We start from the raw sequence: 72,089 nt of genomic DNA on the forward strand, positions 1-72,089 counted from the left end.
TCCACGAAAAGCTAAGTTGGGACGATGATTTTCAAAAAGATTCGGTCTTCGTCAATATATGCGAGTCAGTCTCTCTATTTACATTGGGATTTAAGATTATTGGTCCGAAGCCCTCTACCGGTACAACTACATTTTAGGCGTACGCATCGCTTTTCGAAGTTTATCCCTCGCAGAGAGCGTGTATAGAAAATGCATGTCAAAATTTTCACTCTTCCCCGTCGTGCCTTACGCCCGTTTATTATTTTTTTTTTACACCCTTGCCATCATCTCGATCGCGTCGCGGGAGCTTTTTATTGTCCATTAGCGCGCAAAACAGAGAGAGAGAGAGAGAGTAACTTGTGCAGTTAATTGGCGTGCGATTGAGTTGAGCGCGGCATTAAGGTTTGCTCTGATGATGAAAATTTAATATAGCCGCGCGCCTCTGAATTATGAACCGCCTGCCTACCCCACCTATATACATCTACCGCACTACCTCTACCTATATACCGCCGCGCGCTCACACACACACATACATACACACCGTGTCGAGGCTTATCAATGTCAAGGACGTGTCCTACTCACGGTATCGCACCCGCCCGCCCCCCGCCCGTACGTATTATTATTATATTTTGCGCGATGTGTATTATACATGATAATACACAAGCTGCTGCATGTGCACACACACACACACAGTCACACGGTATACGAGCATTTGATTATCTTTTCCTGTTACATATACTCGAGTAAATTATTTATTTTACAATAATATCGTGCGATAATTGATATACGTGCTTTATATTCAATTTTTCGATGCGCACCTTCGACGCGATGGATATGTATGAGATCGTTTACGATATACAATATGTATCAATTATCGCCGCGAGATCGATGACGGCGCTCGGTCTTATCGCGTCCGATCGTATCCGAGTTTATATTAAGCGAGCCCTGTCATGCGCCGCCTGGAAATACCTTAATTACAATTTTACGGGGTAATTTTCTGCTTCGTTGTTTCGTGACTCGATATACACAATGTGGACGTGCGAGCGCGCGTTGCTATCACAACGCGTTTTTTCCTCCATATACCTCGTGTTTTGATTAATTCGAATTCCGTTGGATGATATAATCGCGCGCGGGGGTGATACACAGCTCGCTCGCAAAATTCCATCGAAATAAGCTCGCGTATTTGTGGAGGAGTTGAGAAAGGGAAGGAAAAATTTGAACGAAGCCCGCAGAATCAAAGTGCAACGTTATTAATAATAGATTTTTACGTATTACCTGGAAATGACCCGCGCGCGCGCTGAATGTAACGACTAATAAATTTGTCACCCTGACCTATAAAAGAAGTGCAGTGCGCGGAAAGCCTTTCCATTCGCTCGGTATTACGTGCACATGTGTTTCTCGTTCAGTGGCACCTATATGTATGAGTTTGGGTGTGTATGTGTTGGGGGGTGTGCAGAGCTGCAAGAATCGATGGCGAGAGAAAACCGTAAAACAACGGCTGACGGAGAAGTGAAAATCTCAACCGGCCGAACTATGGCTTCGGGTGTGCACTTGTGCATATTTAGAGTATATATACCTAAAGGCAAACTATAACGGAGTAACTGTTGCACATTGGAGCAGTCGCCGAGCGGCGGATCTATCCGTTCTGTCATTTGACATTTTTTTGCCAAAGCTAGGCCTCACCACATACATTTTACGTTTCTGCTGCGGTTGCCTCGTCACTTTTGGGTTGTTCGCGGCACTCATAGAGGGGGAGGAGAGAGAAATAAATCGTCGTAAATGGGTTAGTCCGTTGGTAATTGTTTCCTAAGCGTTTTCGCCTGCCGCCGCGCGCGCTAAGTCCTGCAGACAGATTGTGTGCATGGCACACTGCCGCTGCTACTTTTAATTGTGTCAAGGGCTGGCAATTGCCATTTTACAATTTCTGCCGTTTCCGTTTTATTTTCGAAAGTTCGAGCTTTCATTGAAAATTATATATACGCTATATATCGACACGTTTGAGTTATTAATTCGATTGTACTATTATTTTCGTTTGTATCGCGAGAGCATTATTTACGAAGTGAAATTCGTCGAGGACGCTATCGAATTTTTACGGAATCATCTCGTTCCATTGTAAGATTCGGAGAGAATATTTTTTATCGAAATAGTTTTTGAAAGGTAATGAAACTTGTGCGCTCCGGTTCAACAGTGCAACACACTGTAAGAATTAGACTCCACGTAGATTGTTATAAATAATAATTATTATAATTAAGAAATTGATCTAAATTTAAATTAATACCTTCGTTACTCCGATACGATTTGTTCAAGTCATCAGAATTACGACTCAAGGATTTCATATTTTCGAGGCGATACAATTTCTTGACTTCCGAAAATAAATTTTCTTTTGTTAAAGGAGGGGTTGGATTGTGGAATATGTGGGAGTCATATATCCTACATTAAATGGTTCAACTGTATCAAAATTTGAACCTTTTATTCCATCATTGAATTTTTTATAAGATTCCAAGTGTTTATTATAGTGTACCTATTTAAAGGATGTGCTTAGCTTGGCTTGACTTATACAAATATTTTTATACTTTGCTACTTGCAGATTTACAGATTTAAAGGTACTTGCCATCTAACGGTGTAGACTTAAAGTAGTAGTATCGTATACAATGTGATTGAAATCTGGTCTGAATGTACAATTGGCATTTTGAAGTCATTTCAAATGAGTTCAATGTTAGTGAAATAATTCTTTAATGGAAAATCGCCAAAAACTAATCAATACATTACATAATGTATTTGTCAAAAATTTTAAACAGGAATTTTTATGATTGGACCATTATTCATGTTGATTATTATTCATCAGAGTATGTACAAGTGTCAACGCGAAAAAATTTGAAGAAAAACCCGACTCTTACAAGCATTGACTCGTCAATAACGTGGCGGTGGTGGCGGCGGCTTTAGCGGTGGAAGTTTGCGGATTTGCGCGCCGCGAGGCCGCGCGTCGACAAAGAAAAGGTAACAAGCGAAGAGTTAAAGGGAGCTCGCGGGCAAATCCAGTCGTCGAAGTGTGCGAAAAAAAAAGAGAGAGAGCGAGCGAGAGAGAATCAGACTGAGCTTGCAAGCGCGTGGCAAAATCAGTTCCCTCTGCTTTTATTCCGTGCGCTCCAATAATGCCGAGGTCACGAGAGCCCATCAGTCGCACCGCGACACACTCGCACGAGCGTACACATCTATATGCACGAACACACAGTTATATATCAGTAGTGCACAGCAGTCTGAAGCAACAGTTGTGCTTCTACTCGTATACCCCTCGAAGTCCTTCGTTTAAGGTTGCGGTCGAGGTTGAAAAACTCGCTTCGGCCGTCTTTCTTTTTCTTTTGGAAACATCAATTTCGAAAATATTTCAACCCCTTTTGAAACGAGAGACCGGAGCTCGGCTTGCCTCTCCTACTCGAGTTACACGTAATTTAGGATGCGATCCTGCGATACTCGAAAGCTCGAGGTGAAGTACAAAAGTTTACTTCGTCCGTGTTCTCAACATTTTAACAAAATTAAAAATTTCTCTATTACTTTTCATTCGTAAATTTGATGAAAAAAAATTCAAAGGTCTTAACATTGAATAATGCCGGGAAAGGTTGATGGATGCTCTCTCCCTCGCGACTAAGCTTCTGTGATTTTTTTCAAAGATAGGTCAAGATTGCTCGATGCAGAATTTTTTTTTCTTCTCGTCAACAATAAATGCGCTGCTTGATTCATTGGATTTTTATTTATATAATAAAGATTAGCGTTACAAAGGTTTTCTATTCTTATTTCAATATGTAGAACAAAAAAAAACATCTATCAACATTTACAACTCGATATGTCTCTATTAAATTCGATAATACATCATCATCATCATCATTTTTTGTTACTGTATTTACAGTTGATTAGGAACTTACAGTTAAGTGTACACTCGTAACAAAATTCAAGTGTTAAATATAAAAACAAATTATCTTATTCCTTAATTACAATAATCAGGTAAATAATTCTATGGTATCGGTAATTTGGTGAATGTGAAGTATTCTGTATACAAATGTGCCATCGATTATACCACACATTTTTAGGGTCGTGAAAATTCTTACGACCACGCAAATGGTGCACTTGCATTTTTCTTTTACAACTTTTTAAGTGATTTTTAACATGTTCAAACTATTTTCTTTTCAGTGCTCTCTAGCGTATTAAACATCGTTGAAAACTATACTTTTATGACTCGCTCGAATCATCGTAAAAATAAGTTGCACAAGCACGCAAATGTAAATAGTTAACGATATAGCATATTAAGTGAAATTAATCTAAATTTATTACAAAATATTATTTGATTGCATTTAGAGTTTACATTTTTGGCTATCTTTCGCGGACTGCCCAAAAGAATCATGCTATCGATGTACAATTATCATTTTACAAAAGGAATACTAATCATAACTATTTTAAACTACACGTATAGCTTCCATTTGATTGATAATAACAGCAAAACCGGCGTGTTATTCGCTCATTACACAGTCGACTTGCTCTCGACGATAAACGCTACACAGGCTCGAGTTTCTCGAGGACGATTCTCAAGTAAAATTACACCTTGGCCTGGCGTAAATTACGTTATCGGCGGACCTCAAATGTTGCGTCGAGGAGGAGTTAGCTGCCGCCGCCGCCGCAATCATCGCTTTTCCCTTTCCGTGCAGAAACGACGACGACGACGACGAGGATATTGCGGCTGGCAAATTTCCCATCGAGCCGAGCGATCTCGGCTGGCGCAGCGGATGCTCCTGAATCACCGTCTCGGTTATGTTGTTGAGATTCTCGGCCTCGGAGAACGTGCGTCTGTGGGCGATCGAGTAAATTGCGCTCGAGCTGTTGAACGCGTTGCCGCTGCAGCAGTAGTAGTACGTGTGCGATCGTGCGTGTACGTGTGTGTGTACGCGGCGTGCGTTTTGGAGAATAAACGGAGCCGGGGCGCAACGTTAACGAAAACACAGAGAAAAAAGAAAAGAAAATTGATTTCGTTTGATGGTTGCGCACAATTTGGCTGCATGCGATAACTTATATACACTATATCCGATTATGAAAAAAAAAAAAATTGATGATGTTCAAACAAAAAAAAACCTTTGACGTTTTTGATCCATGAGCATCGTTTGATAGCGCCTGTCACGGCCGCCGCCGCCGTTGTTCTCGTACTGCAGACTGCTCGGCTCGGCCTGATAGATCGATTCGAGATTCGTGAACGAGTGAAAGCGATGCTTTTTCGATAGCAGCATCGGATTTTTCGCGTTGCCATTGTTCCCCTTGGCTGCGTTGTTGCCGCGGCGTAAATCTTGTCCCCCTCGCGAACGATGCAGTTGCAGTTGTTGTTGGCCGTGGTGGTGTCGATGGTGTTGGTGATGCAGCGATTTCAGCGAGTCCTCGTAATCGCTGCGGACAGACAAAAAAAAGAGAAGAGCCGATGAAATTCGCGTATAGCGATGAAAAAAAAAAGAGAAGAGAGAATGACGATGATGAGCATGGAAAAGATAGACGTATAGAGCAAAAGTTATCGTGCAAAATTCTCGCTTGACAGTCTCGTTGTAATTTCACGATCGAAACATTTATTCAAAAACAATTATCTACGACATTCAATTTCCGTACACATTTAAATCGCGAATTAACAGCATGCATAATCGAACAGATCGAATTTCGTGCGAGTGTGAGTGTACTGTCTGTATGTGTATGTGTGTGGTTTGGCGAGTTTACTTTTGCGAGCTCGGCCGGTAAAAGACTGACTTGCTACTTTCGCCGCTGCTGGCCGGGCTGGACGAGTTGCTGCACTGGCAGAGGCGCGTCGGGCCGCCGCCACCCGCGACGATGCCCGAGTCCTGGCCGCTCGAGTGCAGCGACGTCGCCGACGTTTCCAGATTGCTGTGATTGCGCCTGCTACTGGCGCCCGATCGTTTGCCGTTGCCACCGCCGCCTCTGGAAGCACCACCACCACCGGCACCGGTCGCGGCGTCGCCCAAGCCGAGGCTCGTGTTGCTGCAACTGCTGCGAGGATCGTAGAGAGAGAGATTATATGCGGATGTTAATGGTGTTTTTTTGCCTCGTTCCGTCGAATTTAGTGAATATAACAGTGAATGACAGAGATGATTTTATCGTGTAACATTTTAGACTCAACATAAATGTTAATTAAAAAACAATTAACGTAAAACAATAAACACTATCTTACACAAACAAACATTATTTAAAATCTCATTGTATTCGACACTTAACATGAACTAATCCTTACAAATACTATGCAATACCAACCTCGAACAAAATTTCAACTCGACTATAAAAAAAAAAAAAAAAATGCGCATCGCGTAATACCTGTGAAATCTGACGCAGTTGGGCTCGTGCTCGCAGAAGCTGTTCTGGCGCATCTCGCCGGAGAACGAGGCCGTGGGGTCGTACTGGTGGAAGCCGCCCATGTAGGACGGGAACAGAGTCGAGGATTTTTGCAGTGTGCCACCGCCCGGCTCGAGGGCGAATCCCACTGGCGCGTGGAACACGCTGCCACCGGATCCGTACAGTTGACGTCTGCGGGGGTGTAGGCATAACAGAACGTCAATGCGTATATATGTACTTTCGATGCCGATATATATCGAGAATTTCTTTCATTGTTCGTCGCCGATTGATAGTCGCGCATTCCAATGTTTATGGCCACGAGCGTATAAATCGATCTATTGCTATCTATATGCACTGTGGCATTGTTGCTTCATGGAATTATTTCGGTTTCGCGAGTCGATCAGTCGAATTTAATCGTGTAGCGAAACTATATGAAAATTAAATCACCATGGAGATTTTATTTCAACAGTCATTACTTTTACTAGATATCCTGCTTTGACTTATACACTTATTTTTCCTATGTCACATGTAGATTTTTACAAGTTAAGTTAATAGCCATCTAGCGGTGTAAACAGGCTTTAATTATGATTGAATCTTCAAACAATTTTTAATACATGAAATTTTTAACAAAAAATTAATGTTTAGCATAAAGTTGAGTTTTTTTGTTAATTTCTTTAAAAAAAGTTTTTTACATGATTAATAATTTACCCAATAACAGTGTCATTTTCCACCTAAATAAACGTTACTTTTGTACACTTGAATTCAAAGTCTTACAATATGCCAAAATACTGAAACTTAATGAGACGGTTTGTTATTTTTTACGATCGCAAGGTTACCGTTAGTCTTTGCGACTTTTATCGAAGTCCGAACTGCGTACATATTCTTATGGTACACAATTGCACGAGATAATTGGATTTGCGTTTGATTGAAACATTCGTTCACTCGTAACAATACCGTTCGAATGAATGGCGTAGCTCAAGAGCGCGGAATGAAGAGCGAATGAAAGAAAAATCGTGGATGGGATATTTTTTCAAGCGAAACGTCTTTAGTTGCAATGGTTTTGAGGAGTGAACGTGTAATAAGCGAGCGTCAAGCGTTTTTTGAGTATTATTTGACCTTTTTTTTAATTGAATTAACTTAACTTGCTTGGTGTTTGATTATTTTTTATCGTAATTATTTATAATTTAATTGTGTACAAGTATGTTTTCTTTAATTATACACGAGGTCTTTACAATAACAGAATCGTTTGGTAAATGAGTGGTATGCCACTTTTGTTTTGTTTTTGACGACAAGTGTAACAAACAAATAGGTAAGAGTGAATTGTCAACCTTTATATCTGTTACGTATCAATGATATTTATGAATGGAAACGTCAAGTATCGAATTTAAATTGTTCGGCTTAATTCGGATTCGTTCTACGGCCGTACTCCGATTCCGAAAATTTGAAAAATGAACGTTGTTCAATGAAAGCGAGGGATTTGAATTTAGTGCGCACTCAATTTAACTTATGCAGGTGAAAGTAGCCCGATTGCAACGCGTCATGTCTCCCCATTACTCGCGCGCATGTGCCCATCTGAGCGAGTGTCTCTCGCTGTGTAAAACGACACCTGTAAGAAGGTTTCACGCAACTTGCGCCACTCGTGTCTCTCGAATAGCTTCGCCCACGTGTTTAAAAGCCAACCAAAAAAATATCGAATTCAATGCAGCGAGTGATTATAGAAGTGAAAAATAATTCATATAATAAGTGATTGTGCATCGTGCGTGAGCGCGCAAACGTCGTAATACCGCCGAACGAATTAACGTCAAAGTCAACATGGACAAAACGAAGAGCTCGGGAGAAAAGGTTAATTTTGAGATCGACGTTGAACTTCTGCGTCAACATTACTCGTATTTACTTAAAGCGGAAGATCAGCTTGAAATAGAGTTCGAGTATTATAGATTCAACGATGAGAACCTCTGGTTTTTGCACTGCGCCTGTAAAGAAGCCAATTACGAAGGTGCCGAGTATCATCTCGACCTCCTGGAGAATCCGAACGGCCTCCATCCAGTCACGAACGATTCGCCGCTGCACGCGGCTCTGTTTCGCGGCAGCGAGAAGATAGCCGAATTGCTGCTGAGAAGAGGCGCCGATCCGAACCTGACCAACACGATCGGATGGACTCCTCTGCACATCGTTTGCAGGCGGGACAACGACTTGGCGGAGAAGTTTTTGAAGATCTGCGACGAGGTCCAGAAGCAGGTGCGGATCGACGTCGTGGACAAGCTCGGCTACACACCGCTGCGATTGGCGGTCTCTAATTTCTTGCCGATGCACGTCAAGATGCTGTTGGATCGCGGCGCCGATTTGTCCGGCTTCGTCTTCCCCTCGGCCGCTCACTTCGGCGAGAGATTTTACGCGGACAGGATTAATTTCAGTCATAGCAAGTTGATGCTGGCGTGCAACGTCATGGACGTGGTCGAGCACCTCGAGAACGCGGGATACGAGCTCGACGAGAGCGACGCCCTCGCGATCATGAAACTGTTCGACAGGTACGAATTGTTCGAGGAGTCGTCGGCGGATCTGGTGAACGCGTATCGCGACGACGAGCTTTTCGCCAAAGAAACGGAGAGGCTGAGGATTTTGCCCGTGATCGACGTTGCGTGGGTTAGCTACGACAAGCCAGATACGACGCCGAGCCTGACGCTCCACGATCTCATCCACTTGACGAACGACGAGGCGGCTCGAGTGATGAAGCGCGAGTACTATCTCGGTTTCGCGCTCACGAGACAACAGTCTCGGCTACTCGAGCACCACAGTAAGGCCGTCCACGAGCATCTGTGCGAAAAGATGCTGAGAGGCTTCTTTCGGTGCTGGGCCAAGTTGCATTTCATGCAGCTGACACGCAATAGGCTGCCGTTCGAGTGCTGCGAAATGATAATTGATAATTCAACGCTCACGAACAAAGATTTGTATCACATTTGTTTGGCGGCCAAGGGAGAAAGTTCGTGTTATTGTTGCAGATTTTTAAGAAACAAAGATTACGATGAACGTACATGTGAACGCGTTTATAGAGTTTAATTTGTTTTTATTTTAATGTAAGTTTAGATTTTTTTTATAAAAAAATGTATACGATTGTAATTAATTTAAAGAAATTATTAATAAACAAAATTAACGAGACTGAACTCATTAACTTACTTCATAGATTTCAATTTTCTTGTGTTTTAATTTTATTTCAGTTTTTTTTTTATAAGAGGCATAACATAACCATCTGTTTTGAAGTGAAACGTCTTCAGTTGCAACGAATAAAAATTCCGGTAATCGAGGCTTTTATACCTTGGATAGCGTCTTACATAGTTGCTTCGCGCGCTGAGATTTTTCACAAACTCAGTCGATAATTCGATAAAATAAAATATCCTCTCGCCTTTTATTCCTGCCCCGGTGATCTCGTATTTCTTCCTTTCATAAATCTTTCGCCCTTTTTTCTTCGGCTTCGAGCGCGAGCATGATACCCCCGCGTGCAAGGCGTGGTTCTCGCGTTTAATGTACTTTACGATTTCATTAGGGCGAGCAAAAATATTATTCTGTGCTTACCTGCTTGGAGTAATAATTCGAGCTCAATGATGTTTTCATTTATCTCAATTCATCACGAAGGTTTTATTGATTTTTTGTTTAAGGGCAGAGTCTAAATTAGTCTACGTAATATTTGAATATTTAAAATGAACATTGATAAAAATACAATCTCTAAGAATCAAGGCAGTCTTATATATGGATATTCCTGAACTATACCATCGTTTCTCAAAATGTAAATATAATTGTTATTGTGAATGATTCTATCAATTAGTAGTAAAAGCTTTTATCATAAAAATCTTCATTATAATATAAAATTATTTTATTGAATAAGTTAAATGATTCGATAATGCACACATTTAGTTAACCAGACAGTATATCGAACGAAAGAAATTAATATATTACATGCACACAAGTCGAGAGTTTGAAGATAAATTATTTCACATGAAAATGATGCAGAGAAGAGTTAAATGAAAATTAGTGAATTAGTGAAAGCCCGAGCGTCGTTTCGTATAAGTACAGTTGAGAAGTAGTTATAAATGAAGGTTTTGGCAGGCAGTTAATCAAAGAAAAGCAGATTCTCCATAGAAGTCATAAACCTGCCGAGAGACATTGATGTTATGAGTACCCCTATAACTGAAAACAAATCATATTTTATTCGCACAAAAAGAAAAACAGCGTACTTGCGATATAATGTCGCAAAGCAGTGCAGCATTAGAACAAGAAAAAGAAAAAAAGAGAAAAAACAGTAATCGTGCAGTCGAAGCAATTTTCCGTCTCCAAATCGTCGCTATAATGCGTGTGCATTACCAACCGCTTCGTCTCTGCGCGCGCACTCACCGTTTGCTGCGTCTAACGCAAGTGATGCAGAGCGCGATGACGAGGGCGCTGACGAAGACGACGCAGCCGAGCACCACCACGGCCACCTCGAGGGTGGAGAGCAGATGCAGCTGGCTGGCGCGGCGCGCCTTGCTGCCCGCGATGTCCAGCACCTTGTAGCGCTCCAGCTCGCGCTTTATCTCCGACTTTTTGCTGCGGAAGACGCTGAAAAAGGAAGAGAGAAAAGTAAATACGTACAATATTCCCGATTTTGCATGGCTAGCTCGAAGCCAATCTTACTTTTGCAGCGTGTCGATGTCTATCATGACGTTGAGATTCGGATCGACGGCGTACAGATACATGTCGCTCCTAAAAATTTTTAAAAAAAATAATAACAAATTTTACTCATAGGATGAATTTTATATGAAATAACTTACGATGAAATATCGATGAGATTCTTTTCGGTATGCGGCTCTATTTTTCTAACGCGAATATCCAGTCCCGTAATGTTCTTCAAGGCACTGTAAAACAATTATCAATATTCATCAAAAAATGTCGCTCACTATTGAAGCGCATCGCGAGTGTACTCGCCTGGTAATGTTGTTGATTTCCTTCTCGATCTCCATCGGTTTCTTGCCCATTATCATGACTAATTGTTTGGTGTGATCCAGCACGTAAACCTAACAACAACAACAAAAACGAAAAAAGGTCCACGATATATTTTCCGTGTCAAATTCCATCGCCTCCCTCCACCCACGCAACTGCCGCGAGGAATTTCTCTCGTGCAAAAGTTGACTTTATATATAGAGATAAAGGATCGGAACGCGACCCTGCAACTGGCAGAGCTCTATAGGCTATACATCACGCATCAACGTATATCGATGGGCGCGCGTTAATACCACCGCTATATATACTCACAAAGACGTTGGCGATGCTGCTGCGGCCGTCTTCGGCGCCGGCCCTGTCGGTGGCCTTGACATCGAAGCCGTACACGCGGCCAGCGTCTTTGGCGAAGCTCGCGGCCGTCTGCACTTGACCACTCACTGGGTCAATGGCGAATTTCGGCGAGTCCTCGCCGCCGCCAGCCCGTCCGCCCAGGATCTGGTAGCGCACTTGGCCGTTTATACCCTCGTCCGGGTCCTCCGCCTGTGTATATGAGAACGTAATATATATAAGATTGCCAGCAAACTCTTCTCTCATCGATTTATCGACGACGAGAGACGTGTACGTCTATTTTTCTCGTAATCCGATATTGTATATTACGATCCTTACCTCGACCTTGATGATGTTGTAGCCGTAGTGCGCCGTGGTGGAGATGGCGGCCAGGATAGGCCTGCCGTTGGTCTTGAATTTCGGCACGTTGTCGTTGACGTCCTTGACCTTGAGGACGATGCGCGCCTCGTTGGGCCCGAGACCGTTGAGTCGCTCGCCCTCCACCGGATAGATCATGATCGGCATGCCGCGGCCGATCTTGATCTTGTCCACTCGCACCTTGAGCTCGTAGTGGCCGCGCTGCTCCCGATCGGGACTCGTGAGCAGATACAGCGAGCCGTTCACCGGGTCCAGGGAGAAGTGCTGCTTGACGTCGCCGGCCTGGTCCGCGACGATGCTGTAACGAAAGTGACCGCCACTAGCTCCCTGTTTCTGCTGATCGTCACCGGCAGCCACCGTGCGCAGATCGAGCAGTCGCAGCGGCACCGCCGTGTTCTCCTCGACCTCCACCTCGTAGTAGCGATGCTGGAAGGCGGGCCTCTTGGGATCCTCCGGGCCCTCGTCCACGTCGAGGATACGCACGATCAGCATGGCGGTCGACGTGAGACTGGGCGAGCCCAGATCGCTCGCGACTATCGTCAAATTGTGCACGCTCTGCCGAAAGGGGGCAACAACGATCGACGATGCAATGACGGTGTGTAATTTTTTTTTTAAATTAAAAATAAGTTCCATCGTAATTGAAAATAATTACATTAAATTTAATGCAAGTAGATATTTTTGATTTTGAATTTTTCGAATGAAAAGTCTTTGTTCGGTGGAATTTTTTCTTTACAATTTTCATTGAAATTCAGAGGAAAATATTGTAAATGACTGGTTTTAGATATTAAGCGAATTATACAGTCAGAAACTTTGCCATACACACACCCGTGTGCTGATCTTATACAATTATTTCGACTTTATCACTTGCGGATTTACAGATAAATATACTCGCCATCTACCGGTAAAGGCTGGTTTTAATTTTTCATTTCCTATCTTATTTTTCAATCAATCAACGCAAAAACTCAATCAGCACGGTATCATTAATTGTCATTCGAAATATTTAGATTTTAGTATCCAATTGAATTTATTTCGTTCAATCGGTGCTCACCCTACATCGACGAGTACTTCAATCAAAAGTATCTCGAATAGACATCGATTACTTCCACAATAAGTTCAAATTTTAGACTAAATCTGTCTTGTCAAACGGCCGCACAATTACCTGCGTCTCGTAATCCAAGCTGCCGATCGTCGTGATCAGTCCCTCCTTGTTGTCGATGGCGAAGTGCTGCGCCTGTCCCCGGGCGTACGGCATGTCGTAGAGTATGAGGCCGTTGCCGTTGCCGGCGTAATCCGAGTCGTTAGCGTGGACCTTGGTGACCACGGTGCCGGCCTGGCTGTTCTCCGGCACCGAGGCGTAATAGATCGGCACGCGCTTCGTCGTCGACCTCGACGACGATGACGACGCAGCCACGTCCGCCTTGAGGAAATTCGACATCTTGCTCGTCTCCTGGTAGCCGTGGAACTGCGGGGCGTTGTCGTTGACGTCCTGCACGTGGATCTCCAGGTCGGCGCTGGCCGAAAGACTCACCGTACCGTTGTCCCTCACGAGGACTTTGAGGTTGTACAGATCGCGCACTTCACGGTCCAGTATGCCGGTCACGAAGAAACCCCCGTGGTACCTGGTTAGGGGTGCGCGAGCGAGAGAGAGTCAAAATTTTATCTTTCGCGAATTTCAAGAAGCTATATATAATCGCTCGAAAAGATATCCTACCTGGATATCTCGAATTTGACGTTTCTATCGTCGCCGGTGGACAGCAGCTCGTAGGTGAGATTGGCGTTGGCCCCGTGATCGGCGTCGGCCGCCTCGATCCTGCCGATCTCCAGCCTCTTGTAGGTGCCCTCGGGCACGTCGAACGTGTACCAGGACTGCTTGAAGACGGGCGCGTGATCGTTCACGTCGAACACGTGGATCTTGACGACGACGCGGTCGAGCAGGCCGCCTCCGTCCCTGGCCACGATCTCGAGCACGGCGTCGGTCTCTGCGGGCAGCGCGCCGGCCACGGATATCTCGCCGGAACGCGAGTCCATGACGAAGTAACGCTTGACCGGGACTTTGCCGTCGCTCATCGACTTGGAGGAGGACGACGACAGCACCTCGGACAGGATGCCGTAGGTTATCTCGGCGTTGCCGGCCGCGTCGAGATCGCGAGCTATCAGCCTGATGATGGGCGCGCCCACGGTCACGTTCTCCGGCACGTAGAGCAGCGGCGAGCGCTCGTCGACTTTACCGACGCCGCTGCCGTTGAGCCTCTTCGGCGAGAGATCCGTGCCCGAGAGGTCGTTCTTCGACACGCGTATCCCTTGGTCGGGCAGTATCACCATCTGCACGAAGCTCGGCGAGTTGTCGTTCTCGTCGTCCACGTGAATCGTCAGCGACGCGTTCGAAGACTTTTTCTCTGAGAGCAATAATTATAATTTTTTTTTCAAGTTTCGGTAAGTAAGAGATAGGATAAAAAGAATAACGTACTTCCGTAGCCGGCGACGATCCACAGTCGATACAGGGCTTTTTCCTCGCGGTCGAGCGTCTGCGAGGCGTTACCGGCGAAGAATATCCGTCCGGTGATCTGGTCGATTCGGAATAAGTTGCTGCCATCGCCGCGCAGAGCGAACAGCACGCTCGAGTCCTCGTCCGGGTCTCGGGCCGCGACGTGGCTACCCTGCATCGTCACCTCGGTGTCGCGAGGGCTGTTCTCCGCGATCCTGCCCTCGTACGATGCCGAGGAGAATATCGGCGCGTTGTCGTCCTCGTCGTCCACGATTATCATCACCTGAAGAAGAATTTTTGTTTTTTAATATAGCCAACGTATGGGGTAAAAAGGCGGCAGCGGTAGCAGCGGCATCGACTCACTTGAAAAATGCCGATGCCGCGCGGGCTCTCGGCTATCGCCGTGATGCTGTAATTTTTACGCTTCTCCCGATCGAGGCCCGTGGGCGTGTACAGGGCTCCGGTCTCGGTGATGGCGATCTCCGACATGTCCTGCTGATTGGCGATGAGAAATCGCACGTTCTTGAGGACGCTGCTGCTCGCGTTGACCGGCACCACTTGGCCGATGAAGGCGCCCGCGGCGTTCTCGCGCACGTGAAACGTCAGCGGGGCCTTGGTCGTTCCTCTGGAAAAATTTAATTAACAAACGTGAGGGGGTTGATTTTGGCTAGTGACTCGTCGAAACTACGGAAATAACTTTGACTATGGGAATTTCAGTAAATCAATCGTCTTTTTAATTCAGAAAACTTGAGTGTACATACTTACAGCTATAAGAATTTATATACATTTTATCGTTTAGTTTCATTTAGTATGTAAAATTAGAACAGAGTTGACTTTATATTCGTGTCTTTACGTTGCTATCACGTTACAAAGTTCCACGACGTGCAAAAACAATCACGTCGAGCTCGCTTAAAAATTATTTTTTCATTCGTCAAGGGCCTCACACATCTCATGAGGGGTCTTTTCCTTCAACGGGCATGTCTCCGTCGTGTGTCCTTGAGCGCCGCAATGAGAGCAATTCCTCGGCCTTGATCGATTGGCAACGAAGCCACGACAATGTTGTTCCAATATTCTCCACTGTTCCTTGTTATTTCTCCTGTCTGCTTCGTATGAGAGGCCCAATTGTTCCAATCTCTCCAGGCTAGTGATTTGGTCGACGTAAGGCCTCATCCAGATGCTATAATCGTTCAGCAGATTGTTGTACACGACCGTCAGCAGGTTGTCCTCGGGGTGCCAACGGTACTGGCGGTGTGTCGTGACGAGGCGTCTCACCTCTGCCACGTAGGCCGACACGGACTCGTCCGGTTTCTGCTTGCGCTCTAGCACTTGCCGCGGAAGCGGCATCGGATACGAACCGCGCGGAATGTCAGAGGGCGGCTGGTTCACGACGAATTCGGCGGGCTGCTCGACTACGGCGGCTCTGGCGGGCTGTTGCAGCTGTTGCTGTTGCTGCTGCTGCTGCTGCTGTTGCTGCTGCTGCTGCTGTTGCTGCTGCTGCTGCTGCTGCTGCTGCCGCTGAATAAATTGCTGACCAAATTCCGCGAAAAATTGGTCCATAGACTCAAAGGCCCCGTTCGAGTACCAATCGAATGCCGAGCCTGAGAAGCATATCGTCAGCGCGCGCAACAAGCCGCCGTCGGGAATGACCAGTTGACGTTCGACGAGATGGTGGATAAATTCCCGCACTCCCCGAAGGAACTCCCGGGCGTTGTACTCGCTCTCACCGTCGCCCGAGAAGCGCAAGTTCCGGCTTCGCAGTATCTGGACGACCATTAGCTCCCTCGACACTTCATCCAATGTTTGTCGTAGTAGTTGATGTTGTTGTTGTATTTCTTGTGGTAGTTGTTCTTGTTGTCGTTGTTGTTGTGGTTGCAGTAGTTGTTGTTGTTGTTGTTGTTGTTGTTGTTGTTGTTGTTGTTGTAGTTGTTGTGCTTGTTGTAGTTGTTGTTGTTGTAGTTGTTGTTGTAGTTGTTGTACTAGTTGTTGTAGTTGTTGTTCTTGTTGTTGTTGTAGTTCTTCTAGTAGTCGTTGTGGTATTTGTCGTAGTAGTTCTTGTTGTCGTTGTTGTTGTTCCATTAGTAGTTGTTGTTGTTGTTGTGCTTGTTGTTGTTGTTGTTGTTGTGCTTGTTGTTGTCGTTGTTGTTGTTGTTGTTGTTGTCGTTGTTGTTGTGCTTGTTGTTGTTGTTGTTGTTGGACGGGTGGATCATGGAGGTACCGATCGTGATACGGGAGCGCCTCGGCCGACGAGCCACGTTGCATGGGAACTGGATTGATCTGCGGCCGTTCCGCCATACCGAGCTGGTTCGCCGGACTCGGCTCGGCCGACGCGGGACGTGATAGTACGGGGCCTGGATAGATCCCCTGCCACTTGGCTCGCCGTGCCTCGCGCCCCGGTGAATTTGGACTCGATTCTCCGTTGGATTCCATCTTTCGAGCTGGTGCGATTGAAAATTTCTTCGCTTTTTGTCGGTGAAAATTCCTTGCGTGTAATAACCAACGGAGCTACGCACGCTCGTTTGTCGTTCGATTTCGGCGGCTGTCGGCAGCTAACTGAACTCGACACGCGTTGTCGACGTGACGCAATGTCCCCCCGAGTTTCCTTGTTTTGTTTACAAATCGAGCAATCGAGCCGATCTATTATTAATTTTCTCGCGCCTCGACGTGTCACGACGCTAAGATTTTCATCTGTGAAATTCGACGTTTTGTATACAAATAATCCGGATCGAACTGTGTCACAATGATTTTCTAGTACATAAAAATTCTCTCAACTATCAATTATTTTTCAATTATTCTCGCGCGCATTACTGCAAACGCATAAATCGTTGCAAATGCGCCCGCTAAAAATTTGTCGCAACGAGAGGATAACGCCTCTCTCGAGCACGATCGAAAATTAATTGTACACGATTATCGCAAGTGGAACGAGAGATTATAAAATATTGCATTGTCTATCGAATGCACGACATCGTACATACACAGTCGTGTGCAATATCTATCATTACTGTAAGCGAGTAATTGTCGTTTCTATATGTATACACAACTTACTTGGTGAAAAGGCCGCTGTCGTCGTTGGGATCGACCACGTGTATCGAGACGTTGGTCACGAGGCTGAGGTTCCTCTCGTTCGTCACGACGGCCTCGAAGTCGTAAGTCGACCGCTTGAACTGCTCGATCTCGTCGACCACCGTGATCGTGCCCGATCTTTCCTCCACCGCGAAAGGCACTTTTTGTGGCGGACGCACAAAAGAATAAATATATATCGAAGCGCGTGCGTAATATATAGAAGTATACGTAAAATCTAATAATTTTTTTTTGATCATCTACCTCCTTCGTGATAGCTGTGCAGAAGGTCGTAGACCACGTCTTTGCCCTTGACGGCCTCGTTGACTCGGATCTGGCCGACGCTCGTGCCGACGGGTACGTTGGCACCTACCCAGAACTCGTACGGTGCTCCAACGAAGTCCGGAGTCCTCGAACCCTGGCCTTAAATTACGTAATGGGCAAAAAGTATATAGTGAGAGGAGCGTTCAAGTATTTTTGATTAATTAGGCCAATTGGGAGTACTACATAAATCAAATGCACAGTGCACAAGAGCTATTTCGAATATGCGAAAATTAATTTTCGGCAGTCGCGCTTTCGTGACAAACTAATTGATGATTTATACGATGCACAGTGCGAAGGTTTCGGCTCGTTCAAGATAAACATTTGCATCGATCGGAATATCGCGCACTTACTGTCAGGCCGGAAAACATCGATCGTCACCACGGCCAGGGAGAAGCGACGCTCGCTCGGATTCGAGGGCTGATCCGCCGCCTCGATGAAGATGGCGTGGCGTCCCTCCTGTATCGGACTCTCCGCCACGGATATGACGCCCGTGTCGGCGTTGACGTCGAAGGGTATTTTGCCGGTGACGTTGCCGGGCCGCTGAAGCTTGTAGCGCACCAATCCGTTAGAGCCGAGATCTTTGTCCACGGCGTGTACCTGTGTATCGACGTGAAACGATTAGTGCGTTCGAGTAGTTTACGAAGGAATTGTAGGATCAAAAAAAAGATGTTAATATAATTTTATCAGATAAAACGGTTCGCGTGATACATTATCAACACATTGGACCCTAGTTGAAGTGATCAATATTAATAAAGACCCAATGAATAAAAANGAGTGTTCTTTAAACAATTTCAAGAACTTTTTCATTTGTAACTTTTTTCCTTAAAAAAATTAGTTAAACTTTTTCTTGCTTTTAGTTTAACTAATTTTTTCCATGACAAGGATACATCTAGGGGAAAAAAGTTACAAATGAAAAAGTTCTTGAAATTGTTTAAAGAACACTCTAGAACTTTTTCAGAATTTTTCGAATAATTTTGGATTTTTGAGTTTCATCATTTTCCGAAAATTCAAAAATTTTCTCGAAAAATTCTGAAAAAATTCAGGGTTGTTCTTTGAACAATTCTAAGAACTTTTTCTATATAACTTTTTTTTCCTAGATGCATCCTTGTCATGTAAAAAAATTGGTTTAGCTCATATACGGTCTTTTTTCTACGAAGCGCCATTTTGTAGTGAAAAATGTTCAATTTCGATATTATGGATATTGGGCTTTTCAGTTTACATCCCATGGACACCGGTCGTGTTTTTTTTTTGTTTAATTGTTTATAGCTTTTGAACAAGAATTTTAAGATTAATTTTGAAGCCATATTCGAAAAGGGCATTAAATTTTCCGTTAGAAACATGCACTTATTAATTTTTAGTAAAATTCGGAATGTTAAAGATATTTGCCTGAAGTTCAGTTAAAAAAAGTGTCCGTCTGGGCGCTAACGGGTAAGCGGATTTTATATGATCTAAAACCGATATTTCTTTTTTTTTTAATTTAGACTAGTTTTCAACCACTTTATAAAATGCGAAAATACTACTCGAGGCCTTCATCACTAGATGGCGAGTACATTCATGTGTAAATCTGCAAGTGGTAAAGTAAAAATATTTGTATAATTCATAGTAGGGGTTTGAACTTTTTGCTCACGCATTTTTGAATAATTTAAATTGACAAAAGTACAAAGAAAATGATGAAACGATTATGCAACCTTTTACTAATTTAAAAAAATGAAGAAAACATAGTTGATTTCAATTTAATTTTAATGGCTTTTCCGTCGCTTTTTCGGTAAAAGCTCATTGTTAATACCGATCGCGTCTATCTTATAATTGCGATTAATCAGTCTATGACATTTTTGATAAATTCAGAGACGCGATATTATTACTCGCGGTTTATCAAAAACTGAGTAGCCAATTGAATGATCGCCCCATTCACTGTTCAGAACAAGAAGTGGAAAAAAATCTGTGCTGATGTTTTTTCACCACACTACAATGACAGTGTACAAAGGTGTAATGACAGTTGCACGCTCGAGGTTTAGGTAGACACAATTGTTTCGACACAATTTTTATTGAAATTTAGAAAAAAACATTTGTACAAGTATAACCAATACATATTTAAAATTGTCAATCATCATTACTTCTCGAAATTGTAGCATGCGTAATCTTTGCGACCTTCGTGCATTTTACTTTTGTGTCTTAGCAATTGCGGCTTTTGTCCAAATTTCTACTCGCATTCGTCGCATCCACAATCTTTGCGACCTTCGTGGATTGTTTTTTGATGTTTTATTAAATTTGGTGGATTCCCAAATTTCTTCTGGCATTTGTCACACGCATAATCTTGGTGCCTTTCATGGACTGTTCTTGTGTGCACGAGCAAATATCTTCCATGTCCAAATGTTTTTTTACACTTGTCGCACGCAAAATCTTTTTGGCCTTCATGTACTGACTTTTGGTGGGAGAGCAAAAGACATTCATGTTCAAATTTCTTCTCGCATTTGTTACATGGGTAATCTTTGTGACCATCATATACTGCATTTTGGTGGTAGATCAAACTTGATTTGTGCGCAAATTTTTTCTCGCAAATATTACATGCATAATCTTTGCGACTTTCGTGGATAGTTTTTTGGTGGAAAATCAAATCCGGTTACCGTGTAAATTTCTTCTCACCCTTGTCACGTGCGAAATCTTTTCCACCTTCGTGATATGTTCTTTGGTGTAGGAGCAAATGATGTTTTCGTCCAAATTTCTTCTGGCATTTGTCACACGCGTAATCTTTGCGATTTTCATGGACTACTTTTTGGTGTAAAAGCAAATTCTGTTTATGTCCAAATTTCTTCTCACAATTGTCGCACGCAAAATCTCTGCGACCGTCGTGAACTGTTCTTTGGTGCCTGATCAATTCTCTTCTACTGCCAAATTTTTTCTCGCATTTGTCGCATGCGTAATCTTTTAAATTTTCGTGGAATTTTCTCATGTGTAGGAGCAAATGACATTTATGTCCGAATTTTTTCTCGCACTTGTCACATACGTGATCTTTACGACCATCATGGACTGTCTTTTGGTGTTTGATCAAATTGCTTTGATCCCCAAATTTCTTTTCGCATTTATCACATGCGTAATCTTTACGACCCTCGTGAACTGTTTTTTGGTGGGAGAGCAGAAGCCATTTATATCCAAATTTCTTTTTGCATTTGTCACATGCGAAATTTTTTCGACCTTCGTGAACTGTTTTTTGATGTCTTTTCAAATTTCTTGAGTCCCCAAATTTCTTCACACAATTATCGCATGCGTAATCTTTGCGGCCGTCGTGTATGGCCCTCTGGTGCAAAAGTAAATACTCTTTTCGCCCAAATTTTTTTTCGCAGTTGTCACAAGCGTAATCTTTACAACCCTCATGCATTGCCATTTGGTGTGAGAGCAAATGCGATTTACGTGTAAATTTCTTCTCACATTCATCGCATGCGAAATCTTTGCGACCTTTCTGCACTGTCTTTATGGGCGAGAGCAAACTCGATTTATTTCTAAATTTGTTTTCGCAATCGTCAAATGAGTAATCTTTAAAGACATTGAAGGCGAATTCTTTCCGATTATCGTGTACTGTCTTCAGGTGAACTAGTAAATTTCTTTTGTGCCTAATTTTCTCCCCGGATTTGTCGCATGCGAAATCTTTGTGATCATCGTGTACCTGCTTTATATGCAAGAGCAAACTCCGTTTATTTCCAAATCTCTTTGCACACTTTTCACATAAGTAATCTTTGAAAACTTCGTGAAATATTTTGTTGTGCTTGAGTAAAGTTGATTTATTTTCAAATTTCTTTTCGCACTTGTTGCACATTAAATTTTCACGATCTTTATGTACTAATTTTTTGTGCGTCAATAAACTTAATTTTTTCACAAATTTTTTCTCGCACTTGTCGCATGCAAAATCTTGGCGACCCTTGTGTACTAATATTTGATGTCTACTCAAATGACTTCGAAACCCAAATTTCTTTTCGCACTTGTCGCATGAATAATCTTTTCGTTCATTTTGAATTGTGTCGCGGTGTGCTATCATGCTTGATTCTAGTGTAAATGTCTCTTGATAAATATCACTAACGTACTTTTTGTCGTCTGAAACAACAACGTCTTGTTCACTTGAATTATTTTCCGAGGCATCAACTTCGGACTCTTTATTATTTTTATCCATGCTGGTGCCTAAATTAAACGTTGAATCCTTATTTTCAGTGCCACGAAAATTAAATGAGTAAAATGTATTCTGTTGGTATAATTGCTTGCTTCGTTGAGAAAGACAACATTTAAACTAAGTAGTTTTAACTAGTAGTTTTAATTATAAACATGATTAATGTTTCGAAGGACGATGTCAAAATTGTTTCTGATCATATTGATTACAATGAAGTTACCGATTCATCTATTTCTACTTACAATATTTAAAACAATTAAAAATCATTACTCGGCAACGATTCCTTCGAGGAATCCACATAAATAATAAAGCATTTTGTAATGTTCATCAGTGAAATCGACATTTTGCTGCGAAATTCTTTTATAAAATAGTAAATACAGGATTAATAATACTCACAGATGACTTATACAATTAAAAAATAATTTTTTCTCTGAACTGAACATTTTTAAACATGAAACTAATGAAATCAGAAAATTAAAAATAAACTTTTGTATAATCTATCATAGAAGGTGAATGGTATTAAAGTGCTATGGTACTTACATTTTGCATAAATAAACGTGCATCGCGCTATAGCACGAATTTAAAACATATTTTTAGTAATCTTTTTGTTAAATAGTTGAATAAAAAAATGATCTAGATACTTATTGATGCTCAAATTTTAAATTAATTGAGATTTATGAGCGTATAGAATATTTTTTCAAGCGCAATCATCGATTTATTATATTCTAGTCTAGAATTGGACAGTGGTTAACAATTGGCACATTTGTCTTGATCTAAGTATTTCATTGATCATGGATATTTGAAATTGGTATATTAATTAGTTTAAGGCTGTAGGCTCAGTTCATTTCGAATATATGTGCATAACTGTTGCATCAATAAAATCACTACGAAATATGAACGAAGTTAAACTTTAAACTACACTTGCGAGACATTTACTGTTATTCCTAGATGAGATCTTGCGTAAATATTCAAGGTACGGATTACTGAGCGCTCACCTGGCCAACGATGGTGCCGACTTTGAAGTCGCTCCTGGCCACGATCTCCATCAGGTTGTTGGGCACGAAGACGGGATTGTTGTCGTTGGCGTCGAGCAGGGTCACCTCGACGTTGACCGAGGACGAGCCGTTGGAGCGCTTGACCACGCTCGGCCTCCTCTCCACCGCCAGCACCTTCATCTGCAGAAACGACTTCTTCTCGCGATCGAGCACGCTCTGGTCCTGCACGGTCAGCCAGCCCGTGCGCGGATCGACGGCGAAGGCGCCCGCGGGGTCGCGCAGCTCATACGCGAACTCGCCGTTCTCGCCCTGGTCGCGATCGTAGGCCACGACCTGCAGCACGCTGAAGCCGTTGGGCAGATTCTCGACGATCGAGATGTTGTAGAAGTCGACCTCGAACTCGGGCAGATTGTCGTTGAGATCGAGCAGCTCCACCTCGACCCGGGCGAACGCGAGCTTGGCCGGATTGTCGATCTGCACGGCGCGTATCTGCAGCACGAACGTGTTGGCCGGCAGATTGCGCTCGGCGTCGAGGTCGATGGCGCGCTCCAGGAACAGCGAGCCGTTGCGCGGGTCCAGGTGAAAGGTGCCCGCGTCGTTGCCCGATATGATATCGTAGCGCATCGGCACGTCGATCTCGCGGTCCTGGTCGATGGCGCGAATCGGCGTGGCGAAGTCCACTTCCTTGTGGATCGAGCGGCTCTGCGTGGGGCGCGGGTGAGATACAAAATTTTTTGTTATATGAAAATTTTATGAAAAAATCGAGACTGTATACTCACGGGTACTGGATAGAACTCGTAAATTTGCGTGCGATATATGTCTTGGGTGAATTTGGGATCCAAATCATCGTTATCGACGACCGTTATCGTGATCGTTGTGTTCGAGCTTTTGGCTGGACTTCCTCGATCCTGAAAACCATCACAGAGCATTTATATAGTACTACTATTTATGATACTATTTTTTTTTTTTTTATAAAAATTACATTTGCACTGATGAGCAAGTTGTACTCTCGATCGCCCGCGTCGTAATCCACGGGCTTTTTCAGCACCAGTGCAGTTCTGTGGCCCGATTCCAGGGCGAATTTCCCGTCCTCGTTGCCCTTGATTATGGCGTAGTGCACGTCGCTGTTGGGCGTGCCGGGCTTGTCCTTGTCGAACGCGTGAATCCCGCGAAATATCGTGAGACCTATTTTACGGATAGAAAATTGTGCAGATTTTTAATTGTAATCGAAGTAAAAAAAAAAAAAAAAAAAACAATTTGTCGCACGCGGGAATTTTCAATCGAGTCTCAGCTCGAAGAGCTAACTCAAATTAATCGCTATTATATATAGCACCGCGGATATATATCTCGAGTCAAGTTCGAGCCTTGAGCTCGGGTGGGATTAAGCTCGACTCGCTATATATAGACGATCAAGAAAATGAATGGCGGCGGAGCGCGCACATACCTGCAGGTGAGAGTTCATCCACGGTGACGTGATAAGGAGCGTCGACAAATTGCGGAGCGTGATCGTTCACATCCTCGACGTAGACCGTCACGGACAAGTGCGACGAGACCTGTGATACATGTGTGCGTGTGGAAAAAAAAAGAAGAACGGTTGAAAGTACAGAGGAAAGTAAGGTTGGTAGCAAATTTATTTACTCATTCGGACAATTGATTCGCAAAGAAAACTTCTGGCGCGCGCGCGTGTATTTATTTTCCGCGAGTGCAAAAGTTTTTTAGTGAATTTTTTTGCCTCCCCCTTCTCCAGTACGAAGTTTACCCCTTTGTCCGCGCCCATCCTCCTTTCTCCGCGGTCGAAGCTGTAGTTTTAAAGAGCTCTATTTTATCTCGGATAAGTGCGTTTTTTTTCTCGCGCTATCCTCGCTCGGCTCGTCTTATCTCACTTTTCGCTCTTTTTTACTGTAATGCGCCGCTTATATCCCCCGACGAAAATTTCTCTTTCAGCAGCAGCAGCAGCAGCAGCTCTCGCTCTATCTTGGCTTTTCTACGACTTTATTACCTCTATTATTTTCTTATCTTATTATATTTTTTTTTTTTTTTTATTCAAGCCTCGGCATCGAGAATCAATTGATCTGAATACAAAAGTTTTTCGGTTTCTTTTGTGTTACTTTTACGCGTTTGATATATAGACGCATCGAGCGCGGACAAAGTCGAGTAAAGTTTTGCTCTCGCGATCGCGCGAGCACAGTAAATTGGAAAACAAATTCGAATGATCGAGTTACATCGTTCAGTTGTGCAACGACAACGAAGAGGACGTAACGCTAATGAATTCAATGAACTTTGACTAGTTTTATCTGCCGTATCAATCGCGATAAAATAAAAAGGAAGGACCATACCAACGTACCGCACGCACACGGCACAGCGTGTGCACTTTGAGCCGTGCACACAGAGAGAAAGTAATACAATAAATAAGCCTTATAATATAAAGCCGGGGCTGAAAATCAGTGGACGCGGCAAGGGCACGTCCTCCCGCGCTCGTTACACGCTAGAAAGCTTCGAGGATTTAATTAATGAACCGCAGCGACAGTGGCAGTGGCAGTAGCGTTGCACGAGCTTCGTGTCTGCGACGCAATACGTATATAGATATATATAATAGGGAGCCTGAGCTATATAGTATCTGCGCTTTAGCCTCGCCGTTATATTATTATCGAAAAAGGGCCGCTGCTGCGCGAGGCCACGTTATTAGTTTTGAGTTTGAGTTTCACGGGAGTCGCTTTTATGCTGCAGCCTCCGGCTGAACGACGCGACGACGGCGGAGAATCGGAAAAGCGACTCTACTACTACTGCTGCTGTTACACAGAGCATCTGCGCTGCGATGTGTATTATATATATATATAATTTTGGGTAGGGAAAATACTTTACCAGAGAGTTGGCACCGTCCGCGTGATCGCAGGCCAGACGAAACTTGAGGAGATTTCGCGGGGCATCGGCATCCACGACGTCCTCGAGCGATTTCGCCAGCACGATCGATACGTGCGTCTTGTTCACTTCTCGCCAGCCGAAGTATCTCGAGTCTTCTTCCTGTATGCATTTTTTTTTTTTCGAGTCATTGTTGTTGTTGTTGTTGTTGTTAATTAGACAAAGTGACACACATGCTCACAAAGTGTGTACGCGCGCGACTAGTAATTTTTAAATTGCCCTTACTTTGTCGACGGCCATGATCGCAAGGTGACTCCTCGGATGGACTTCCAGGGTCACGATGTCCGATCCTATTCGCACGTTCTCCGCTACCCTGACGAACTTGAGATACTCTCCGGCGGGATAGAATTGACATCCTTTGAACAAATGAAAGGAGAGAAGAGCTATTAGTTAGGTAAATCTTATTTTTTCTTTCTTTCTTTCTTTCTTTTTCTCTGAAAAGTAAATAGATGTCCAGTGCTTCAAGATACACGCCCATTGATTGATATATTTTTATTATGTCTTAGTTGTTTCAAAATATTCAAATTGGGTTTTAATTACTTTCAACAAGACAATACCACTTTAAGCCACTAGATGACAAGCACCTTTTAATCTGTAAATCTGCAAGTGGTTAAGTTGAAATAACTGTATAAATCAAAGCACAATTTTAAAAAAATCATTAAAACTTCTGTTCCCGATTGTCAATTCATTTGATTTTTACGTTTCTCGTCAGCCGCGCTGCCGAGTCGTGAGCGATGTCGGTGAGCGCTGGTGTTCGACGCTGATGCGTCAAAAGGAACACGCGGGGTGATTTGTATTATGAAAAATTTCGCTCGATTGGCTACAGAGACGTTTGTATTTCGATAGGCTACGGGAGCATCTTCAAATGCAGGTGACTAAGCAACCGATTGTTTTGTCTTTTATCTGGTTTTTTCTAGTTTTAAGTGGATTCTTCAGATTACCTTCGACGAGCAAACACATGATATTTGTTCTTGTTTGATCCAATAAATAATGTTTTTTACCAACGACTTTTCGCCTTTTTAATTTCTCACTCGACAATTTACAACTTTGTTCACAGTTTATAGCAACTTAAATTCAATTTATATTTCATATTTGAAATGACTAAAACAACTAGTGCGAGTGTATATAAATGGTAATTTGTACGAATTTTAAATTATAAAAAAAATTGTTATTAAATTGTTATGAAATAATGGAAAAACGTTATATACTTTGTTCATATATGACCTAACCGATTCTAATGACCCTTTCAGTTCGAAAAAACCTTCTTCGTTCTCCAAAAATTGTCCATAAAACGTTAAGCATTTCTATCCGGCATAACAGAACGTCATCTTAATTTTTTTCCTTATCTCTGTATCAAAATTCCTTTGCATCGTCACGCGGTACTACGTATATATACCGTGTCAAGTTGCTGAAATTCCCTGAGATTGCAAGAAACAGCTGTCTCGCCGAGGCAAAGTTAAATACCGACGCTAGGCTCTCGGAGTGAAAATACGGAAAAGTAGAGCAACTGGATTACTTAGCTACACGCCCTGTGTTTATTTGTATTTGTATTTGTACGTGACAGAGAATGTGAATTTTCACTGGCTAGTACACACACGCGCGCGAGCGCGTTTTACGAAGATAAAATTGAGTTTTCCTTCGAAGGAGAAGTAAAAAATAAAAGATTTGAAAAATTAAGCACGAGTATTCGGAGATACCCCGGCGAAAGTGACTCCTAAGATATAAGTAATTTTAACTCTCTCTCTCTCTCTCTCTTGCAATATAAATCAAGTTTTATGTAGCGGACATACACACATACACTCGGGCTCGGTATTACTAATTATTTGCGAAATAAACGTATAAGTGCAATAGGCGTTCGATTTTCGATTGCTCATTCGTTATAATTTCAAGATAGCCACGAAAATAGCCAATTCGTCCGTATAATCACACCTGTTGGGCAACGTGGCGCGCGATGCGATAAGGTGCGAAATGAACAATGAGAACCCGAGTTTATAGATGTTGTGCAATTATGATTTTCCAAAAAATGTAAACAGAAATATAGCGAAGTTACATACAGAATACATTCTCACGATCGCGTTGAATTTAATTTGCTGGGACGATGATGGAAAATTAGTCACGGTATGTGTACAAGGTGCGTTTGATAGAAATGATTCTTTGTACTTCTTGGCAAAATTATCGGCTTCGACGCGAATCTGGTTCATACCGGTAAGACTAAACGCCAATCGTATACTTCGTTCGGTACGAAATTTGCATTTTTCCAAATATCCCCCCCCCCCTCGCGCAAAACTCACCGATTAGAGGTATTTAAAGTGCAGTTCTCGTGTTCTACTAATGACCGCCAAGGTATCGTGCGAAAGTGTCGTTTTCTATACGTGATCCGCGGGCGCGAGCTACTGCCTATAGCTCCAAACCCATTTCAACTGAGGTGAACTGCATTAAAAAAGAAAAGTGAGTAACACGACATTACGCGATAAACACATATATCGGCATTCGTCGGCTATATATTCGACGTAATAGTGTCGAGCAACAAATGGCAATAACACGTGTCTGTATGTGTGCGACGTGTACATACAGTCGGACAACTATACCATACATACACGTGCACACACTAAAACAAGAGCTCGGAGCAGGTCGCTACATATGGGCGCGCCAATGCGCGAGAATAGATACAGTGAAAGGGGCATCGCCAGAGCAAACTGTCAATTTTTTTCTCTCTCTTTTTTTTTCTTCATTCAGCTCTCGGCACACTGCGAGCGCCGAGACTGTTTTCCTGCAGCCCAGCCTTTTCCCCGCCGTGTACGTACACACACACACAGTACACATCGGGGGCTCGAAGCAAGATTAGCACACATGTACACTATGTACAAGCGTATATATAGCTTTCTTAACGCTCCGATCGATCAGATTTAACAGTATACGTACATATACGTATATAGAATCGAGCGCGCCAAGTGTAATGAACGGTGTGCCGAGGGGTTCGCACGATTATGTATTTGGTCAGCGCGCGTTGATAATGCCGAAATCGCGAGCTGTAATACCATATGAAGTCTGTATGATTGCTTGAGATTTTCTCAACACCGATTTCGTGCACTACAGTACGCTGGTTATCGAATATCGATTTTGGCGCGGAAGAAGAATAATTTTAAAATTTAATTGAATTGAAACAGAGAGAAAAAAGAACATTTGAAAACACTTCCCACTTCGACTTATACAATTATTATGATGTCACCACTTGCAGATCTACAGATTTAAACCTACTTGCCATCTAGTGGCAGATTTTGGAGGCGGTGGAGACTTAAAGTAGTATTATTGTAATTAGTGGTTGAAAACTAGTATCAATTTTTTGAAACGGTTAAATTGTCATTATTTTAATGTTGATCTTGAGCGCGCAGCTGTGAAAATTCCCACAAAAACTACCTACAAAACTACAATGTTCTTGTAAAGAATGATGCTTTTTATATTATAGCCTTAAGTAGATTACATATTTGGGCTCATGTATACTTAATACTAAAAGCTGTGGAGGAGATTCTGTGCAACCATAGCACGTGCATGCGAGCACGAAGCTTTCCGGCATTTCGTGAAATTTTTCTCTAATTTTACGCAGAGAAATTCATCAAAGTTCAATTACAAAACAATAACTATGTGAAACAACTGAGCATATATACGAGTAAAGTATCATCTACTGAAGCTTTTTATATAAAGCAATATGCTCGCAATTAGATTTAAGCGATTAAATTTATTCTCGCTTAATTTATTTTTTGAGTTTCACTGTGTTATTAGATTTTTTTTTTCATTCAATTGCATTTTCAATTCTAAAATTTTGATGTTTTTTGGAAATACAGCTGTTTTTGAACTCCATTTCCGTATATTTTGTGTGTTAATTTTGTTTTCTTTTCTCTTTTAAGAGATTTTCAAAATTTAATAATATTTAGTACTTTGTGAAGCTATATTATTTATGAAACTCAGTAAAGAACTAAGTTAACCCATTAAAGCTGAGAGGGTACGATTTTAATATTCAACTTTTCGCTCATACCATGCCTCAATCGAAACAGAAAAAATTATGAAAGCCATTATATCTTATGTTTTTGAGGGTGTTCTTTCCTATGTTAGTGTTTAAAATTTCCTAAATTTACAATTAAAAATTAAAAATTAAAACAATTCTTAGTCTAATGCACTACGTAAAATAAAATTTAATACGCCAGGTGGCGATAAGACAAGCCATATGACAATAGGGTGATGATTTTGTATTATACATTCCATGCCAGCGATATACACAGAAATAAATCTGTTACTGTACTTAATTCATTAAAAATATGCTAAGGAATGTGCTTTTAGACGAAGCTTGTTCTTATAAATTTGTTACAAAAGTAAATCACATTTTTTCACTTATTTTGTGCGTGGCTAAATTTCCATCATGCCCAACTCTTCGCTATCATGTGTTTAAGCACGGGCGGGTGCTTGTGTGTATAATATGCAAACGCGTGCCTGTATCTACACGCGCGTGCATGGCTGATGACCTACATATTACGTTTTGTCACAGAGCGATAATAACATACACAGGATTTTCTTGCACTCGTAATAGCGCTAAATTCATTGCAATCAATACTGTAAACGATGCAGTCTTGATTAACTCGTGCAGGAACATAATCTCACTTATTTCTTGTTATGGTTACTTCGACCGAATGTTATTTATCTTTTCAGGAACAAGTGTTACGTATTTTGATTTTCGAATTTTAGAATCGACCGTGTTTTCAAAATTGTTATTTGTATATTTATAAAACAAAATTTTATTAAAATTATAAAAATTTACTTCTGGTTTAAAGGGTATTATTGTATCTTTATTTAAATGTATGTCATTCCCTAGGGAAGATATTTGAATAATACTATTTTTTTAAATAAACTAGTGGCAACCACAGTTGAAAAATGCTGAGCGACTGAATGGTAAATAACGAAATAGCACACGACATCATGATAATAGTTGTTTCAGCCATATAAAATTAATAATAGTAGCTTCAATGAGTATCATAATAAATCAACGTTTCAATGAGTTTTTTGTGTCAGCTAATTTGGTAAAGCCGTTAAAATTATTATTGGTATAATTGGAAGTAGAACACAAAAATAGGGCGTATTTTTTAGTTTGATGTTCCCTACATGTACATTAGTATAGGTATATATGAATACAGGTTTTCGTAATTCGCACGTACGAAATAGATTTCACTTATCGATGTTTTGTGCTCAGCGTTTATTGACAACCTTGCGACCAAAGGAATTTGCACATGGCATGCCAACACATATAGAGGTGTATGTACGCATTAAGCTGGCCCGGTGTGCCCACATGACAATATATATAGATGTATATTTGACTACATGACTAACCATGCATATTTAGATGTAAAATATTCGCTCGTTGTGTAAAAATGGTAAATGATATAGATGCGACTGTAGTCACGTATTTGGCGTTAGTGTAATATAAAAATGTATATAAACCCTTCATTCGCTCACGTTAACTTTGTTTCATATTTTGCGATTCATGAAGTGTTCAATAATTTATAATTTCTTTGTAATAAGATACAATTCAAAGAAAATGGCTAATTGTTTATTACGAGATCAATAGTATAATTTCTCCAATAATAAATGATAAGTTTAGAGTGTCTCTGTTGACATAAATTTTCTCAAACTTTCATTCCACGATTTGTAAATATTATTACACTTATGATACCTAGCTCGATGTGTAACATCATTACAAAACAATTAGTCGTTGATCAAGTTCCGAGTGATAAACATGGACTTCAGTGATGTATATAACTCTGATGTCAGGTAATTTTTGTTTCGTGAGAATGAAATTTAAAAAAAATGGCATAATACTTTATATTATTGGGAATATTGCAGAGTGAAGAAGGAACCAGATGATGTTTCCCCAATTAAAAAGGAAGATTATAAGATAATTGACAATGCATGCGATGCTAAAAATGACGAATTCTCGAGTTTTTGTCGAGAAAATTTAGTAAGTGTTGATGTGGGACTGTTTAGTCAATATTTTGATCAAGTATTTTTACTAATCTCATTTCCAGATTTATGGGCTTCGTGAAAATGATGAAAATTCTGGACCTAATAACGATTTGGAAATAGAATTCGAATGTAAGGACGAGAAGCTCGGCATTAACTTATTAGTAGTCAAGAAAATCGAGGACGATTATCCAGATCAATGGCAGCATATGAAAAATGGTTGCGATTATCAGACTCAAAAGAAAATTAAAGAAGAAATTGTCGACGAAGTAAAAGAGGAATTGAATTTGGATGGTGAACTCAGTGATGCATTTGATGCAAATGAAAAAACATTTGCTCAAAATAGTCAACGCAAAACCCAAACGGATAAGGCACGCAATCGTACCAAATATCCATGTAATATATGCGGTAAAAAATTTGCACGAAAAAATTATCTCAAGGTCCACATCGATTCAGTACATAATGGTGTTAAACATGCGTGTGGTGTATGTGGGAAGACGTTCACACGAAAAGGAAATCTCAAAATTCACATCGATGCGATGCATAATGGTATGGCACCTACTTGCGAAGTATGCGGGAAGAAATTCTTAACTGAAGCTGCACTCAAGATTCACATCGATGCACACAATGGTGTTAAACATCCATGTAATATATGCGGTCAAAAATTTTCACGAAAAGGTAATCTCAAGGTCCACATCGATGGAGTTCATAATGGTTTTAAGCATGCGTGTGGTCTATGTGGAAAGACATTCATACAAAAAAGAGATCTCAAGATTCACATCGATGCAATTCATAATGGTATTAAACATGAGTGTGGTATATGTGGCAAGACATACGCACAAAAAGGTCATCTCAAAATTCACATCGATGCGATGCATAAAGGTATCGCACGTACTTGCGAAATGTGCGGAAAGAAATTCTCAACCAAGGCTAAACTCAAGATCCACACCGATGGAGTACATAATGGTGTTAAACATGCGTGTGGTATATGTGAAAAGACATTCACACGAAAAGGAGATCTCAAAATTCACATCGATGCGATGCATAATGGTATGGCATCTACTTGCGAAGTGTGCGGAAAGAAATTTCAAACGAAGAATAAACTCAGGATCCATATCGATGCAGTACATAATGGTGTTAAACATGCGTGTAGTATATGTGAAAAGACATTCACACTAAAAGGAGATCTCAAGAGGCATATCGAGGGACATAATGGTGTTAAACATACGTGTGTTACGTGTGGAAAGACATTCACACTAAAGGGTAATCTTAAAAAACACATGAATTTGATGCATAATAAAACCACTTATTGTAGTAAGTGCGGCAAGACATTTTCTCAAAAGGATCGTCTTATAACTCACATTAAAACGCAGCATGAAGACATTGATCACGCTTAGGTTTTATGCGGAAAAAAATTTAAACATAGAAAATATTTATGCAGACACGTCAAAAGTGTGCATGAAGGCAATACCCAAGCACGAGATCAATATAAAAGATCTTAAAACGTACCTATCAATACCGCGCAAAATGATGAAACATCGAAATAAATAAATAAATTAACATATCATAAATTAACATGTATTTATTTATTAGCATATAATAAATAAACATATCATAAATTTTTTCTCAGTAGTGATAATCAAAACACGACATATAATTGTCATCGGTACAATGTTAACTGAAACACGACATAATTATACTATATCTCAAACATGTTACGCTCAGTATAGTGGTACTCAAAACACGACACATAATATACTTGTCATAAGTACAATGTTAAATACCGATACACAAGTAAGACCGATCGCAAACAAAAATTACTTTTTTTCGAAGTGGAGAAGTCGCGACGTGCAAAACTCAAAATTGCATAAAAAGGCATTTTTTGTATATTAGGATATATGGATGACGCTAAAAAAGTATACAGCACTCCATCAGTACCGAAACAATGCTATGTAAAATTTTCAGATCGATTGGTTTATCCCTGCATGAGTTATCGCAGTTAGAGTAAAACATCGAAAATGAGCAATATCGAATGTGTACGACTTTGCTACGCTCAGCATCAATAATTATCTTCAAAAATAATAGAGAGTGAAATTATCAATTGATAATATATGCAGATGTCATCTCAGTACCATACCGATTAGCCCTTCAACCTTTAAACTTTTTTAAAATTTTACGTAAAAATCGTATTAATAAATCAAAATTTTAAAAATATTTTTTCCTGAATAAATAGTGTTATTTTTGTACCTTTTATAATATTATGTATTGTATCATGTTTCATTGACAGAAAATTGTAATAATTAAAAAAATTGTAATAAAAATATGAATTATAAATCGATATATAAAAATATGTATAATGTTTGAAAAATTGCTGTAATTTTCAAAAACGTGATTTCGGCCAGGATCGAACTGGCGACCTTCTGCGTGTAAAGCAGACGTGATAACCACTACACCACGAAACCCACTTGTAGAATTACTTTGTTAAGACCGATCGAGTTTTTGAATCGATATTCCAAAAAAAATCTAAAAAATTACTGAAATCTTCAAAAATGTGACTTATTTCCTACAGGATCGAGCTGGCGACCTCGTGCGTGTAAAGCAGACATGATTTGTTTAATTTTTTGAAACGTGTATGATTATTTGAGAGTAGCTTGCAGTTGCTGACTCGTTTGAGATATTTGCTGTGTACTGTTTATTTCTATATTTTATAAATCTTCAAGTGGCAAAGTTAAAATAATTGTATGCGAAAAATTATTCAAAAAAAAATTGAAATTAATGAATTGTTTGAAAAAAATCGTGCTTGAATTGCATTCGATATATATATGCACAAGCTTTCCAAGCAATTCATAAAAAAGCAATGGTAATTAATTCTAGCCTTTCTCACTAGATGGCGAGTACCTTCATTTGTAAATCTGCAAGCGGCAAAGTGAAAATGACTGTATAAGTATATGCAAGTTGCTGCTGGCTGATCAACTATGTTGAGTTCATATAATTGAGGAGTCTTGGAGTCTTAGGCTTAGGGTCTGAGGTTATCTATTTCAAGAGGTTGTCCAGATTTTTTGTTTAATACTATGAGTTTCGCCTTTTCCCAAGCTTCAGGGTAGTAGCCATTGTTGAGGCAATTATTGAAATATAGTGTAGTTTTTAATGTAATGATTGTTTAATTTTTTAATTACGGCATTGGTATTTCATCCCATCCAGCAGAAGTTTTATTTCTCATTATCCGTATTCTTTTCTTAACTGTATGTACATTAGTAAATAGGTACTTGGCTGTATCGCGGGGGAGAGTAGGGCTGGTAGCCCTATTATTATTGTTATAGGTCGTTAATGGAGGTAGTACAATTAATTCATCGTATTTTTCGTGAAATTTTTTAGTTATTAATGTTTCTACTGGTGATTTAAAGTCAATGTCTTAGGAGTTGATTTTATGAAAAAATTCACCTATCACATGATTTATTAACTCATTAAGTCCCAAGAGGACGTTTTTTCAACCCTTTATTCGTCCACTGTATTTTTGGTAAAAATGGGGTCAAAAAATATGCGAGGAACTATTTCTAATGTGAAATTTAATGTTCTTTCAGAATTTGATCTCAGATTTTCAAAAAAATGATCAGGTCAAAAGTTAATCTTGATTTTATAAAAAAAAAACGTGATTTTGAAAAAAAAATTTTTTTATTTTTTGAATTTCCAAATAGAAACCATTTGAAATCTCAAGAGTTTCGTGCAATTATCGCGTCCTCGATATCTAAACTGAAAGTTAGTGGGGTACCGATTAAAAAAATCAATGTTCAAACACAAAAAATGGCGTGCGAAACTCGCAAAATTGAATGAAAACCTATAGTATTTTTACTCAAAAACGAAGGACTTGAGAAAAAAGTGTATTTTTTAACTTTATTTTCTTCAATCTAAACCCCACTAACTATTAGTTTTGGTATTGAGGACGCGATATTTGCACGAAACCCCTAAGATTTCTAATGGTTTTCATTTGGAAATTCGAAAAATAAAAACAATTTTTCTTTAAAAATCATGTTTTTTTGGGTAAAATCAAGTGTAACTTTTGACCTGATTTTTTTTTCATAAATCTGAGGTCAGATTCTGAAAGGGCATTAAATTTTACATTAGAATTAGTTACTCGCATATTTTTTTGACCCCATTTACACCAAAAATACAGTGGCCGAATAAAGTGTTAAAAAAACGTCCTCTTGGGACTTAATGGGTTAATAAGGGGTCAGCAATGGTAAAATCGTTATTCTCGTTCGCGGTCAGAGTATCTTTATTTATTTTGCATGTGTCTAATAAGTTAGCATGTTATTTTTTCTAATAATTAGATTATTTATCTCATCATTATTATTTTTTCTTTTAAATAATTCATTAAGTTTTGGGAAAAAATTAGCTGATTCCTTATAGTTTATACTTTTGATGAGATCTGCCCAGTTATCATTTGCTTCTTTACTAAACTCGTGGTAGAGTTTTTGTTTGACACTTTTCATATTTTTTTTTAGGAATTTTTAAAGCTCAACTGATATTGGGTCTTTTTTATTACACACTCTATGTATTTTAGATTGTAGGCTATGCTTCTCTTTGTAGAGTTGCACAATTTTTTTATTTAATAGCGTATCATTATGATTTTTAATCGAAAAAGTAGGTGTCGATGCTTGTATTGCATCAAATATTTATGCTTATAGCTTATTTATGTAAGAATCTATTTCAGTGTTGTTAAGATTTTCATTGTCAGGGATAGTGATTTTGTTTTTTTCAAGACTTTGATTAAATTTTTTCATACTTGTTTTTTTCTAAAGTTGACCCTGAGTCACTATCTTTAGAATTAATTTCGTGGAAGAAATTTCCTATAATGTTATTTATTTATAAGTACTGGTTCGAAAACTATGTAGTCGTTGCTTTCATTTTTTGTTAATTTTTTTTAATTTATTTTGCAAAGATATTTATGTGTTTATTGAAGCAGTGATTTTTTTAAAGTTCGAGTTTATTGGACAAATATTATGTTATACAGTTATTAAACATGAACAAAAATAACATCATTGATTTAGTCAGACAGAATGGTCCCTTAGGACACTCGCTATCATACATTTTGTTTTTATAATATAGAATAAAATAGAAGAGTTTTACACTACCTGTGTTTTGGTTTTTCTTAGAAAGATTGAAGCAGTGATAACCGCTACACCCCGAAACTCAATCAGAGCAGTTTCACATCAGACCGACCTAATTTTTAAATTAATATTAAAAAAAAAAAAAAAAATGACTGAAATCTTCAAAAATGTGATTTCGGCCAGGATCGAACTGGCGACCTTCTGCGTGTAAAGCAGACGTGATAACCGCTACACCACGAAACCCAATTGGTGGAGTGAGTCGTAAAAACCGTTGCAACTTTTGAACTGTTTCCAGGCTGGAAAAGAGATTTGCTTTCTCACCTGAAGTTATGTGTGGTAAGGTGATAAGTGTAATCAGCAGACTCGCGATGACTACAGCTTGAGGTTCTTTTCTCTCTGCCCTCAGCATATTGAATCTTCTGCTCCGTTATCGGAAGGCATATCTGTAATTACATTTTTTTCTATTTAGTATACGGTACTGATGTATCATATTTAATTCAAGAAATCTTGCTTATTATTTTGAAAAATATTAAATCAAAAGATTTATCGTTATAAATGAAATAATGGGCAATGTAAATAATTTATAAAAAAAATAGTTGTAATAACTTGTTATATTCAAAACTATTAATTTAATCTATTATTTAAGCACCTACAAAATAATCATTTGTTCTACCACAAATTACAATTTTTTTTTTAAATTAAATTTCGTGAACCTTGAACTTAGCTATTTGCAGCTCATGTATATCGATGCATTATACCACGATTAGCAGTGCATGTATTTGTGAAGCTATACCTAAACTTTCAGTTTACATTTCTTCTATACAGGCAGACTGCATCGTGCATTACCCTATAATTTGCATATTCAATATCAGATGCACCTACATAAATGAATGTTTGGCTGCAACACATGAAACGCTCCTTTGTAAAGGCTTCTGATGGATGAAAGAGAGAGCCATGGCTTGGCTTCTTTCTGATTACATATCAATTACTTATGACACTGAGATTCAATGAAGTTTAAAATGATAATGCTATGTTTATCTATGCGTTCGATCGATTTTTTCGTAAGCGTAGCAAAAACGTATCTTGTAAGCCACTGAATCAAGATGTACGTCTGTAAATAGGTGAACTATACGTTGCTTTGTTTATCGTACCATATATGATGAGGCTATTTGGAAAACATACAACATCATGAACTTAATGTATTTCCATTACGTTTTTGAGATAAGACGTTGCCAATGTTTCATTCAACGTTACTTTCTAATTATTATTATATTATTTTATTTCCTCCTTTTTTTCGTGTCAAAATTTAAAATTCATTTTTTTTGCCGTCGGTGACGTAAGCAGTATAATTTATGGAAAATGATTTATTTTTCGATATCAAACATTCGATAAGATCCATAATAAAAATAGCATTTAAAGTATTTTTAAAATAATTTATCATTCTAATAAAGATTCAAGTTAAGTACATAACTACTCTTGAAAAAAGCATTGCATTAAAATGTTGTTAAATTGCATGTAGCAATGTTCAATAAGAAGTTAATTAATGCACTCAAGATTGATAATTACGGGCTCTTACGCGATATATAGCGGAGCTGTCGTTTAATTTAGCGAGAAAATGCGTTTTACGTAAAATTTGTTAGAGCTCGCATCGATACAGGTATACGCGCGTCGAGTCCTCCAGTTAGCAGTCGCGAAGATGTTTACCCCGAGATCGCGCGGGTAGCTGAATTGAGCAAATGAATTATCACAACAGAGCGCACGAGCGAGTCGAGAGATAGAGAGCTGTATATAATGGCTCAATCGAACCATCGCTATACTTAGCACTGAAATATATAGTCACAGGCAAGCGATCGAATTGGTGCTTGAACAAGGCGATGTTTTTCCGATGCGTAAGGATTGAGTCCTTTGAATATTTTATATGAGAAATTTTATATATTATGAGATATGAATAGGCGCAACGTCAAACATTTTCTTTTTTTTTACTGTAAAAAGTCGGGTAAATTATCAGATAAACGTACTTTCAATTGGTTTTTGCTTCCTCATAAAGGAAGTTATGTGATAGGCTTGAAAATGAGATTTGGAACCAGACCTCGTAGTTTGGGTTACATATTTGGAAACTAAGTCAGATTCAGTAGTGTCTATTCAAGGGAATCTTACACGAAATTCTAGAAAACTGTAGGTTTTTTTGGCGTTTCTTATACAAAAATGAAATCGAAATTCAAAAGTCAAAAATGAAATTCGAATTTTCCCTTTAATAACCAAACCCTTTCATTAATATAATTTTTTATGAGTAAGCTTTTTGCCAATAAATTGGCAGTGGTTTTAAATTTTTTACATTTGAAATGTAAAAATGCAGTTAAATTGAATTTATTAATTAGAATTAATTTATATTGTTTTTTTCCTGGTACTTACAAGTTAATCTAATTAGCAACAGTATTCTTTTGAAGCCTGCTTCGATTTTCGCGACTTTGTATGGTTCTATAAGTAACCCCAATTACACTCCCCAACAAAACTATCGCAACAACAGTTGGGATTGAAATTTTGTTAATTTTCGAATGCTTCTATCTCCGTCAATTTTGATTGTCGTTGCAAAATTTTCTTAGTTTTTTTAGAATTTTTTTCTAGTTTAAAGTCATGCATATTTTTATTCGGTTTGAGTCGATTTCATGGTGCCAGTGGCTTTCAAGCATTGTACTAGAAATGACAGAAAAAAAAGATATAGGACACCTGTTTGTTAGTACGTAATACAACTTACCACAGTCCCAAATATCACATTTTGCTGAGCTAATATTGTCTGTTTCAATCCTATCTCTGGAAAGGTGTAATTATAATTGAAAGCGCGTGAAAATGGGATAAGATAATATGATCATTGCGACACAATTTTTATTGGAATTTTAGGAAATCATATGTATAATTATCTACATATATTTACAATTGTAAATCATTATTTATCTCGCACTTTTCACGCATTTCACATGCGAAACCTTTCTGACCTTCATGTACCGTCTTTTGATGGCGGAGCAAAGACAATTTGTGTCCAAATTTTTTCTCACATTTGTCGCATGAGAAATCTTTCCGACCCTCATGAACTGTCTTCTGGTGTAAGAGCATATACGATTTATGTCCGAATTTCTTCTCGCAACTGTCACATGCATAATCTTTCTGACCTTCATGTACTGTCTTTTGGTGTAAAAGCAAAAGCCCTTTATAACCATATTTCTTTTCACACTTGTCGCATATGTAATCTTTGCGACGTTCGTGTACTGTCCTTTGGTGCTTAAACAAATCCGATGTACATGTGTATTTTCTCTCGCATTTGTCACACCCAAAATTTTTCTGACCTTCGTGCACTGCCGTTTGATGCCTGATCAAATGTCCTTTTTGACCAAATTTCGTCTCGCACTTATCGCATCCGTAATTTTTAAGACCTTCGTGTTGCGTTCTTTGGTGAAACAACAAATGTGATTTACTTGTAAATTTCTTTTCACACTTTTCGCATGTGTAATCTTTGCGACGTTCATGTACTGTCCTTTGGTGCTTAAACAAGTCCGATTTACGTGTGTATTTTCTCTCGCATTTGTCACACCCAAAATTTTTCTGACCTTCGTGTACTGTCCTTTGATGCCTGATCAAATGTCCTTTTTGACCAAATTTCTTCTGGCACTTGTCGCATGCGTAATCTTTGCGACCTTCATGAACGGTTTTTTGATGCAAAAGCAAATTCGATTTTTGTCCAAATTCCTTTTCGCATTTGTTACATGCAAAATCTTTGATGACTTTGAAGGTAAGATCTTTTCTACTTTCATGTTCTGTCTTCAAGTGAAACAGAAAATGCGATTTTCTAATAAATATCTTCCCGCACTTGTCACATGCGTAGTCTTTGCGACCATGGTGTATTATTCTCAAGTGGGCGAGCAAACTCCATTTTTGTGTAAATTTCTTCTCACACATGTCACATTCGTGTTCTTTTCGAACTTCATGAACAGTTTTTTGATGCCTTTTCAAATTTCTTAAATGCCCAAATTTCTTCTCGCATTTTTCGCATGCGTTATATTCTCGACCTTCGTGTAATTTCGTTTGGGGTTTACACAAACCTGACTTTTGTCCAAATTTCTTTTCGCACTTATCGTGTACTGCCTTTATGTGTAAGAGTAAACTCTGTTTATTTCCAAACCTCTTCGCGCACTTTTCACATAAATAATCTTTGAAAACTTCGTGGAATATCTTTTTATGCTTGAGTAAAGTTGATTTATTTTCAAATTTCTTCTCGCACTTGTTGCAGGAGAAATCTTCGCGATTTTTGTGTGCCAATTTTTTGTGCGTCAATAAACTTAATTTTTTCACAAATTTCTTCTCGCACTTGTCGCATGTAAAATCGTTGCGGTTTTTGTGTACCGATATTTGGTGTCTACTTAAATGACTTCGGAATTCGAACTTCTCTTCGCACTTGTCACATGCAAAATCTTTTTTTACATCGTGAATTGTGTCTCGATGTGTTATCACGCTTGATTCTAGTGTAAATGCCTCCTGACAAGTATTAAAAATGTGTTTTTTGTCGTCTGAAACAACAATGTCGTGTTCACTTGAATTGTCTATTGAGAAAATTTCACCGGATTTCTTCTCACTTTTATCCATTTTAGTGCTTGAATTAAAAGATGGATTCTTTTATTTTGGAAATTGAATGAGTAAAATTTGTCTTTTGGTGTTATGGTTTGTTTCATCGAGCAAGTCAACATTCAAACTAATCTATTTTCATTATAAACACGATCAGTGCTTCGAGGGTCAAAATCAAAATAGTTTGTGACCAAATTGTTTACAATGAAGGTACTGATTTATCTATTTATATATTATTTTTACAGTATTAAAAAATATTCCAACTTAGCGGGATTTCATCGAATAATTTTTTGACCTTCAAAAACTAATTATTTTCCAAAAAAACTTTCAACAGACATTAATTTGGAGATGTAATGTCTCTACAGCGTCATGTTTATTGGTTTCTCTCTCTCTCTCTCTCTCTCTCTCTCTCTCTCATTCTGTGCATGTGCGTGTTCGTGCGAGTTGATCGTACAAACGACACAGGCAATTGGAGTCGTATAATTCACTAAAGATTAGAAAGTGAGAGTCCGGCGCACTATGGGCGGCGTCTATAATGCCTAACCGTATGCTATTGTCATCGCTGCCTCGTATGTAACCCCTATTACTCTAGATTTATAATCTCCATTCGTCACTGTACACAGCTAGCCAGCATCTAGTTACTATAGATTTAATTACTCGTTTTTTTACTTTCTTTTTAGAATGCATAGCCGAGATATGAACGTATGGTCAGTATACGTTACAACGCTGCAGCGTGAAGCAGCTAGGAAGATCTCGTCGATTACAGCACGTGTGTTTTTTTTTTTTCGTGAAAAAGTTTAAAGTATCTTGCATTGCAAGTGAACGTGTTAGTGCGCACAATGTTTCTTTTCACCTATGTTTTCAATCACACCGATCATGTTAGCAAACAAAATTTCGAAAAATTGAAGAGCATACGCGAAAAGATCAATTAAGAGATCGAAGACGACCGACGAAAACTTCTTCGTCATTATACTTTTATAATCAAGAATTGGGATGGTGTACTTCCAAGTCTCCGGGCGATTTTCCGGCCCGAAGAAATCGAATGGCTCCTCGTGGAGGATATGAAGAACAAGAACGTTTGTGGCAAAGACTCGTTCACCGACTTCGTGATCAGGAGCGGCTACAAAGACGAGCCCGACTGCGATGCGGATGGCAAGCTATCGTCGCGTCGCACCACACCGCTACATCGTGCGGCTATCGAGAAGAAATTCTACTTCGTCTACGAGCTGTTTAAGATATTCCACAGGTTTGACTTGAATTATACCAACGAGTCCGGTTTGACTCTTCTGCACGTGGCCTGCGAGTACGTCTTGGAAGACATCGTCGATAAATTCTTGGAACACGAACACGATCTCAATTGCATCGAAGAGGAAACGGGTAATACGCCGCTGCACTTGGCTCTGGCGCGCGGTCACAAGAAGATCGCCGAGTCGCTGCTGCGTAGCGGCGCCGATCCGAATCTGGCCAACGCCGAGGGATCGACCGCTCTGCACGTCGTTTGCCGGAGACACGGTCAGGAGGATTTGGTGGGGATATTTTTCAAGAACAACAACAACAACGACGCCGAGAAGTCGCTGCTGCGGGTCGATGCTCGGGACAAGATGGGCCGCACGCCGTTGCAGTTGGCCGTGGCGAATCTTTTGCCCAACACCGTCGCGACTCTCCTGGATCACGGCGCCGATCTGTCCAGTTTCGTTTTCCCCACCGAGGCTTACTTCGGCGAGAGTTTCGAGGGGTGGCGGCGCTGCGACGACGATTACAAATTGAGACTGGTGCCGGGCGTTTTGGCCGTTGTCGAGTGCCTGGAGAAGAGAGGATTCGAGCTGGACCGAAGCGACGCCACGACGATCGCTGCATTTTTCGCCAAGCACGGACTGTTCGATAGGCCGTCGAATCTCAGTAAATATTGGTACTTCGACAAGAAGTTCGCTACACAGGCTGAAGGGATAATGGTAACGCCGCGTCTGTCGCTTTACGATCTGATACGACTACGACCGGAGGAGGCGACGAAATTACTCTCGTACAAGGACTACTTCGACTTCGCTTGCTCGTTCAAATTGTGCGAGCTCACCAAGATGTATAAACGGGGTTGTAATTTGAATCTGTCCGAGAAACTATCGAGAGGATTTTTCCGACGCTGGGAGCTGGATCCTTTTTCGAAGGTAAAAGGATCATCCAAAGATCAAAATTAATCGCATACTTGCTTGATGATTACAAGTCAAAGTTCTTAATGCTGATAAGCGAACTTGTTGTATTTTTAAATGTATGATGATATATAATGTTTCATATTTTCTAAAACATTCAAATAAATAAATTTGAAAAATGAGTTTTGACTTTTCTATTCATAAGCCCTTGATGGTTTGATGAACCATCTCAAATATTCCGTATAAATACATAATAATATAGATATAAAAAAATCTTACACTATAAAGCAATTAAAAAAGTTCAAATACTCCAAAAGAAGCGCGAATACTCGAAAAAAACTCGTTTACAATAGATTCTATCTCATCACAGCATACGCTCGATACAGTATTGTAATAAAAATGCAGCGACTACTTGGAGACCGTTGGCAGGTCAATCTTAACGCGTTCATTCGAGCGAATCAGCTCGATTATACCCGTACGTGTGTTTTTTTTTCTTTGTAATCTTTGAGTTCGCTACTACACACAGTGTGCATACAAGTAGACACGCGCGCGCGTGCAAAGGATTTTCTCAATCCATCCATGCCTCTAAATGCATACACCGACTCTCTCGTTGACAGGATAATCGATGCCTCGATCGTGCGCGGATTTCTGCCGATTTCAGCAATACCAGGATACATCGGCAGCTCGGCACCGCGCGCACGCGAGCACCGTATAACGTACGCGCGTACATATAAACACATCGGCGCGCTTAAATCTGCCTCGGCGCATCGCTCGGATGATATCGAACTCCTCGCCTCTTTGCACGTTTAATTTCGTTTGTATTATTTTTCGCGCACACGCGCGCGTATATGGTATACACGGTCGTGCATCCGAGATGTACGTCAAACTTTCGATTCGGACGCATGTTTTCGTACACAGCAGCTCATAGACACGTATGTACGTGCAGGTTGTATATATACACGACTCTCCATTTCGATGCAATTTTTCGATTAATTTCGCCATGCGCTCGCGTGCGTTATTGTGCGCGCGCGCGCGGATCTGTGTATGTGGAGCGCGCCGCCGTTTATTTTGTTTTTTTGTGGTTTGTATCGCTCGCGCCGAGCTATATTTATATGTGTACGACTGAATACGAGCGAGAGGAAAAATCCCCTACATAGACGGCGAGAAAGCAATCAGCCGTCGATACAGCGGGACAAACAACTGTTAAAAGCGTGAAATGCAACTTTTCTTTTTTGCATGAGACACACAATCTGCGAGAGAAAAATTGAGCGCTTTGACAATGGGCACACGTATGTAGCTGCATGTACATACGTGTACGTGTACCATCGGTAAAGGCGCATGAGTATTCAATTTGAAAAACACACGGATTCGCGAGCTCTCGCGTACACATTACTCGCGGCTATCTCGCGCGGACGCGCGCGACTTTGCGTTGTGTCGCGTGGCAGACTTTCTTTGCGCGGCTGTATTATTGAGCCTCTCTTTCTGTATACGGAAGTCTCTTGGCCCTCCCGTATCGTATATAGCTATATAAAATATCCTTGCGGAGCAAACGATAGGATTTCGTTATTATCGGGTCCGACCGACTGGACACGGAGGATAAGCGCTCCTCGCGGCAGTCTTTCGCGAATTCCTGCGGCGCCGCATATACATTGAAATTGACCAACGATCCTCCTATATATAGTGCATTATTTCAAAAGCGTGATATGACATGTCTTGTTATTGTAGCTATTAGAAAACTTTAAAAAAATGAAAACTAAGACGGTAGAACCTTTCATTTTACCGAATTTTACGTTCCGCAACTATAAAATTTCCATAAAAAAAGACCACATTGATTTGCCAGCCGGATAAACACACAAAATGTCCCCTCCGTGACCTGTCCTGAACTCAGAATCGATTGTTTTCACTCATTAAATATATTTTTACAAATATCCAGCAATATTGTGATACATGGGCCTTATTCTATACATCCTAAAGAAAGTTTTTTTGTATAACTCGTCATCTTAAATAGTCTCAAAACAATTATTGTACATAACTAACAAATGTGTCCTTAAATTATGTGAAATTTTACATCATTACAAATATAGTGCCAGTAAACGTGCTAGACAATAATTTTGACCTCTCTAACTATACGAGGGTCATCTTTCAAAACTAAGGTACTCGATTTTTACCCGTAGAGTAATCAAATCTTAGTTGCAGCTTCGCTATAACAATATTTGCACACGAAAATCGTAATAGTAAAATAAAGTGTCCCCTCCGTGATCAACGAGTATTCGAGCTAGCTCTTTTTGTTTTTGACTCTGGTGGCATAAAAACGTTCGTTTTTACAAACAATTTTTGTGGGTGATCGGAAAAAAAATGTTCAACTTTGTTATCGTCGTGAAATTTGATGAGAGTGCGATTTGTCCCCTCCGTGAATGTCCCCTCCGTGACAAATTTTCATGTTTGCAATAAGAAAATAAACGGATTAGATGATGGCCGGTAAAAAGTAAATATTCCATGAAAAAACAAAGAATCAAGTGTCAGAAACTACGGGGGTCCGGAAAAATTAAACTCAAAATAAAAGAAAATAAGTTTTTCAATTTTTCCAATATTGCCCATTTTACCCACTCCAAATATCACACTTTTGAAATAATACACCATATATACCCTATACGTGTAACAATGCGAGGGCTCGGTGCAGCACGCCGGAGCCAGCGCGGGGATAAAGAGCCTCGCGCTGCGCTCCTAAGCCTCGTGGAAATTTTTTCTCTTTTTCTTTTTTTTTTATATAAAGAGAGGATAGAGAAGAAAGAGCCAATGATACGGATACCATCTTCTTCTCTGCCTAGCCTGCGCGCCAGAGATGAGATTTTTTTCTCGTGCGGTCACACAGCCGGGGATATAATATATAAGAATGGGCTTCGCGGCCGAATTGGCTTACAGCTTGCAGGGCGGAGGATAGGGGGTCACTTTAACGGATATAACGCAAGCGTATATCCGTAACAGCTGCATAATGTTAAACTGATTTGCCTTTGGATTTGAGCTATACAGTAGACTCCCCGGGAAACGAGTAGTATAACGCGATTTTTGGTGTACGCTACGTATTATAATACGATGCAAATTCCCCCAGAGCATTGAAGGGCTTTGGCATTTTATTTAATTTTTTTTTTTTAATTTTTCGTTTCGTCCGCACGGTCAAATAACGAGCGTTCGATTTTCGTTTTAAATCTCGATATATCCTTTTAAAATAAAACAGTCATCCCTTCAATGGTAATTAAAGACTCTACCGCTAGATGACGAATATATCTTGATCTGTAAATCTGCAAGTGACCAAGTAAAAATACTAGCATATAAGTCAAAGCCCATGTAAAATAAAATTTTAATCAATGTGCCATCCATTAAATAATTTGAACGAAAATTGAAGACTTTAATTTGAAGTAAAATTGAAAATTAAAGTAACATTAATTTTACGATTACGTGAAATTGATTTTATTTACAAGGAAGAAAAAACTTCCTCCATTTTTATTAATATCAATGTAAAATATTTTCCACATTGTGCTAGATTAAATCAGGCGACTATTGCTTGAAAGCGCAATTTTCACCTCTATTTATTATTGCCCGCGCGATTGAACTCGTTTATGCACATGAGCCGAACTTTATTCGTCTCGTACAGTCGTTAAACTGGATTTTAAGAGCAGGAACGATGCAGCCAGCCCGTGTACATACGAAAATCGCCAAACGTCTTTTTTTTTGTTTCGGCGAAGTAAGTATAAGTAACAACTTCGCGTGGTACTTTGGCAACGTTTTGTAATCGTAATGAACCCGGTTACGCAAGAGTCTAATTGGATCGCACCGTAATGCATTGCACGTGCGCTCTGCTACTTCAATGAAATGTAAATACCCTCCGGATGGCGGAGAGGTGTTGGAAAAACGCCGTAACAGTAAAATCAACGAGATCAGATGTATTTATACGGTGCATTCAATGCGGAGGATTATCGTCGTTGTACACTGCGTTCGTATACATTTTTTCACCTGCGCGGTAATTAGTAATCGTCTCAAACGAACGGTTTCGAAACTGATAAAGCGACACTGCGAACATATCTGGCGAAAATTCCCTACGCATTAATTCGTTGGGTGGGATTAACACGCGCTCGCGAAATCCGGAAATGTTACAATTCCTGCGCACTGCGCACTGCTGACACTTAATACCGCTTCATGACCATTCCTCTTTTTTCTCTCTTTTTTTCTTACTTACGCCATTCCGCATATTGCTCGTGTAATGTGCTTCATCTGTCGCTCCCGGTAAGCGCATAATGAGATCGGTATAATACACACACCGGTGGTTGGTATACACAATATTATACCAGACGACATAATAATGTTTTTCAAGATTTCTATTCGCGTGTTTCGCAATTTTTGCTCGACTACTCTGTCTCGTTGCTGCTCATATACCCATTGCATTATATTATATTTTCTCGATGAAAAAGGAAACTCGCAGTTTTGCAAAACTTTCTTTCGGCGGCGATCGTCATCGGTTATTCAACGTCGTTGTGCTTCCTCCCCCCCGAAAAATTCCACGATCCCAATTGACCGAGACGATAGGATTTCCTGATCGTATACTTGTAATTTTAGTTCGCGGTGCGCCCCGAGACCCGCGTCGTTATATCGAAAGTACAGCTGGAACATGAACGTCGATTCGCGCGACGATCGTTACGATAGACACGTATATATACGGCTCTCGATTCCGATCGTGTTCGAATTTCCTCGCAGCCACTTGACGCGCCGCCGGGTCGCTGTATATACACACACAGCATTTTGATTTGCATAAAATTGTGATCTCACGAAACGACGATTATTATCTAGCGACTGGTACAAAACCGGCGCGCGATCATCGTCGTCGCCATGCCTGCCCGCAGCAGCGGCTCCGACACGGACCAGTGCAGCAGTAGTTCCACGCGCGGGGGGGCCGTTTAATTCGCTTTCAGCTGCCTGCTTGCCTCCTGTGTATATTATTCCATAACTCTCGTAGCCCAGCTATTTTCACTTTCGTTCGTTTACCTCGTTCACGTTGAAGGTACTTTTTTTTTGCTTTTGTACTCTCTTCGAGAGGATTACAATGGAGATATACTGTATTTGCTTCGAGAGCTACGGCGGCGCAGTTCACGCGTGCAAGGAAATTTTCATCTCTTGATATTCCTCTCGCCGTGTGCGTGTGCACGCGTGAATAATATATACGTCCGTTACGCGTGCCTCCGATGTTGTTTATGCACTCGCTCATTCACTCACTTGCACGCTGGAGCTTGGGCAGCAGCTTAAGCTGCACATTTCTCCCGGCCGTCGTTTGGACGCGCCGCTGCTTCTGCTGCTGTTTTATGACGAGTTTGCTTATTTAGAAGAGATTATACAGAGACGCAGAGCTGCTGCTGCTGCTGTTATCTTTCGCGAAGCGTACTGATGAAGCTTAACGGTGTATTATATACGGAGTAACGGAAAACAAAAGAGAAAATTATGACTCGGACGAGTTTCGAGGGGATGATGTTGGTGAAAAAATCGTCATGCCGTTGTGGACTTCTTTTTGTTGTCTCTTTCTCTCTCTCTCTCTGCGGCAATGACTGCGAATGCCCCGCGCGATAATATAGCTATAATAAATATACTCGAGAGTCATTGCATCTAATGCACATTACCGGCTGTGTTGGCTCGACTCTTATTCGACGAATTAACACGTCATATTTTTTTTCAGCGAAGAAAACATGCCAATCGTATATTAGATACCAGTGCGATTCGTGACTGTCTTTTTATCGATGATTATTAATATTTTTTAGAGTAAAAATTACTAAAATTAAAATATTATTACATATATAAATCGGCTACACACACGCGCGCATAAAAATCGATGGCAACGAGAACTTTCGCCAATTTCTAATACCCGCGCGTATTTTAAACAATATTATTATGCTTCGCCTAAAAAAAAGTTTCCCCTCGTTTTCGCGAGCTGTAAATTCCAGTAGCCTTTTTACAATAATTATATAGTTCTTATGCTGGCGCGGAGGCTATAAAACAAAATCAATGACGTAATAAGTTTTTCTTAACGATTTTTTAAGTATAGGATGTGTAATAACGCGCCTCTACGGAAATATTTTATTGCCTCGTCGTCGCGCGCAATAATGCACAGAATAAAAGCATCGCGAAGGAAAGTTTCGGTCCGAGAGCGTTTAGGGAAAATTGAAAATCTCATCGAAATGAAAGCGAATAAAATTTAAGCTTCAGTTCGGAACTGTAATGTTTCAGACTCTAAAGTCCCGCGATGATCGTAACAATAAACATCCCTGATGTAAATACTTAACATTAATCTTGGTCAGTTAATGACCAAAATTTTTGTTTTCTTTCTTATTTCCTAATATAATTATGTTGAAAATATATAACCAGTTTAAATGACACTTACATGTTCGAGAAACATTTTTTCGGCCAAAAACCATCCGAAAAATGTTGAGTACTTGTACCTGCTATTGTTATTAATTCGTTCGCCCGTTTCATGATTGTTAAAAAGTTTGTTTGATTATGAAATATACAATTTAAAAAACCATTTTTTAGTTTAAATTAAACTGTTAAATGGTCCATACATCGGTTTATTTTACAGTAAAAACGATCGTGTCTCTCTTGAGGAAATAATCGGTCTCTCAGCAAATTTATCAAAATATTTCACCAGAATGTGTTTGATACATTTAGAGTCCCGATATTATAATGTAAGGTATATCAAAAGTTCATCCGGTAATCCAATTAAAAACTCGCGGCTGATTGTTGCACAAAGAGCGAGAAATTAACGAGCCAAAATTCTGAAAACACACCATAACGACATAGTACTACAAAAGTGTAATAATAGTTGATATCAGGTAAGACTCAATCATTTCGACATAATATGTATTGAAATGTTGTACTTGGACATATATTTAAGTATTTATAAAAATTTACAATATTTTCTATGATCATTTCTTCTCATCATTGTTGTGAGCCAAATCTTTGCTACCTCTATGTATTGTCCTTTGATGGTAGAGAAAATTACATTTGTGTCCAAATTTCTTCTCGCAATTGTCACATGCGTAATCTTTACGTTTTTCATGTATTATTTTTTGGTGTTCAAATTCCTTGAGTGACGGAATTTTTTCTCGCATTTATCGCATGCTTAATCTTTGCAGTGTACTAATTTTTGGTGGAGGAACAAAGTCGATTTTCGTCCAAATTTCTTCTCACACTTGTCACAGGCTAAATCTTTCTGATATTCGTGGACTGTCGTTTGGTGCTCAAGCAAATTCTGTTTATGTTTAAATCTTTTCTCGCATTTGTCACAAGGGTAGTCTTTGCGACCTTCATGGACTGTTTTTTGGTGAAAAAGCATTCTCGATTTTTCTCCAAATTTTTTTTCGCAATTGTCGCATGCGTAATCTTTGCGATCGTCGTGGACTGTTCTTTGGTGTTTGGACAATTCTGATTTTCTTCCAAATTTCTTTTCACATTTGTTGCATGTGTAGTCTTTGAGACTTTCGTGGACTGTCTTTTGGTGGTTTTGCAAATGTTGTCTTCGTCCAAATTTTTTCTCGCATTTGTCGCAAGCAAAATCTCTGTGACCTTCGTGCACTGTTCTCTGGTGCGAGAGCAAATTAGATTTATGTCCGAATTTTTTTTCGCATTTGTCACATGCAAAATCTTTGCGATCTTCGTGGACTGTTTTTGTGTGCAAGAGCCAATAATTTTTACTTCCAAATTTCTTCCCGCAATCGTCGCATGCGTAGTCTTTGCGACCTTCGTGAACTGTCCTTTTATGAAAAAGTAAATGCGATTTTTGACCAAATTTTCTCTCGCATTTGTCGCATATGAAATTTTTTCGACCTTCATGGACTGTCCTTTGATGAAAAAGTAAATGCGATTTTTGGCCAAATTTTTTCTCGCACATGTTGCATACGAAATCCTTACGACCCTCATGAACTGTTCTTTGGTGCTTCAACAAATCTGCTTTCAGTCCAAATTTCTTGCAACACATGTCACATGAAAAATCTTTACGAGTCTCGTGAACTGTCTCATGGTGTCTAATCAATCTCGATTTTACTCTAAATTTCAGCTCGCACTTATCGCATTGGTAATCTTTCCGACCTTTCCGAACTGTTTTTTGGTGAAAGAGCAAATTCGATTTTCTTCCAAATGTTTTCATGCTCTTATTGCATGCATGACCTTCACGACCCTCGTGGACTGCTGTTATATGAGAGAGCCAACTCGATTTATTTTCAAATTTCTTCTCGCAATTTTCACATAAATAATCTGTGAATTTTTTGAAGGCGATATCTTTGGGACCCTCGTGTACTTTCTTAATATGTATGAGCAAACTATTTTTAGAATCAAATCTCTTTGCACATATTTCACATAAGTAATTTTTAAAAACTTCATGGAATATTTTTTTATGTTTGAATAAAGATGATTTCCCGCGTAAAAAAAATCTGTTGGTAAAAAAGTTTTTAAAACTTGATGTTTGATTTAGTTTTGAAAAGTTCAGAAATGGGAATTGCAACGTTCGATCGTCGCAATTCCCTACAATTTAAAAACTTTTCTAAACTTTTTCCAAGTTTTCTAAACTTTTCCCAAGTTTTAAAAAAATTAAAACAATTCTCATAATCAATTAGACTTTTATTCAGTCTCTATAAGATTAGTTGGCATTACAACATATTTGATCCCTGCCACTTCATAAAAAAAACATACTTGTTGAATTGCACTTGTGCTTATAACTAATAAATTGCCGTCAAGAACTTCACATTTACTTATAGTCGATACATTAAAATTGGGATCTTCAAATGAAAAAGCACTCGATAATTTACATAAGGTAATTATCACATAAGTTTTACAATTGGCGTTACAACTTTTGCAAACAATTTCACAATCACATGCGCACAAAGTAATGAAGTATTCAATTATTCCATAGCAATCGTTGTCGAGATACGTAAATTTTAAGCACGATGAATTTGTTTTCTTTTTTTTTCTGTATGATTGGGTTTCATAGTAATTATTATTTTTTAACAATCTCGTAAATGTGTGGCACTTTCTCAAATCAATGCACCGATCTTCGCGTAAAAGTTCAAAAAAAACTTCTGGTATCTTTTTTTCTTTTTTGTATGCTCCAACTGCATAAAGATTAGGACCTAAATTTTTCAATTTCGATCGTCTTGTGCCAGATGTACTGAGTTTCTTACAAAACGTGGAAATTTCACTGCCAGGTGTCAGAATCTCATCTTCTACTTCTAATAAAGTGAACATTGTTGATAATGCAGAATAAATTTGTAATTCTGGATGACGCGAGCCATGGACATATGATTTTAACGTACCATTCCAGTTTTCAAATGGAAAGCAATTAATTGCCCAAAGCGGTCCAAATTTCCTTACTGCATTCGGTAAATGTAAAAGTAGGTGTAAATTGCAGGTCATATTTTTTTTTCCATAAATCCCTTCAAATTCAAAAACGAAAACATTCAATAGCCTCGATGCCTCAGAAATCATTTCCTCTGATATGCTTGTTGAATTTAAAAGCGAGATAGCGTGTACCAGTAATGCATAATGTCGTCGAATATATGGTTTCATAAAGCTTTTTAGAACAGGTAAACTATAGACCAATAGAAACACCTTCAGTTCACTGGCTTTAAAGTAAGTAAAATCGGTGACTTTTCTAGGATTTCGAGGAATGCAGGGTAAAAGAGTTAAAGCTTTTATGTAACGATTAATGATTGTTGTGTACGGAAATAAGGAATAATCTTCCGTTCGATTCTCGGCATCAAACCATAATATCATCAACTTTTTCACACAGCCTTGGTAAACATTGTGCATAACGTCAACGGTTGTACCTTCTACGTGATTGTACGCGATGATTGATAAGGCAGTCGGTCCTTTTACGCCAAAAATGTCGGTGTCAGTTTCACATGCTTGAGCAGCGTGTATTTTTGTAAATTCAGTAGTTCTAAGCAAAAATTCATCAACATAAGGATACGTCTGAACAAAACCAACTCTTTCAGTGAGAATGTAACAATTTGTGCAACCGTATAATGCGTTGTACTGCTTCGTATTTCTAAATAGAGCTATAGCTGGCAAATCACATGTTCCACTGATGATTAAAGCTCTAACTCGTATTGGATCAACAAAATTAGAGATTTCAAAGTTCACTCCTTGAAACAATGTTCTAAGTTCTTGCGTGAATGAGCTCATAAATAAATTTGGATGAGGCTTATCTGTACCATACCACAAACCAGCCAAAATCATATTTTCTTTTTGGATTCTGAGTTTGTAGGGTAGCTCATTGATCATCAAATAGAAAGGCCATATGCTGATCTTGGAGGACTTGAACAACGGCACTCCGTCAGTATTCCAAGTAAATGTTACATTATGGCTTTCAGATGTAAAATTATTTGGTACTGAGTTATATATTGATCCATCGAATAAATCTTCATAATTTTGCTCATTCAATTTATTCCTGTTAAATCGATAATTTAAATTGTTCCGAAATTTTTCTTTTTTAAACAGTGACTTCAATTGCTCGATTATCGAAACTCGAAGAAAGTATCGAACATTTTCAGAGTCTTCACATGTTGAGCAATATTGATCTTCTAATTCCGTAAAGCACAGTCCGCAAAAATAGTAACGATCAAGTGGTACTCTAATATCCGCGAAAAATTTTTTTAATTTATACAACGAAGAAATGCACTTATGAGGCTTGATGCAATGAAGTGAAACCATGTCTATAATACTCGCCAGTAGTGCTCCGGTCACTTTAAAGCGAGTGGCGATAGATAAAAGTAATATTACATGTTCACCAACTGTAATCGGTGCACCAGGGTAGAGTGGCTCATTGAAACGATTTTGACGTTCTCGATCATTTTCTGATTCACTTGAATTGTCCTCAGACGATGAATCGTCTTCGGATGATGAATCGTCTTCGGACGACGAATCGTCCTCGGAGGACGAATCAATTGAACTTATAATTGGAGTACTGTCAGATGAATATGACACATCGTCATTGGACGATCTTCGTTCTTCTATATCCTCATTATCTAGAAGTGTAAAATATGAAATTACAAATTAATTTTATTTTCAATTTGTTTGATTTATGTGTCGATGTATTGTAGATTTTCGTATGCGTTTCACATCATTTATGAGTTGAGCTTGTTTTTAATATTTGATTGTTATGTCTTAAAGCTTGTTTGGGTAAAGAAGTAAATCCATGAAAAACGAGAGAGCGCGATAATCGCTTCTGCTCTCTATGGTACACGGGTGAGCAGTACTCGGCGTTCATGTCTATGACTTGCTTGTGCGTCAAGTGTACATGCACATTGTTCGGTTATATTAAAAAAAAAACTATGTATAGTTCTAGACGTTTTATAGCTTTGCGCACACGACTGCACTCGCAAGACATAAATAGTAGTCTTATAGTACACTTATTTATATTAATTTTATAAGTAGACTCATGTATTTCAAAATCACGCCTCGCAAATGGGACGGAAATTCTCTGCATGAGTTTTGGAGTAATCACTTGTGGTCACAGGCATTGTGCATATTTTGCGTACCGTTAAAAATATCCTCATTATCCGAAAAGTTATCTTGGTTTGACACGTATGAATTCGTGGACGAAGCGTACGAGCGGCAAAAATCGTCGTCACTATTTATATGATGATTGTTGTCACTACAGCCGGACGATACACAGCTGCTTGAAGACGATGAAGTTGACGATGATGATGACACATCATTGCTTGAAGACGATGAAGTTGACGATGATGATGATACATCATTGCCTGAAGTCGATGAGCTTGTTGATGACAAATCATCATCCAAATTCCTTAATTGAGCTAGTATTCGATACCTGAATTATTTAATGATAATAATAAAAATCAACGTGCCGGTACATCGAACGGTGTATTGTTGAAATCATAAATTATACTGAAAAAGGGAGACGATATATGCAACGCAAAAATTTCAAGCGGACGTGCCGAATTTTTTCGTATTAAAGTGTTAAATTGAGTTGTGATTTCGTCACGACATTTGGCCCCCTCGGGCGAATCTCGTTAGATCGTCGACAGAGAAGTCAAATGTGGATTCTTGCAAATATCTCACTTTTTCTCTGTATGAATCACACATAGATTNTGTTTTTGTGTTCAGAAACGATTCGAAAAATAAGAAAGGGAAATCGTCTTCAAAAAAAAGATCAGCTTCCGAGGATAATGAATCTTCCTCCGACTCGAATAGCTCAGGCTCTGAATCGGCAAAAAAAGTGTATAATTGTCATGATGAATTTAAAAACCCCGACCTTTCAGACTCTGCGGCGAAAAAATATAAAAAAGGCACTACTGAAAAATGCGAGCAAAATGAAAATGCATCGAAGTCTGAGATAGCCGATGGAAAAACTCCTAGTAATGTAAAAAAAAGTTATAATGAGAAGAAAAGAAGAGGGTCGACAGGAAACAATTCAGATTCTGAACATGACGAATTTTCTGACGATACCAAGTGCTCTGACATTGAATCAGAGGAAAAAATGTTTCATAGTGGTCGTTCAGATTGTTCGGATCAATCGAGATCATTAAAAAGTACTGATCAAACGACTTCGACTGAAAATCAACTTCCTGATTCGCTGAAAGTCTTTTGCTCGACATTAACGCAAGGTAATTTTATGTAGTGTTTACAATATTTTCATTGCATGTTTTAAAAAAATATATACTTTTATAAAATAGAAACGTTATGTTTATAGAACAACGAGAGACGATATTACAATTCATGAAATGCATTTCAAACGAACTTAGTAATGGGCATATAGCAAATAATCTCTCGATGGCAAAGACGCGTTCACGTGACAATAAGAATTCCGATGATCAAGTATAATTTAAATTTTGTTTTCTTCTAAATTGGATTTTCCATATATATATGTTGGATTATATTTTAGATAGAATTAATGTCTGGATCAGGTGTAATTGTCAGTAAGAAAGAAGTTAAACGCTTACACTATCGTCACTATAAAGAGCCTAGGGAGCTTGCTCGACAACTTTTGATGTTGATCTATGGTGAAGAAAATCTTGGAAAGTATACCAAATCAGGAAGAAATAATACACTTAAAATATCAAAAAATGTTTTTGACGCTATAGAAGGTAAAAAAATTACTATTTTTATCGATATTAATTACTATTATACTGAAATAATATCAATCTTATTACCTTCTTTCAGACTACATCAATAAAAATGCCCCCAGAAAAAGATTTAAGATAAGTCATAAAGAATATAAAGATGTCATTACATACTGTTGCGGTAATGCGAGGTACAAAGAAAAAAAAACTAAAGGAAATGATAAAACTAAGAAGCGCAAGGCCAGAAGCAACAGCCAAGAGCGACAAAAAAAAAGATCTAAAAAGTAGCTGGCGGCCTAATCAATTAATCATTCGTTGTTTATTATTTAAATTGTTCTCATGATGTTAATATTAATTTCACGTTGAAAAAAAATAATTTGCAATAAAAACCACAGACAAATTTTTAAAATTTTTTTAAAACTTGGAAAAAGTTTAGAAAAGTTTTTAAATTGTAGGGAATTGCGACGATCGAACGTTGCAATTCCCATTTCTGAACTTTTCAAACATCAAGTTTTAAAAACTTTTTTACCAACAGATTTTTTTTACGCGGGTTATTTTCAAATTTTCTCTCGCACTTGTCACATGAGAAATCCTCAAGACTTTTGTGGACCAATTTTTGATGCGAACACAAATTCGATTTTTTCGCAAATTTTTTTTCGCACCTGTCGCATACAAAATCTTTGTGGATTCTGTGTTCTGATATTTGGTGCCTACTCAAATGACTTCGGAACTCAAATTTCATTTCGCACTTGTCGCATGAGTAATCATTTTGTTTCATGTGAATTGTATTTACGTGTGTTATCATGCTTGATTCTAGTGTAAATGCCTCCTGACAAATATCACAAACGTATCGTTTGTCGTCTGATGCAACAATGTTGTGTTCCGTTAAATTATTCTTTGAGACAACTTCCTCGGATTTCTTCTCTCTTTCATTCATTTTGGTGCTTAAAATAAACGATGAATTCTTTTGTCACGGAAATTGAATGAGTAAAATTGATCTTTTGATATTGACGGGAAAGACAACATTCAAACTTATTTGTTTTTACTCTACCTTCGAACTCTGTGTTTGAGGGACGTTTACAAATAAGTTACCTGTTTATCTGTTTATACATTGCCTTTCAAATTTAAACCAGTTTAAAATTCTAACGAGGCGACGATTTCTTCATGAAATTATTGTCCTTCTAAAAGCGAGTATTCTAAAAACAATCGACTAGATCCTATGATACTTATTGTATTACAAAAAACTTTACATAATAAAAAAATATGATATTAATTTAATTATTTGCTTTTCCCTCGCAATGGTGTGATTTTGGTTTGAAGATTGTGAAAAGTTTCACCATTTCATCCCTTCCATTGGCATAAGTTAAAAAATCAGCACACAAGGCCAAAATTTGTTACAAATCAATATGTACTTTAAAATATATCGCCACGCTAATACGGCGTAATATTCCGTTTTTTGAGCTTGTTATCGATGTATCTTTCAGACTTTTCAAGGGCATAAGTCTAAAAATCAGCACCTATTATGGGTGACTATCTGCCGGTCTATATGTATAAGTATCTATATAAGTATTTAAAAAACAGTCAATCATCATTTTTTTCGCAATTGTCCTGGGTAAAATCTTTTGTTATTATGCTGTATAGTCAAAAGCATACGTTTGCTTATATTTAGTTCGAGCTTTGCCACTAGAGGGCGAGCGCATTGTTTGTGTCGTTCCACAAATGAGTTATTGCCAAAGATTGTTAAGTAGAGGAGGAAATGAAATTCCGGTTATTATTTATTTGGAAATTATCCAGCGATATAGGCCCGTAATTGGCGGGGTCACTCAGACCACCAGCCTCGTCCACCAGCACTACCCTCGCTCGGACGTTGGTTTCCTGTACTCTCTCTCTCTCGGTCGGTGATGGCATTGATTATAAAGGTGGCGAGACGAGATAATCTCTGGCCGATGGGAGCATCTTGTAGATGGCGGTGGGGATGCCATCCAGCCCGCAAGCCTTCTAAGGCGATGACCTGTCTATATGCCCGCCGATGAGCACACGCAGTCGCTGTTCTGACAGTTGGTACTCCAGGTCCCTTGCGTCTTTGTACGCATGCATCCTCTGCAGCCACTTGCCGAAAACTGGCGTGTCCTGCTTGTCTCGCTCGCTGTTTTCTAAAAACAGTCCTCGGTTCGTTTGAGATCAGGGCAAGCTTTCTCTGACACTTGGGTAATGACGCTCATCGACGGCTTGCTGTTGAAGTTGGCTCTCTCGCCCAGTGCCTCGGCTATCGCCAGCTGCACTTTATTGTTACTATTCAAATAGACGGCTAAGGAGAGGAGATACCTGAGAGTTGCCCTTTGTTTTTTTGACTTTTTTGTGCCATCTCGTTTAACGCGAATTGTGCCGATCATGTAGTTGACTACATCGGTCACTTCAGATGTAGACAATCTTTTTTCACAATCTTAAATTAAAATTAATAGAAAAGAAATTAATTCAAATATTTAATTGTTGAAGAAATGAAGTTTTTAATAAATGGAAATTATAAATTATTTGCCGTTAAACAATGAAAATGATATTTATAATTTTCATTTAATAAAAACTTCATTTCTTCAACAATCAAATTTTTGAATTAATTTTTCTCAAAATTTTACTAAAGTAAATTAAAAAAAAACTAACCAGGGGATTCGATGAGAAATTTCTTCAGCCTTCTGATGGAAATTTTCAATTGTCACCAAGGAAATCGACATCAAACATTCAGAGGTAAATATCTCGAACGAGACATCGCACATTACTGCTGAGTCAAGTGCCCCAACGGTTGCAGTGCTCATTATTTTTAAACCAAAGTTGATTCAATTTCGCTTTATGGGTCGGAATGAATGGGCAGCGATTTTTTCATTGTAACATGTTGCTCACGTGTTGGCAACACTTTAGCAACACCGTAGTGGGAAAAAGTCATCTATGCGGTTTTGGCAACATTTAAGCAACACCATAACTAAGAAATGTTCAGTTAGATGATGTTGGCAACACGTTAATAAAGTAGCAATTGAAAACATGTTGCGGAGCTGTTATCAACATGTTTCCAACACTTCACCAAAATTTTATATCGATACATTAGCAACATGTTTCCAACATGTTCTACGTAGGTTCAATTTTTACGCGGGTGGTCAACAACGCGTGTCTCTTTCTATGCCGAGTTCGGAATACGACATAGAAGTGGTACAGCCAAAAGTCCGCTCCGTTGTCGCCGCGTCGTCTACCAATCATCACCTTTACTACGATCCCGAACACCCAGAGTTCTAGATCGTTCTTTTTGCATCTTACAAACAGATCTTTTCAGAGCTTTAAATTCAATCAAAGAATAATTCAAATTCCATGGTAAAAGCTGATCTCTTACTCCATGTTTGATGATTAGTAATAGTGCTTAATATGCCAAAATCTTCTTTAAAAGTCCCAAACGTGCAATGAAACATTATTTGGCCTGCTTGATCCTGATCGAAAGTTCCTGGAAACTCAAAAGACTTATTCGTCATATTCTTATAAAGACGTATGGCTCCTCTTCCTGAAAAGTCCATCGTAGCTAGAAACTCATTTCTAAACTTGTCTCTGATTGTCTTGTCTGTATGGGAATGATTCATTGCAAGATTGAACATAGTTGGTGGTGGGCAAATTCTATTTGATTGTCTAGAGGTAATCAAAAGAAGAAGATTTCCCAACGCTTTTATAGAACTACTTGCTTCAGCCACTGTTTTCATCTTGATGGAAGCCAGAAACTGGTCAATATGAGGAACGTGGCTCATCTGCTTCATGCAAGCTTTCCTCCATTTGTCCGCATATGTTCCTTTGGATCTTAAATACATAATCAAACATTATAAAGGGCCAAGTGATTGAGCCATAGAAGCTTTCTTTTCTGGTGGATAAGTCATCCCTTCACAGAGTACGTAGTGGCAAGGTTCAATTCCATAATCTGAAATTTGAATGTAAATTTCTTCTCCCTTTCCATTTCTCCCAACGCACAAGTTCCTATGGCCCAAACGGAGTTCATGCCTCCTAAGCTTGTGAGCCGCAAAAAAAGCAAAGAAAGGACCAGCAGTACCATACCAATCATTAGGATCTCCTTTTTCAAACTTCTTATATTCAAGACCATTAGTTGTGGCTTCAGCAGCAATAATTTCTTCTATTTGTTTCTTGGTGTAATCTTACGATAACACTTTCCGATCTCTGTATATGTCCTTTTTATGGTAGAGCAAATTACATTTTCGACCGAATTTTTATTCACAATAATCAGTTTGTTAGCCCATTCATTTAATTTATCGTAATAATATTTTTCTGAACAAAATCGGCAAAGCTTCCTTTTTTTAATAGGATCGAAGATAAAAAACAGAGAAAAATACATCGATCCAAGCATATGCCGCATGGCTCGTATAAGGTCACTGTTTCCGTTGACTTCGGAAACCGAGCGAGAGATGAAAATAGAAAAAAAAGTTATTACTATAATATAAAAATGAATAACAAGACAGGTCATTTTATTCAAAAATTTATTTACCTTGTAACTCGTCCGTGTACAATATCAAACTGACTAACTCAAAATCGTAGCTAACGAAACAAACAAAAAAAAGACACATTGCCATAGCAACGCGCTGACAACGTACGTGAAGTTGCCTGGCCGAACACCGAACTCACGAGCCTGTGCGCTCATTCAAATTATAATAAGCTCATCGTCATATCCGATGAGCATGATCTGCGCCCCCGACAGACAATATCTGCCGTGACACAGTCACAAACGCAACAGTCACTGACCTTGACAAACTATATAGACTTCTTCTAACGATGTCCGTAACACCGAAGTATATAATGCGCGCTAAATCGCGGAAAAACAATCGTTCTGAAAGATCTAGAATATCGTCGTAAAGAATATCCAACGCGGGTTATAAAAAAAATGAAAAAGTTTCGTAAAAGCCAAAGTCTCTCTAAGTAATATGTAATCGAAAAAGTTGATACGCACACAAGAGAAAGTATAATACAGTATATATATCCGCGTAGAACAAGAAGGGCATCGTACACACATGCACACGCACATACACATAATACGGAAGGGCAATTTATCGTGCACGTCGTCGGTTGGCTGCTCCTGCGACTGCACAGCACAGCACCTTGAGCGTCGAGCAGTGCGGCCGGGGTCGACTTCGCCTCCGAGTGATTAATGAACCGAGCGCTGCAATTTGGCAACGTATTCGCGCGCGCGCTCGAGCGAATTTATCGAGAGAGGAGTAGGGCTTCCTCTGCTCCCGGGGACCAGCGACCCGGTATAATTAACAAGCATCAATCCTTCGATCCTGTAATATAAAAACGTACGCGTACGCGTTCGCATAGTTAGTTAGGTAATATTATAAAGAAGCTCCTTGAAAAAAAGCTCTTAGCCACTTGTCGTATATAGCTGAGCAGTGCGGGTTACAGCTTTCACATTTATTTATTTTTTTTTCGACAACGTCCATAATTCTTACGTACTTAAACGCTCTCGAAGTGGTCAATTAATTGTATATCGTGCGATTCGATGCGAATGATTTTTCAATCGACAATAACCACGAGATCCCCCGATTGATCGATGTGTATTCTAGTTTTTTTTTTCTCTGCAAGGAGCAAAAATTGAGACATTCGCTGCGCAATCTCGTCCTCGGTAAAAAGTAGGACTTTTCTCTCTCGCGCGCGAGAGCTCGCGATACACTGCATGCAACGAATCAAACGTATATCAAGACGAAGGAGGGAAAGAATCGCATTTGTCGGAAAATGTACTCGTCGATCACGATCGTGTATAATAATACTCGCCTGTATATGCTCGGTGCAGAACAATGGTGTCTTATATACATGCACACGTGTATATGGTATCGCTTGTACATACTACGTACATAGGTGCAGAGTTTCTTGCTCGCGCTCACTCAGACACATCAAAGAGGTTGTAAATTATAAAAGACGTACGTAATGCCTAATGAATTCGTTATCGCACGTTGCATCCGTTCCTTATAACTTTCAGTTTTTTTTCTTTCTCTCTCTCTTTCCTTCGCCGATGATCGCGTATGCTATCCTTTGACCGCGAAATACAGACTGCACCGTAAGCTCGCAAGTGTGTTTGCCGCGTCTATAACTTGCGTACATTATCGTCTATTAAAATCAAAATTGCTAACCCAGTCGAGGTCTCGCTTCTCTTCATTTTTTTTTTCCTCTTCTTCTTCTACCGATGCCTCCGCTCGCGGTGAATGCACACATCGCTGAGCTCGCAATCTCGAATTAGCCATAGTCTAGTCGACCTATCCGGCAAAAGGGTTGCCTTATTATATTCGCCGCCGCCGCCGAGGAGCTCTTATCCGACTCCGTAATATCTTTCTCCGCGTGGCTATAGCCGATATTATATTGTTGGAGCGTCCTGCCGCCTTTTACGCAATCGACTTCGCAGTCGCGTCGCGACGCGGCCTTGAAATCGCGTCGAGACGTACTCTTCAAACGTCCGGGCTATATTTGTACAATCGCTAGATATCTCCGATGGCGTGTAAGGTCGAAGTTCTCGCGGCCAACTTTTTTATAACAATCGTATACAATCGATACAAATATATTATTGCGCAAGCAATCTAGCGGAGGACGAAGCAAGAAGAATAAAAATAAACGGGGCGAAGAAATCGTTCGCCGCCGCTATCTGCGTTCGATTGCGCCTGCTGCCTCCTTGCAACGCGTTCACGTGCGCGGCAATCTCAACTCTTAATTATGTGTACCTACACGATGAAGTACCTTCTACATCGAGCTGGTATATATTATACAGAGGGGCAGATGGGGAGACGGGGGGGGGAATTATATTACGACGATGATTTGCGCGCACGAAGCGTAATTAAGTGCATATTTCGCATTCATTAATGCGCCTGTATTATATATGGTTGCGAATCGTACGCACGGTGGCGCGTGTGCGTACTTATATATACGTCCATCGTATTCACCGCGATGATGATGATGATGATGATGCCGCGAGTCGGTGTCTCGAGAGAGCGCAGAGCTGCGCGCATGATGGACTGCTGCTCCTACTGTATATCGTGCATGAATATTTTTACTCTGCCGCGTTCACCTCGCGTATACATACGTAACACAAGGATGTTATACTTTTATTTTCATTTCCGTCAAAGTCGATGAATACGTCGAACGCGTGTATGCTTGTGAATGCGCTTTCTTTTGATAACGCACATCGCGTGTAATACGCTACTCTACGCGTATACCATACGACACGCTTCCACGAGCCGATCGTCGTCGTTTTTTTTTTTTTTTTCACGCAATACCTTGGCACGCGTGGACGATGTGACTTTCGCTACGATACATATATACGTCGATCCTCTTGCTCTTGAGAGAGAGAGAGAGAGAAAAAAAAAGATCAGCGATCGATCGCCACGGTCATTGTTGTACGTACGCGCGATATTAAATTTTTTGCTCGTCCTCTCCCCCTGCAACCCCTCTCGAATCTCTCGCGGTGTCATTTTTTGAAAGAAGATCGAGAGCCTCGAGACGCTCGCACGAGGAATGAAGAAAAAATTGGTCCTTGCGTGTGTTCCGCGCGTTGCGCGGAGAGAAAGGGAGAGACAGTATGATAAAGTACACGAAGGAAGGAGGAGGATCTTTCGAAGGTCCTATACGCGCGTAGGACCTTCGATTCTCTCTCTCTCTGTCTCTCATCGAGCCAATTTCAAGGGCTACTTTGAATGTCTCGCATAAGAACGTCGAGCTTGATTACACGCACACACACACACATGCGCACGCTCGTGTTGTCCTCCTATGTATCGGTAGCGCACCAACGTCGAATACTTTCTCTCTCGCACTCCCTTACGGCCACGCGTATATAATACGTTGATATATGGACGCGGTCGATCGAGCGCCGCTGCACGGGAGCACAAAATCAGATGCACAAAATTGCATCCGATATATATATATCCGTGTAGCTTTCCTTGACTGTCAACCGTCACACGCGTGTCCGCGCGTGCACTTATATTCCTTTTTGTGCAACGCTCGCCATATATTATAATAAACGTATTCGCAAACGGGGCTGATATATATGAATTTTATTCGCAGCTCGAAGGACCTGCCGACTGCTACTCTCTCTCTCTCTGATCTCTTTGTCCGAGCTGGCGCGCGTGAAAATTTTGTGCACGAAGCTCGCACACGAGGTGTGCACTCGTGCCATACATACTCTTAAACAGCGCTTTGCATTCTGCGCGCCCAACAGCGTCTAGTTTGTGCACGTACTACGGTGTACCCATGCAACTAAGCTCAAACACACACACACACACACACAAACGTACAAGTGAGAATACGTAAGAGTATGTGTGTGTGTGCGTAGACGCATTCATATATGCAGAGCGTCGGCGATAGCAACATCTGCTCCTGTCTGTACCGATGGTGCACGTTGAGCAAAAATACCGAGCTGCTCGAGTAGTCGTCCTTTTATAAGGACATTTTACACGCCTGCACGTAGTAGACGACGACGCGGCTGCACTTGATTTATAGCGGAATAATGCGTCTTCCTGAGTATATATAGAGAAAGAAAAAGAGACAGAATCGCTACGCTCGCACTTTTCCATTCTACAATATGTCCACCTCCTTGTGTATACAATATCATCCCATGCCTCGCGAGTTTTGTCTATGCTAGTTGGTGCGCTGCGGTGCGATATTTTGCGGCCTGGGAGGAGTACATTGTAATACGTGTAACGAACTTGCGTCTATACGCGTGTGTATACCAATTTTCTTTGTGCATTCGTGCGCCAAAGCGCGTCGAATCTCATGCGGCTGCGATCGGCTTTGTTCAAGCTCGAACTTATCTTGCGATATTCGTCACAATTTTTTTTTTTTCAACTATCTCGAGAATTTTCCAGCGACGAGCGTGACTCGATTTTTTTCCCATTCACGCCCAAAGATTTCCTCAGATTGGATACAATATAAGCCGATTTTTCGTGCCTCGTTGGCGGGGCAATTAAATTCCAACGACGAAATCATAGATCCCCGTCAAACGTACGAATCGAGAGTATTTGTAAAATTTGACGAAACACTTTGCTCGCGCGCGCGCAGTGCGCAACAACAATTATACGATTGACGCAATGACTTCAATGGATCATTAGCCTGATTACAGAAGATCAAATTGGCACCTCGTATTATATATAGTACGGCGCGTGCAACTCGTGTACTCGTGTGTAAGTACGAGGAAAAAGCGAAAGTCATTTATAGACCTGTATACAGCAGCTATACGTGCGTCTACGCACGCAGCAGCTAATAAATAAGAATTCTGCGCTTTGTGTCCAATTTGATAAATATATCATAATGTTGTCGGACCGAGAGTCTCCAGCAAGTTTTGCATGCCTCGCAGGACGATATTAAATCGGATGCGCACATGGTCGAGACTAATATACACGTACCGAGCTCTAGGACTCTGAGGAGGGAAGAGAAAAATGCAAAAGTTAGCTCGGCATAAGGAAAATGGACTGCAGCAAATGGAAATCGACGAACGGTATATTACAGTGCATGGAGTGCGCGTTTTGTGCCGAGATTGATGGTTCTCGATCCAACTTTCATATCGTCGTCGTCGTCGTCCATGGATGCATATTGTGCGAGTCCGAGACGTGCACGGCACGTGCGACGCTTTTTGTCTTACTCTCTCGTATCTGTATACGTCTCTCGTAGTTCTGTCTCTTTCACTGCTGCTATGCAGCATCACTCGTGCGTCATCTTTTGTTTTTTTTTCTTCATCTTTTCTTTCAATCTTTTTTACGTATATATATATCCGATCGACGTAGCCGGGATTACAAGATTGCGCGGATATATATCTCGTGCACGTGCATTTGTATGTAAAACCTCGCGCTTGTATCGGCGGGAAAGCGAGTCGTATGTATACGTTAATTATATCGGCCGGGGGAAGCATTTTGTTTCCGGTTTAATACGTATATAGAGATGTGCGAGCTCGGGCGCTTCGAGAAAATTGACGCGACGCCGTGTGAGTGAGGATTTCACTCAGCCGATGCAAAGTGTCTTTTGTATGTCGACGGTCCCCACGAAGAGTAGCACGTTTGTGTGTTAATTTAAATGGAAACGTGTTACTCTTCGTGGGGACCGTCGATGTATACCTGCACCAGCTGTACTAGCGCCTTTGAGCTCGCGACAAATCATAACGATACTTGACATCGACTACGCACTTGTATCAAAGATGAAATGTCTAATTGCTTAAATTTATCATGTCCATCCTAAGCTCCATCAAACACGATTCGTGACAATTTTACCAACGATGGATTTCCATACTCGTTATTCTATGTGATTCAAAGGCACGATTGCTATAATATACCAGCTCGCGGTCTGCGACTCAAAGGCTCCCTCGCGTTATTATGAATTTTAGTCCGGGCGCCAGCTATGGGTCGAGTATGCATTTTCAGGTCCATAAGGTAACCAAAGCTTTTTATAGGTTTTTTGGTGTGCTGAATCGATTTAGCTTGGTTACCAAGCGTTAAAATTGATATTTTAAAAGTTATTAACAAATTTATTGTTTATAACTTAAAAAATTTGTTTAAAAAAATCTGAAAAAGTTCACACGTTTTCTTTGACTAATTCTAAGACTATTTTGTTCTTTGCATTTTTTTGTTTCAGACGTTCCTTACCGAGTTAGAAAATCGCAAAGATTAAAAATATGATTGGTTTCTGAACAAATTCGTGCGTAAAAAAACAACTTTGCGATTTTCTAACTCGGTAAGGAACGTCTGAAACGAAAAAATGCAAAGAACAAAATAGTCTTAGAATTAGTCAAAGAATACGTGTGAATTTTTTCAGATTTTTTTAAACAAATTTTTTAAGTTATAAACAATTGATTTGTTAATAACTTTTAAAATACCAATTTTAACGCTTGGTAACCAAGCTAAATCGATTCAGCACACCAAAAAACCTATAAAAAGCGTTGGTTACCTTATGGACCTAAAAATGCATACTCGACCCATAGCTGGCGCCCGGACTATTTGAAAAACTAGCGTTCACTGGATCATATGCTACCTGCCCACTTTCAATTGCAAATCACAACAGGTTCATTTCGATGCCGCGAGCAGTCCATCACTTTTTTAAAAGAGTACGATGATTGCACGCAAAGTGCAACTGCCGCTACTACTACGTGCGCGTATTGTTTTTTGTTTCGTATAACAAAAAAATTGCCCCTCGCTTTCGAGTGCAGCGCCAAAACTGCTCGTGCCACCGGCAAGGAGAAAATTAATGCAGTCACGTTTTTGGCATTATTTTTTCCTCGAAATCTATCATCCGCGCAAGCAATCGATATGCGCTTCCTCTTTTTGTTTGCCTCTATCCATATTATATCCTCTTTTTCTCGCGCGCGCGCATCTCATTGCACATCGGCGCGATCGGAATTACAAAATACGTAATTTCACGCGTGAATCGAAACGCTGCTTTTTTCACTTGGATACATATGTAGCTCTGTACAAAATTCGCGCGCGCGCACATGCACCGAAGGACTTTCCTTTTTTTTATTTTTCATATCCTTCATCGTGGGAGAGAAAGAAAAAGTGTCCCCTTTGCCGCCCGCGTACACATATGTATACATACATATAGCTAGCTCGAGAACGCGACGTGCGCTGCAAGAGCATATTACTTTGGTGCTACGGAGAGCTGCTGCTGCTGCGGTCTATCTATCGCGTGTAGTATAGTAAGTACGTTGGTATGCGCGTCGAATATCGCCGCCTGCCTGCCCGTGCCTGACTTTCGAGGACCTTTTGTCGTGCTCCGCTTCAGAGAGAGAGAGAGAGAGCTCGACGTGTCGACGATAGCGTCATATGTATACCACCAGTAGCGGCGAACGTGTTAATCAAGGGAGCTATTTTCCGTTACATTGTGTATAAGAGCTGCCTCTCTTTCCGAAAGGGCTATATAGGAGCTGTGTAGATCAGGGCGTCTCTCGAGTTTCGGCGCTCGTGCAAAGCGACGACCACGACGACCATGGACCTATAATAATGCACTTGGAAACTTCCGCGGAGCTGTTTTATCCCGATACTTAGTGGGCACGCGGGGTGAGGTATCCTTGCCCAAAAGTTTCACCCACGCTTGTGCGGTTTACATCATGATGATGATGATGATGATACGCGTGTAAAACACAGTTTCGAAGCTCAGTTTTCCAAGAGTAACAAAAAAAAAAAAAAACCTCTGTAACGCGCGCGTGTCCTCGCGAAGCTCGAGCTTGCTATATAATTACGAGACACGAATTTTTGACTTAATACGAGCTTTTTCGAAGCGCATAGCTTCTTGTTTTTCGTTTTGTTTTTACCCGTATACCGCAGATGTACACGCACTGATTAGCTCTTGCGCGCGGCGGAGATTACGAGCGCTTTCCCTGTATTATATACGCGGTTGCAGGTCCGAGATTACATGCTCGAGTATATTATACGAAGCTCGTGCGGACGCTAAAGGTCTTGTTTAGCTCGGCCGCGTGTATACGTACACTTTGCGTGATTATGCGCTTGTCTATTTGCACACGCACTTTCCCCCGCGGTAAAAGAAAAACAAACAAACAAACGAACAAATAAACCTGCAATGACCGAGAGGTACGCGCGGGATAAGTGTATACGACGCGTCGATCGTCGTCTTCGTCGCCGTCGTTGTCACAGTGGTTGGAGCATGGGTCCGAGACACATTTTGTACTCGAACGTCACGCCAGCGAGATTTTCCTTCTGTCGTTTCGTCGATTCGAGTTGTCCAGTGTACAGGTACAACAGTTTCTGCCGCGTGCACGATAACGATCGCGCGCAAAGTCCCTAACTTGACTGCGATTGACGATGAAATTGGCTTTGGTGCTATATACCGCAGCGAGTCTCGAGTATTGTATCTATTATAATCCTTTTTGCCACGACGCAACGTAACGTTTCAGTCGAGAGGCTATTTTAATTTTGTTCGATCGTTAATTACGTTCGACGTCGTTGCATTGAAATTTATGAAAATTATACGTGCATTACGCTTCATTATCTATTCCGTGTATTATATGCGTCGTGTGTGTACCTACGAGCGGTGTATACGCGAAGCCGAGATTGAAAGGCGTTATTAATATATGGTGTGTATCTAAAATGCTCGTATACAACCGTCCATTACGGCCGATTAAAGCGTAAACACCGATGTTATTATTTTTTTTTTTTTTGCTTCACTTTTATTTACATAGAAGCCAAATGCGTTGATTAGCTAATTGTTTAATTAACGAATTTCGACAGCGATCCGTGCAAATAATTGACCGAAAACTCGAGCGTATACATTTTATACATCGATCGCAATTAGCGATCGATATAATTGCTATCTACAGCTTCCATAAATTTTTCAAACGCATAACGATCCATAACTTTTTTTTTATCATTTCATTTCTCTCGCGAGCCTATATGCGCCGCGGCCTGCACACGATCGCGCGCAGCACACGCAGGCTCTTATGATATAGGGAGGCAAAAAATGTCAAGGCAATCAGTGTCCTTTAACAACGGCCCGTGGACTTATTGCGTCGTAACGACGATAAATCGCTTCGCCTCCTATCTCTCTCCTTGCTCCCTCGTTCTCGTTCACCCAATTTTTCCTTTCGTGAAAGTAGAAAGTGAAGTCGTTGTGTGTATATATATACGTGTGTGTGTGTGTGTCAGGGCCCGGGCAAAAAATCTCTCACTCGTACGGCAGCGCCGAGAGACACTCACGCCGGGCTCTCAGATATACATTATTATCGAGTGCAGCGGACACAAAATTACGCGCGCGCGAGCCTCGATCGCAAGGTCGCAGCTCATTTTATTTTACCGTAGCCACGAGACAGCTGAATCGCGGAAAGAGATATATCTACGGCGTTTGGGAATTGCCCGCGAATTTGAATCTATCGATCGCGAGTTTAAAGTCTAAATAAACGAGCTTTATAACGATATACCGTAGTTCAAGCGCGGAGATACGTGTATACGTGCGCTTTTTTCATAGAGCGAGATTTAACGCGGTTCTTGAACTCTCTCGAGCGAGCGAGCTATGTGCGTGATATGCACGTGTACACAAGCGTGCGTGCTCGCGTCAATGTATTATTTGATCGATGTTGCGTTATGTGTCGTGTGCTCAGCGGCGAATGTACAGTTAGTCGCATAAATTCAAATGCACAAATACACACACACACACACACACTTGCACACATGTACGCGCGTGGATCAAAGGCTACGCGTATCTATACGTATACGTACGGATAAATTCACGCGTGCTTGGCTCTTGACGTTTTCGTTAAAGGAGAATTTTCAGCTGGAAAATTTATGCCTTCGTGCATGGGTTGGAGGAAAAATAAACGCATCCATTCATATTGCAATTTTAATTATGAGAATATTTTTATTTTCGTTTGCGCTCAGCTTTTTACGAGCTTTATCAAAACGTTCGATCGAATAGAGGTAAATCTCGGTGATTTTTTTTTTATGAAACAATCGATGTGGTTTATGATACAAGGTTGAAATACGTTACAATTTTTATGGCGAATGATTCTGAATTTTAAGCAATGAAATTATCTGTTAGAAATGCTCATACATTAATTGTGGTTGGATGATCAAGATATGACCTTTTAAAATGTATAACCATGATTAATTCGATGTTTGAGTTAAAATTATGTTATAAGTATTAAATTGAATATAAATAAATATAAAATTCAATTATCTGAAAATTATAATTTAATGGTACCAAATATTTTGGATTAGTTTTTAACCATTTAAAATACGAAAATACGACTTTAGGTATTCGCCACTAGATGTCGAGTACCAAATCTGCAAGTGGTAAAGTCAAAATGATCGTATAAATTATTTTCAAAAATTGGATTTAAAATGGATTTAAATTGAAAAATGAATTTTATTGATATTTTACACTTCAAATATAAAAAATTAAAACTCAATATTGAAAGTGCGAGTTAAAAATTTGTAGCATTGCAAAGCCTAAAATTTTTTAAAAATACGTTACACTCCAGTCCTAATGGCCCTTTTATGCTCTGAAAATTATAGTAAATAAAACATTCGCGATAGAAAAATTACCCCTAAGTAATATAAATTTAACTTTGATTATTATTACCTGAGTATTACTTTGAGAATTATTCCCGAGGCTCTGCATTCGCAGCTGTTATTAA

The 72,089-nt window shown here is 39.9% G+C and overlaps 2 protein-coding genes and 2 non-coding genes across 4 annotated transcripts; 1 reads left to right on the forward strand and 3 right to left on the reverse strand.

Moving 5' to 3' along the window:
• Positions 1-4,556: 4,556 nt before the first annotated feature.
• LOC106658084 (cadherin-89D) lies at positions 4,557-31,698 on the reverse strand. Its single transcript, XM_023459709.1, has 26 exons — positions 31,669-31,698; positions 30,499-30,544; positions 26,186-26,343; positions 25,904-26,062; positions 24,486-24,594; positions 24,024-24,226; positions 23,821-23,949; positions 23,042-23,743; positions 18,241-18,487; positions 17,831-17,989; positions 17,552-17,729; positions 14,873-15,134; positions 14,492-14,792; positions 13,736-14,420; positions 13,184-13,643; positions 11,986-12,579; positions 11,632-11,859; positions 11,305-11,393; positions 11,151-11,234; positions 11,014-11,082; positions 10,735-10,938; positions 6,331-6,540; positions 5,987-6,006; positions 5,722-5,938; positions 5,098-5,403; positions 4,557-4,863 (listed from the first exon to the last, which is right to left on the reverse strand). Exons 1-26 carry the CDS (start codon positions 31,696-31,698, stop codon positions 4,557-4,559), a joined length of 6,156 nt encoding a protein of 2,051 aa, XP_023315477.1.
• On the forward strand, positions 31,692-33,526 carry LOC111693829 (gastrula zinc finger protein XlCGF57.1-like). Its single transcript, XM_023459646.1, has 3 exons — positions 31,692-31,777; positions 31,850-31,964; positions 32,032-33,526. Exons 1-3 carry the CDS (start codon positions 31,743-31,745, stop codon positions 33,361-33,363), a joined length of 1,482 nt encoding a protein of 493 aa, XP_023315414.1. The 5' UTR covers positions 31,692-31,742; the 3' UTR covers positions 33,364-33,526.
• Positions 33,527-34,355: 829 nt separating this feature from the next.
• On the reverse strand, positions 34,356-34,428 carry Trnav-uac. The gene has a single exon. It is a non-coding gene; the product is annotated as a tRNA-Val (tRNA).
• Positions 34,429-37,244: 2,816 nt separating this feature from the next.
• Trnav-uac lies at positions 37,245-37,317 on the reverse strand. The gene has a single exon. It is a non-coding gene; the product is annotated as a tRNA-Val (tRNA).
• Positions 37,318-72,089: the final 34,772 nt, after the last annotated feature.

The sequence above is a fragment of the Trichogramma pretiosum genome, unplaced genomic scaffold, assembly GCF_000599845.2.
Source record: "Trichogramma pretiosum strain Unisexual culture from Peru unplaced genomic scaffold, Tpre_2.0 scaffold127, whole genome shotgun sequence".
Lineage (NCBI taxonomy): Eukaryota > Metazoa > Arthropoda > Insecta > Hymenoptera > Trichogrammatidae > Trichogramma > Trichogramma pretiosum.

Excerpts from the sequence above, each read along its gene's own strand:
- LOC106658084 (XM_023459709.1), bottom strand. The coding sequence starts at position 31,698 with ATGTTACACATCGAGCTAGGTATCATAAGT. Across the intron at positions 26,063-26,185 it reads CGATCATGGCCGTCGACAAA|GAAGAAGACTCGAGATACTT; the intron begins GTAAGGGCAATT and ends AAATGCATACAG. Across the intron at positions 5,404-5,721 it reads TACCGGCCGAGCTCGCAAAA|CGATTACGAGGACTCGCTGA; the intron begins GTAAACTCGCCA and ends GTCTGTCCGCAG.
- LOC111693829 (XM_023459646.1), top strand. The coding sequence starts at position 31,743 with ATGGACTTCAGTGATGTATATAACTCTGATGTCAG. Across the intron at positions 31,778-31,849 it reads GTATATAACTCTGATGTCAG|AGTGAAGAAGGAACCAGATG; the intron begins GTAATTTTTGTT and ends GGAATATTGCAG. Across the intron at positions 31,965-32,031 it reads GTTTTTGTCGAGAAAATTTA|ATTTATGGGCTTCGTGAAAA; the intron begins GTAAGTGTTGAT and ends TCTCATTTCCAG.